Here is a 72,089-nt window from a genome sequence, read left to right on the forward strand (position 1 = left end):
ATCCGAAGATCAGCAACCATGAGCAGCTTTATGCAAATAATATACATCCTGTGCCAAAATAAAAAGGAGAGCCACACTGCAGATAGAACTACTAAGGACCAAGATAAGGAAGGAAGCTGGCTTCACACAAAACCACTGGCTGACACAAACGCTTTTACACACAATCAGTGCTACTATCAGATATATTTAGTCTTTCTAGAGATAAATCTGTGTAGCCAACTAAAGGCAAATTTACTCAAACAAACAAACAAACAAAAAATCAAGCATATAGCACATTCCAAACCAAATATAGTAAATAATGACCTGAAAACACAGCTTTACCTCTTTCTTCTTTTCCTGTATATTTGGGGAGGAAAGATGGAGAAGAGATGGAAATGGATAGGAAGAAATCCTCACCCTTGAAGATTCCTCATAAAGGCACCTTCTCTATGAGGTCACCCTTAGCTATTGCAACCCAAAGTGATTTTTCCTTTCCCTAATTACCTGTAAGATTGTGCATTTTATTATATTCCATATTGACTTGCATTATTCAATATCCCATCGTGTTCTAAGACCTGAACTCCCGAATTGGCATCGAGATCCTAGAGGACAAAGACAGCTTCTATTCCTCCACACTACTTTTCACAGTGACTGAACATAGCAGATGCTTAAAATATTCGCTCTCTATACCAGCAAATAACCCTACATCACAAATTTGATGGGAAATTAAGGAATAAATTTATCTCTGTATTATGTTTCATGCCGTGTATTCTGCAATTCATGAGAATAAGTTAGGTGGGCCGTATATTGAGGAGGAGGGCGACCCCTGGAGAAAGTGGGGTGAGTGCTAAAATCCATCACGCCATTGAAAATAAACTGCTCTCACGGGATTATTGAGAATGTGCCTAAGCAATAAAAGATATTTGCAGACTTCATTTAATAATCAGAGCTGGGGCACGTTTTGAAGGATCTGGATGGGCTGAGACTTTGCGGTGATTGCTGCAAGGCCGTTCTCTGTTCGGTTGCACTTGGGAGTTTATGCCCGCCGTTATTTAGGGAGCACATGCTCTGTGTCCACTCAAGTTCAGACCAGTGTGCGCCAGTGGCGGCCTGGCGGCTCCTCACCACCAGAGGGCGCCGGACGTCGCCGTGTCTCTGCGAGCGCGACAGCTCTCCCGGCATGCCTCGCTCCCGCAGACGTCGACCCGGAAGCTGTCGCCAGCAGCCGGCGACCGGCCGGCAGTTCCCAACCAGAACTTGGGCTGCTGAGCCTGCGGCGGCAGCGGGCGAAAGCCGGCGAGGAGGAACCAATGAGTCCACTCCAGGTCGGGGCTCAGTCCGGGCGCGCGACCCCTGGCGGCGTGTGACCCTGCCTGGCAGGCCGCCGCCCTCGCGTTTGTAAGTGTAGGGGGCCTGGGGGCCTGCACCGCCTTCCTTAGGCTGCCCGGGCATTATGAAGGCCGCAGGGTTTTCCTCGAAAGCAGCATCTCTTCCGTAAGCGGCCAGCTTGAGGACTCGGCTGGTGGTAATCAGGGGGAGAAGCAGAGCTGCCGCCGTCGTTTTACAGCGTCGGTAGGACTTCGAGAGCCCAGAACCCCGGTTTCCCTACCTCTTCGTGCCTAGGTCACAGCCATGCCACCTTCTCTAACTCTGAAGTAAAATCTAGGGAACTGTCATCTGGGGAAGCCACCTTGTCAGTTCAACCATGAAGGCAGAGGCAGTGCCTCCGTTGCCGGAGACTTCAGTGGAGTCCAACTGGAACCTCAGTAATCTGATGAGTAGCCGGAAGCTGATGGCCGTGGGGGTCTTGCTCGGCTGGCTCCTGGTCATACACCTTCTGGTCAATGTATGGCTTCTGTGCCTTCTCTCTGCATTGCTGGTGGTGTTGGGAGGGTGGCTGGGCTCCAGCGCCATTGCGGGGGCTTCAGGTCGGCTGCACCTGGAACGCTTCATCCAGGTGGCCACCTGCCCTCCATGCCCCGAGGCAGAAAGGCAACTGGAACAGGAGATCAGCCGCACTATCCAGATGATTATTCGGGATTTTGTGTTATCTTGGTATCGTTCAGTGAGTCAGGAGCCAGCCTTTGAGAAAGAGATAGAGGCAGCCATGAAAGGGTCGGTTCAGGAGCTTCGGAGGAGGATAAGTATGATGGATAGTCATGCTCTTGTCCAGAGTGTCCTGACTCTCTGCGGTTGTCACCTGCAGAGCTACATTCAGGCAAAAGAAGCTACAGCAGGGAAGCAGAATGGTCCAGTTGAGCCCTCCCAGATCTGGGAGGCTTACTGCCGGACTGCTGTCCCACATCCTGCAGTGCACAGCCCCAGTACTGAAGTGACCTATACCCGTGGCATTGTGGGTTTGTTACTTCAAGAACTCGTGCCCAAGTCCCACTTGGAGACTCGGACCGGACGTCACATAGTGGTTGAACTCATTACTTGCAATGTAGTCTTACCCCTGATCAGCAGGATGTCGGATCCTGACTGGATCCACCTTGTCCTCGTGGGTATCTTTTCCAAGGCCAAAGATCCAGCACAAGTGGCTAAACCAGTCTGCACAACCAGTGCCCTTGAACAGCCCTCAGTGCCCACATCTCTGCCACTGATTGCTGAGGTAGAGCAAATGCCAGAAGGGAGAGCCCCTTCTCCAGTAGCAGCCCCAGTGTTCCTAAGCATCAGTGAGCCAGAGGGGCCTTCAGGTCCCTCCCCAGAGATTGAAGAAGGCCATGAAGCTGTAGAGGAAGATTTGGGTGGGATGTCTGAAGAAAGAAAAATAGGAAACAACTCATCTCATTTCCTGCAGCCAGATATTCGAGGCCCCCTATTTTTCTGTGAAGACTCGGAACTGGAGTCACCACTCTCTGAACTGGGCAAAGAAACCATCATGCTCATGACTCCAGGCAACTTTCTCTCTGACAGGATCCAGGATGCCCTGTGTGTCCTAGAGGGTTCCCAGGCTCAGGAGCCTAAGGATAGTGAGGGATCTGAAGGCATTGAAGGATCAGAGACTGAGGAGGTTCTGGGAACAGAAACAGAGACAGGCCTACTGGTCTCCTCACTGAACTCCTGTCCAGAGATCCAGATTAACACAGCAGACAAGGAGGTAGAGCAAGAAGACATCACTTCTACAGCTTTGCTGGAAGGGCCGGAAAAGCCCTGCCTCCCACGACCCTTGTGCTTAGAGAAGGATCTCACCAATGGTATGAGTTCCCTTGATCCTAGTCTGCCACCAGTTCTGCTTTCCTCCTCTCCACCTGGTCCTCTCAGCTCTGCCACCTTCAGCTTTGAGCCCCTGAACAGTCCAGATGGCCCAGTTGTTATCCAGAACCTTCGTATCACTGGTACCATCACCGCCCGAGAACACAGTGGCACCGGATTCCACCCATACACACTCTACACTGTGAAGGTAACAGGATTAAAGCTGCAGGCATCCATTCTGGGTTTAGGAATGGGTATGGAAAGCAATCAGTGAAGCGAATGACCTCAGGGGAGAGAAGACTCCTGGTTTGCAATGTTTAATTCAACAAGCATCTATATGTGCTTGATCTGAAGCAGAGTAGGCTCATTTCCAGTACTCACACAAACAATCCTAGAGTCTCAGGGTTGTTAGAATATGGAAGCTTATATTTTTCAGTGGTTCCCAAACTTGACTGCACCTCAAAATCACTTGGGTTGATTTTTTTAAATGCACAGATTCTTACAGACTCTGACAAATTCTGAAAGAGCATTTCAGGATTCTGTATTTTTTTAAAAATAGAACGTTCCAGGTAACATGGAGGCAGCCTGTCCTAAGGCCTTTTTGGGGTAACTACTGCTTTAATCTAACTAGCCCTCTTTATATCTCTATCAAGTGGTCCCCAGGTCTGTGTTTTGACATCTTAAGAAACTTGCTACCTTCTGAGATAAATATAGCTAAATAACCTACCTTCCTAAAACAAAGTACAAAAGATACTAGTATTCTTAAAAAGAAAGAAAAATAAATTAGCAAGGAAGAAGTTTGGAAAGACTTCCTGGGCAAGATCCTATCCATTGGGTTTTACTTGCTTTCTTGAGTTTTTCTCATTCCAAGTCTAAAAGCTACCACCAGACTGGAGCCTGGGTGCTGCATCCCCTCTGTGAAATCCCAATCCAAGTAGAGGAGAGTATCTTCCCTGAGTCACCCAACACGGCTGCAGCATAAACCCAGCATGTTAGGAAGTAAAGTTATGACATTTCAAGTCAGACAGAATGGAAACAATTAGAAACACACACCCTATACAGTAGGCACATTTGAGAAGTACAGGTGCCTGGTCAGATCGTTCAGGCTAGCTACAAAGGATTAGTTAACATTTTGCTTGCCTTTTGTTTTCCTAATTCTGGGTGTCCCCATAACATGCCCCTTTCTCACATGTTTTGGTTATTTGGCTTCTGGTTATTTCATCTGCTATTTATGACACATTCCAACATTGATACTAAACAAGTTTTTTCTCCTCATTAGTAGAAAAATTAAGTTGATGGATAGAATTTTTAAGTTTATAGTCTGTTCCATTACTTATTCTTTTTTCTTTTTGTTGCTAAATTTTGACATCTGTTACTACTTAATCTAAGTAGGCATCAGAAAATGGTAAAGTGAAAATCTAGCCAATTGTATGGTTTGAGATTGGATTTAATTTTTTATATGGACATATTCTAAGTATGATTTTAAATTTAAAGTCAATATTATCGAACTTTCTGATAGTAAAACAATTTTTAGTTAATGTGATGGAAGTAAACATATCGGTATTGAATATTGTCCCTCCAGGAGCAAAATATTCCACAGGAAGTGTCATAACTCCCAGGTACTCCAGGTTTGAGAGCCCCACCCTGACCACCTGTCTCTTACCTGATCTTTCCTTCTCAGTATTGTTCTGAGGGAATACTTTACTCACATCAGCTCATAATGAATAACTCACCCTGTCTGTCTCTAGAAAAGTTTAAAACACTAACCTCAAGTCCTGCAGGCAAGAAGAAAGATTGTCCATCACTTGCCCACAGTATGATACTTCAACCAAAAAAATAACAGTAACCTACTCCTATTAAGAATGAGCACATCTATAATTCTCCCACTGCATTTCATTTTGTCTTTGCTACTGTGTCAGAAAGTCTCCCTTGAATGCCAGGTTCTGTGTTGTTTATGGTGTTCACTCTTTGGGGATCATGCAGTGCAAGCCATCTTTTCCCACAAAACAGTCCTCTGGGCATGTGAAGTCAGCTGACATTGATCCCTTATAACAGCTCCAGTCTTCATGTGATTTCTAATGATACAGATGAGATGTACTTAGGAAAAAAATTCAATTTAGCTCTAAGAATAATAATTAGGAAAGTTAATCTGCCCAAAGCAAAACAAAAACACATGCCCCTTTTATTTATTCCAGGCAAGCAAGTGATTTTTGTTCATTTGCTGCTTGGATTATTTGTTCTTCTCCCAACTAACGTAGATAATCACTGATTGAGTGTAGTGACAAGATGGTTTTCCCTGTATGCTATCTAGCCCTGTAATTTAGGGGTGATAAAGGCAGTTTCATTTTTATAGGTGTTTTGCCTTCTCTTTTATATTCAGTCTTGGGATCTTGATAAATAGTTACGTAGCTATTTTTTATAAGTTAAAAAAGTATCTGGGAAAAGGAGCTTTCAAATGGAAGTAGTAGTGAGGAGCAGTGAAACTCATTTGGGCCATGTATTAATATGAGGAAGTGAACCTCATTCCTTAATCAACCCCTCTTGGGGTTTGAGTTACTTGTTACAGCTTAGGGCAGCAATCAGATGTAGGACGTTCTGGAGCAGCCTAGGAGCATCTCCCTCCCTTTGTTCCTACTCTTAATGTGTGGCCATTGAACAAGTAGTCATTAAGCAGAACACAAGGTTGCCTAAACTCGGCTGATTGATTTGTTCGTTGAACAGTATGAGACAGCCCTTGACGGTGAGAACAGCAGCGGCCTGCAGCAACTGGCCTACCATACTGTGAACCGCCGCTACCGGGAATTCTTGAATCTGCAGACTCGTCTGGAGGAGAAACCAGATCTACGAAAGTTCATCAAAAGTCAGGAGTTTACCCAGCCCCAGACTGCATGCTTGCTTCTCACATCCAGCCACCCAAATCTGAGAGCTTGGTGGCCTGTTGGTTTGTGGGGAGGGGTGGAGGAGAAAAATGTAGCATTCAGGTTCTCTGCTCTCCAAGTTTTCTGGGGAGTTTTGGGCTTTAGTGCTGGGCAGCACTAATTGCATTCTTTCTGTGGTATTCTTTTGCCACTGAATGCTTTGCCCTGGAGCCCCATTTATTTTAAGCTTAAAAAAGAAGAGTTCATATTTCCACCTGTGCCCATGAGTGAGTGTGAGGGGTTAAACTTTTCTGGATTCATAGATTGATGACTGGTAAATATTAAAATATTTTCCAGAAGTTCTTGCCACCTTTTTTCCTTTAACAACCAGATCTTTTGTAGGTGTTTTTATACCTCTCAGGCACGGAAGGAAATAGTAATAAAATTTAACTCTAAAAACAAGCTAGTAACCATCAACTTTGTTTTAAAAAAATTGCTGATGATCACCCAAATAAGCATTTTAATAAGTTTGGGCATAAATTACGCATTTTCTTTCTTAATAACCTTAGCAAATATTGAGCCAAGCTTATAAATATGTGCCAGGTTCTCTTCTAAGCACTTTATGGATGTTAACTCGTTTAATGCTCATAACAGCCCGTGAGATATATACTATCATTATCCCCATTTTACAGAAAATAAATAAATAAATAAAATCACAGAAAGATGACACAACTTGTCTAAGGTCATTATTATAGTAGGAATTGGAGCCAAAAGTTAAACTTGGTCCATTGAACTTCAGAGCCCTTACTTATAACCACTGTAGTATTGTATGTATCATATTCCTAGGGCATATTTGGAATTCCTGAAATTAAAAAGAAAAATCCAGGGGAAGTATATGCCATAGCTGTGTTTCCTTTGTATGTTTGATGTGTTTTATATTAAATAGCTCTATGAATGTTAAATGAGCAAGTTTTGTTTTTTTTTTAAGATGTGAAGGGTCCTAAAAAGCTGTTTCCAGATCTTCCATTTGGAAACATGGACAGTGACAGAGTAGAAGCCCGTAAGAGCCTCCTGGAATCATTCCTAAAGGTCAGCATCCTTCTCTTTTGGCTTCGCTCTCGTTCTAACCCCTAGACACCCAAGTTAGGGTGGAGAGATCTGGAGACTGGAATTTCTCTTGAAAATTTCTTTTGTGTTTTACTTTTGCAGCAACTCTGTGCCATTCCTGAGATCGCTAACAGTGAGGAGGTGCAGGAGTTCCTTGCTCTGAACACAGATGCTCGTATTGCCTTTGTCAAGAAACCATTTATGGTCTCTAGAATAGACAAGGTATTGGCCGGGCCACTGTGCTCAGCTTTAGTTTCTATTTATAAATACAAAGTATTCATCAGAATGGAGGCAATGCTTGAAAAATTAGAGAGGTAACACATGGGGAGGGGCAGCACAAGGAGTCACTAGAACATGGACTAGAATTTTCAAGACCTGTTGCCAACTATTGGTTGAATCATCACCTTGCTGAATCACAGTGACTATCAGTTTGGAAACAGTACCCCAACTCTGTAAGTGTACACATATCTCTTGGAGGGTATTGTGATATTGTTCTAATAAGGCATGTAAGGATAGATCTGTGTCTTCAGACATAGATTTCTGGAGATGGCACATTTCTTTTTAGAGGTAAAACTCATTTCCAGTGTTGGTTACTCAGGAAAGAGAAACCTAGGAACACTAAGCCGGATTCAGATTAATATAGTGGCTCTGCTGGAAAATAGTGCAGAGAGTTGTACTTTCTTCAAGATGTTGACTCATCACCTATGGAGATGGTAAGAGAAGGACATTTGTGTTATATGTTGGAGCTTGTAAGTAGTGATGCTAGTCTCAGAGCAGAAGTCTGAGGTTTATGTTGATCAAAAGTGGCATGTGTTTATAAGTTTGAGAAACACTGGTTTATTGGCAGAAGAGGAACCTTCCTCTTCCAATCTAGGCTTGGAGGAACAAGATAAAATGGAATTTCATGTGTTGTGTGTTAGGAGAGATCCACTGTTATGTGGAGAATCCTGCAAATAAGCAAGGTATCAAATAGATTAAAACCACAGAGATCCACGCATATGTGTGCATTCGTTAGTCCTTTCTATATCAATTCACTGGATACCTCTTGGACCAGGCACTGTACTAGCTAATGGTGATATAGCAGGAACAAAACAGATGAGGACCACCCCTCACACACACCCACGGACTATGAGTCTGTGAGCCTTGAGAGCAAGTTGTGTTTTCTAAGCTACATTATCTACATTTGTTCCCTGGCTTGTTCTCCCCTGGTCTTTTACTGTAGTATTGATGACATCAGCCTTGTCTTATCTGTACTGGCTATGCTGCTTGTGCCAAAGTACTGCAAGAATGAGTTAAAGAAGGCATAATGTTGCTTTGAGCCAGCAGTGTTCATTAACCAGTCACCAATGGAAAAGTAAATGTTTCATTCTGTTCCTTTGATATTTTAGGGTTTTGTTTGTACATTTTCCTTTTTAGCAAATATCTATGTTATTTTTTTCATTTTGAGAAGTAGAGATAATTCTTATTCTTCAGTGATTTGATTTGGTCTTTATGAGTAGAGAAGTTCATATCAACTCCAATTACCTTAATTTTATCCTGAGTGATTTTTGTATTCTTTCTGTGTAACTAAAGAAAAAAACTTATTTGAATTGACTGGAAAACACAATTCTTTGTTTTGTGTGAATTTCTCTCTCTATATATATGTGTGTGTATGTGTGTGTGTATATATATATATATATATATATGTATACACGCACACACACGCACACACACACATATAATCATCTTCTTCACTCTTTCTTTTCTCTTTAAATGGCTACCTATACTACTCCCACTTATGCACTTCTTAGAAATGGTATTATCAACTTGGAAACTAGAAGTTACTTTTTTATTTAAAAAGAAAAATACTAAGGATCTCTCCTAACACCCAACACATGAAATTTACCAGTTTGCAGAACTCCTAGGTTTTTATTTATATCACTGTTTGTTTTGGCTTCTTTTCCCATGGCATTGTTTATTTTACTCTGCAAGGAAGAAGATTTTTATGGCCATAGATAAAAAGGTGGATAGCTATCAAAAAGTCATTACCTGGTATTTGACTTTCCTGTTGTATAAAGCTCTGACTGTTAGCCTAGCTCTCTACTCATCCTGCTGCATAAAGCACTATGAGCTAACTGCTCATTTACTGGTTTACATCTGGGGATGTGAATGACCTTACTGACCTTGAACCTCTGACCCCTGCAGATGGTGGTGAGTGCTATTGTGGACACTTTGAAGACAGCATTTCCTCGCTCTGAACCCCAGAGCCCCACAGAGGAGCTCAGTGAGGCTGAGTCTGAAAGCAAGTCCCAGACAGAAGGCAAAAAGGCAAGCAAGTAAGAAGCTCTCAGTCACCTAGGCACCCTTCCCCAATTCTCAGGTTGATTCCCAATCCTCAGCCAAAACTCACCCCATTCTCAAGCACTAGAAGAGAGAAGGTAGGTCATACATACTCTGGACTACTAGAGATTTTGGACTAGAGGAAAACTCTAGAATATGGATATTCTTTTTTCTGTTTTCCAAGGAAATTGAGATGTTTCTTTCCTACTAATAATTAAGGCTTATAACTAGTTTCTGTTTGCCATCATTTTTGGAAATCTTGGCTCAGACATTGCATGTACTAGCAATAAGCAGGAAAGGGCTAGAATGGAAACCTGCAGGGCCTATTTTAGTAACTGGTTGGCTGCTTCTACCATCTCCTGCACTAAGGTCCCAGCTGTTTCCTGGCAGCACTCAAAGCCAACATGTAGAAGGCAAGGACACATACTTACCATTATTGGAAATTCCATCTCCCTCTGAGTCATTCTGAAGAAAGAGCGTGTGTGTGTGTGTGTGTGTGTCTGTCTGTCTGACTGGTCTTTGACTCTGGGCTCATGTTTCATAACCAGCAATTACAGACTCACAGTACTTAGCCTTTTTTTTTTTTACTGTGCCCAAATTTTGAAGGATGACCATGATTGATACCTTTGTCCCTGAGTCCCCTATTCCTCGAAACATTGAAGTTACTACTTCCAATTCCTTATCTGTTTTTATTTGGAACATAAGGAAAAAATGGATATCTAAAAAGGAAACACTATAAGCCGGGCATGGTGGCTTAAGCCTGTAATCCTAGCACTTTGGGAGGCCAAGGCAAGAGGATTTCCTGAGTCCAGGGTTTCAAGACCAGCCTGGACAATTTGGTGAGACTTTGTCCTACAGTAAACCAAAAAATTAGCCAGACATGGTGGCGCGTGCCTGTAGTTCCAGCTACTTGGAAGCCTGAGGCAGAAGGATCAACTGAGCCAAGCAGGTCGAGGCTATGGTGGCCATGAGCAGCGTGCCACTGCACTCCAGCCTGGGTGAAAGAGTGAGACTCCAACTCAAAACAAACAAACAAAAAAGGAAACACTATGAACAACAATAACAAAAACCTTTGGTCTATGCTACTTTTCTGTGTAACCTTCAACAAATTTTTAATGAGTGCTTAGTATGTGCTAGCCATTCTTTTGGCCTGTGGAAATTAACCATAATACAGACTGGTCCCTATTTTATTTAGCAAAAGCCCTTTCACAAATGTACTGTAGACATAGCTTAGCGTATGAGTTGCACTATCTGTTAATAATAGCCAATATATATTTGGGGGATATTAGGACCAAATTTTTCCTGGCAACTCTGGTCACAATAAGCTCCTAAGAAATATACGGGTGTTCTTGTTTTGATGTATTGTCAATACTTGCCAGCCCTTTGTATGGGGATCAAGACCAGGAATTACGTTCTGTTCTGCTTTTTGTTTCTGTACCAGGTCCAGACTGAGGTTCTCATCCAAAATTGCTCCAGTGCTAAGTGTAACTGATGTACAAGACAAGATCCTCTATTGTCTCCAGGAAGGCAACATGGTAAAAACTAAACCTCAGAGAACTTAGGGCATTAAGATCTGAGATGTTGATCCTGAGTTATAGGCAGTTGAATTATTCTCTAAAGTCAGAAAGGTCCTGCTAAATGTCTTATTAAAATATCTAGTTGTCTAATTTTTATGTTAAAAGTGTTTGTCTAAGTGGTTTGGAATTCATACCCATTTAGGTAGACGGGTAGGCTTCTCAACATTTGTGGGTTGGGAATAATGGACACAAGATGAGAAAGAAAGCTAGTTCCTAGAAGAGAACAGATAACCCAAAAATTGTGTGCAGAATTGGTAATCCTAGAGTAGGCTTGCAACTTGTGTAAAAAATTAAAACATTCCTAAAGTAGTCAGAGTCAGCTGGGTTCTATACTCAGGGTACTTTTGCAGAGGAGAGACAGGGAGACTGAGAGAGCCACATTTCCTCTCCTACTGTCTATGTTCTTTACCTGATATGCCACTGGCTATTTCTTCAGGAATCAGAGATCCCATCCATGTCTGGGATGGAATCCTTTATTGAAAAACAAACGAAGTTACTGGAAATGCAGCCACCAAAAGCCCCAGAAAGAGATCCTGAACAAATCCCTGAAGAATATGTAGACAGTTGCTTGTCAGATGTAGCCATGCCAACCCGAGACCTCAGCGATAGTGATCCGGGTGAGTAGCAAGGCTTCTGCTCCCAAAGAGAGGAGAGCCAGGGTGAAGATCACTGGGGACTTGGGCTAGTTGGACTTTGTAGCTATAATGTCTCTTCCGTTCAGCTAAGTGAGCTGTGTGTTGGGGTACAATGATGAGTAGGGCACAGTATTCAGAGTCAAGCAATGGAGAAGAGCACAAACATAGGCAGTTCTAATCCAGCCGGATCAGATCATACTTATAATGTTGATATCTCATTCAAGTTATTTTTGGCATGCTTTGGCTATCAGACTCCACCTTTCTCTAGGAATTTCCTTCCTTTGGTGTCGAGGACACTACTTTCCGTGTTCTCTCACTTCCTTTTTTGTACATCTTCTCAGTCTACTGTGTTGGCTGCCTTATCCCCCTTCCAGAGCTTGATTTTTGACTGACTCTTCTTTTTTTTTTTCTTTTTAAATTGGAAAATACAGTTTATTTAGAAAGTAAATTAGAGATGAAGAGAGTAAGGGGAGGTCCACCTCCCCAAGGTAGGGGAGGGGACCAAACCAAGAAACATGGCGGCCATAGCTCAAAGAGCCACATAGACACACCAGAATTTAACAAAACAATGGTCCAGTCTCTCCTTATTTTGCATACTCTTCCTGGGCGATTCCAGCTGTGTAACTGGCTTTAACTCTAACACATGTGCGATGATGCCCAAATATTGAATATTATATGTCTTCACTGGGATATACTATGGGGTAACTGAAATATAACTTGTTCAAAATGGAATTTGTCTTTTTCCCCAGTTCCACTTCTTCTGCTTTATTTACTATTATGGCAAATACCACCTAGTCTAGTCATCCAAGGTAGACCAGGAGGGGAGAAAAGTTGAAGGTTCCGTTCTTTTTTTATAAGCATTTTGAGGCAGGGCAGATTTGCTTCTCAGGAGAAGAACAGATGTACTCTACAGAGGAAAAGTTCAGAGTCCCGGATATTAATAAGTATGTTTGATGATACAGGACTTAAAAGAAGTTTATTGATGCCATCAAGACAAAGCCCTCTTCTGAAAATAAAAGTTCACAAAATCTTGGGTTCAGAAAGAGAGACAAAAAACCAGTTTCAGTATTCTCCCTCAGGTGCCCATGAACAAATCACCTGACCTCTTCTCTATGGATCTCAGTTTAAGTATTTGAAAAGTGATTATGTCATCCTTATCCCTTCACAGGTCTCACTGGTGAAGTGAAGTGGTGTGACAGTCACAACATCAGAGAACTCCTAAGAGATTGTAAATAAGATAGGATGGGTAAAACTATATCATTCTACCAAAAATCAAGCCTGCAGATGTTGATATCTGATCTCTAAAGGGATGGTTTATGCCTGAGCCCTTCTAGCTCTGAGATACTCAAAATGCTAAGATAGAAAACTTACCGGTTTCTTTAAGAGGATTTTCTAGTACCTTTTTACATTATTTTTCATGGCTATGACCGATTGTTACCACATGGTGGCAGCTTTAGGCAATTGCTAAACCTGAAAAAAGGCTTTGAGGAGGACGACTAAGGCTTAGAATGGTGTTTCCCAAGGAACAGAATATCCCATCTTTGAGCAAATGACTAGAAAGCAGGAAACAGATTAGCTCCCATACCCCCTTGTAGTACAGTACAGGAAAGAAAATATGTATTGGATGGGGCTCAGAGGTAACTATGACTGAGTTCTAGTAGATCCATCCAAATCGGAAGTTACTCATTCTAAAGAACCCTTATCGAGGAGAGACTACCCACTGGTCCAGAAAATACCCACTGGCCCGAAACTAACAAAGTTATTATTGATGTTTGCTTATAATATTAATCACAGCAGAGCACCAGGTATCTCAGATTCATTCTGGAGCCTTATGTACTAAGAGACAAATCAGAAGTGACATGGAAGCCCTGGACCAGGTAAAATGCCTTTGTTTAAGAAACTTCAACTTAGCATGCATATAAGCTCATTTGTGGCCCAGGAAAGAAATCAGTAACTGCTGTGGCATTTTACCAGAGGTGTGGTGTTCTTTCTAGAACTGCATATTATCTCAGAATACTGAAGCCTCCTGAATCCCAACCTGACAGCTCTGTGTAATGGAGGTTTTGGAGGAGAATTAAGCCTAAATATTTCCCCAAGTCTACCTACAATGTTTCACTGATGCTTTGTGGAACAAGTGGAATGCAAGGGTGAAAGAGAGGAGATTTTACCAGTTCCAGTTAGTTACTAGTTGTGGAACAGAATGTATTCAGCATCCTGGGGAAATATAAAAGAGGCAGAACCAAGTAGGCAAAATAATTATATGCAAAATCTTTTTAAAACATAGAAACATTTACAAGGTAACAATATCAAGAACATAAATAAAAGAATTATAAAGATGTACTGAGCCTATTACTAAACTCTGTAGATATGAAATGTAAATTTCTTGATTTGAGTGCAGAAGGATTACAAAAGTAAAAGAAGGTGGAGATATGAAGGTAGAGACGACTTAAGTGCCACCCAGTACGTAGAAGGGTATCCCTTAAGTATGGGTCTCTTCTGAGTTATTTTTGATGCCTTTTCATCCCTCAGGAACAGAGACAGAGTTAGCTGACACAGCCCTGGATCTGCTTCTCTTGCTGCTAATGGAACAGTGGAAATGGCTATGTACTGAAAACATGCAGAAATTTTTTCGTCTCATCTTTGGAACTCTAGTTCAAAGGTAAGAGTACTGAGTTCTTCTTCACATTAGAATCTCAAATTGCACTGAAGTTGGATGTGATGCTGAATTCTGCCATAGAGATGGTAAGTATAGAATCCAGGGAACCTGTGGCCGTGAGAGAAGACAAATTCTCTCTTATAAGGAGTACAGGGATGAAGACTGCCTTGAAAGTATTAGAAAGCTTTTACTGCCTTGTTGTCTAAAGTTTGAAAGAGTCTGGTTCTGTAAGACTTCTCGCATAATGCTCTAATTTTCATACGCTGCCTGTGGTCCTAAAGAACTTTAGCTAAACTCTTCCCACTGTCAGTTCTCCATACAGTTATATTCCCAAGCCCCACACCTTTCACCTTCTTATGGTGGACATTTCTCTTAGCTAATATTATGTTGTCACTGTGATGACAAACAATGGAAGAGAAAAGGAAAAAACAGATAAGTGCTCTTTAAGAGTGTTTTCTCTGAGGTCATAAATATTCACAACTGAAGACGTATTTACTGACACAGAATGGCAAAGAATAGAGAGAAATTTAGATTTGTAAGTTGACTTTTATAATCTAGGCCTTGTAATCCTAACACCACTTGGTCTCTTGAAAGATTTGTACACAAGTGAAATTTTTAGATGCTGACTTTCTAACCATGGAACTGATGTAAGCTCTGCTAACCTGAGGAAGTCCAGAAACACTGTCTCTGTGCCAGACAGACACATGTAGTACTTGGGCGTTGGCCACTCTTGTTTTGAACTCTCCTGAGATGTCCTCACAGATCTCAAAGTAAGAAGAAGCCAAATAATAACCTCTTCTGTTAGAATGTGGCTCATGCTAACAGGTCACTCAAAAAATACCTCCTTAAAAAAAAAGAGTTTCGTATCTATTCTCCAACAAATAGAAAATCCATTAACCGCAAGCAATTAAATATTCTTTTTTAATACTCAAAGTTACATAGGATCAAAGAGGTTTAATAAACCTGATTTATAAAGGGACTAAGTGAAAGAAGAGGATACATATCTGTATTTACTGAATGCTTGCTTATCTATGCCAACCCCTGACCTCTGTTTACATGTATTTTCTTATAGTGGCCAAGTGAGGTAGGTAGCCCCATTTTATAGAAAAAGGAAATAGAGTTTAACAAGATGAATTAACATGCCTGAGGTCATAGTCAGTGACATACCTGGAATTTTAAGCCAGATTTGTACAACTTAAAGCCAATGTGCTCTTTCCTATGTATCATATCCTCAAGACTATTCTCCAAGTGAAGCCCACGTATGAAATACTGAATGGTCTCCATGCCTTTAGGAGACCCTTGTCCCTACTCCATACTGAGCTCTGCCACTAGAATGCTTTCTCTGAAAAGCAACTCTGAACTTATATTCTGCACCTAAAATCCTTCAGTGCACCCCTATTGCCTACAAAAGTGGTTTTTCCAATATGTGTCTAGAGTTCTAGGGTTCCACAGAAGTGCTTCAGAAGCCAACTTAGAAGCTAAGGGGAAAACTAAGTGGACCATGGTCCAACCAAAGCAGTTCCACTTAATTTGTTTAATATACGGGGGATCTAGGTAAGGCTTTGTTTTAAAAAGCGCTCTTCTGTGTTTTGTTTTGTTTTTGGTTTTTGTTTTTTTTGGTTTTTTTTGAGTTGGAGTCTCACTCTGTCGCCCAGACTGGAGTGCAGTGGCCGCTCCCGGCCACCGCAGCCTCGACCTGCTGGGCTCCGGCGATCCTTCCACCTCAGCCTTCCAAGTAGCCGGAATTACAGGCATGCACTACCACGCCCGGCTGATTTTTTGATTTATTGTAGAGATGAGATCTCGCTGCCCAGGTGGGTCTCGAACCCGCGGGCTCAGGCAATCCACTCACCTCAGCCTCCCAAAGGTGCGGGATTACAGGCTGAGCCACCAAGCCAGGCTTGTTTTTGATTTTTGAGTTGGATTCTCATTCCGTCGCCCAGGCTGGAGAGCAGTGGCACACTGCTGGGCTCAGGCGATCCTTCCACCTCAGGCTTCCAAGTAGCCAGAACTACAGGCACGTGCTACCATGCTTGGCTAATTTTTTCACTTATTGTGGAGGCAAGGTCTCACCAAGTTGCCCAGACAGGTTGTGAACCCCTGGGCTCAGGCAGTCTTCTTGCCTTGACCTCCCAAAGTGCTGGAATTACAGCCTTGAGCCACCGCACCCAGCCAAAATATATATTTATTTCCTTATGTTAAAATTCCACCTCCTTTCTTGGTATGTGTTCCCAGACTTATTTTTCATCTCCCCCATAGAAATGATCCATCATTGCCTAAATATTCTGTGGTCTGTTTCTTCCAGGTTTTTGTTCATCTTCCTGTATCTACCTGAATGACCTTTCTCTACTCATTTTCTCCTACTCACTCTCTATATCCCTAACTTTCCCTCTTCTTCTTGCCTATTTGGTCCACAGCAAAACATTTTTCAAATATTGAGCATAAATATCATTTATTCTATGAGATCTAGAACATCCTCTCCTGCTTACCCCCCAAAATTAAGGAGCCTTCTCTACTCTCAAAATTGTGATAATAATACCTATCATAGTGTATTATATTAACGATCTGCTTTTCCTAAACTAGTGGTTCTCAGCTAGCAGGCACTTTTGACCCCCAGGGGACATTTGGCAATATCTGGAGATATTTTCAGTTGTTACAACTGGAAGGCAGGGTGGTGGGTGAGGGGATTCCTACTAACTTCTGGTGGGTATAGGCCAGAGATGCTACTAAATATCCTGCACTACACAGGATAACTTTCTCTGCAAACAACAATGAATTGTCCTGCCCAGTGTCAGTAGTGCTGGGATTGAGAAACCCTGTCCTAGACTATCAATTCTTTAAGGAGTAGAACTAACTTTATGTCCTCAGCAACTCAAACAAGGCCTGGGATGTAGTAAATACTCATTGAATTTGTAATAAAGGAATAAACATCCCCCTTCTCAATACTTTTACACTTGAAAGTAAAATCTCCTTAGTTTTATTCAGTCACCTATCTTCTCCCTCTGTTGGGCTTCCCTTTGCTGATATTCTAAATGCTTCACAAAAAAAATAGGAAGATCTCAAAACAAGCTAGGATGTGATGATCAGTGACGACCCCTCCCCCTTGACGAATTGGCTTCAGAACACAAGAAATTATCCCATAGGAGCATTAAAGTATAGATGAGTTAGGAGAAACTCAAAAAAGATTGAGTTCCACATATAAAAGAGTTAGGAAGAAGTTTACCTGAAGTTTGGATAACTTATAATATTAAAGGGCTTGGGCCATTCCAGATAAATTAGAGATATATTCTGATAATTAGAGAACGATCTCAGGAGAAGTGGTATTTCATGTAGCTAGGGTCCTTGGAGATCTAAGGCAGGAAAATTAAACACAAGGGAAGCAAGCTCTGGGTGCATGGTAGACATGGAAAAGAGCTTATTTCACGGTTCAGAACAGAGGCTGTGAGACTTTCAAGCTAGGTTGCATTATCTCAGTGGGTGATGATTATAAAGTCTACAGTAATAAGGAAGAGACAGGAATAAAGTGGAATGTGTGGAGTTTAAAGAAGTAATTATATTGTCTTCTCTAGTCCAAACTATTTCTTGACTGGTAGAAATTTGTCTAGGTTGTTTTGTAGCATTCAGCTCACTTTATCTTAACATACTTATATCTCTCTATTCAACTGGGAATTAAATTTGGCCTTATTTCTTTATTTACTAAAAAAAAATGTTGCTAAGGGCTTTAAGCAGTGATCAAAGCAGATATAATTCCTGCTTTCACATATTTTACAGTTTAGTGGGAGTGAGAACTAAACCTCAGTGCCTTACCCATGAACACAGAGCTAATGAGAAGTAGAGACAGAATTCAGTCCCAGTTGCTGCAAAGTCCTAGTTCTTATCTACTGCAATAGACTACTATTCTTCATCTGGAAAATAAGAGTGATAATGGTATCTACCTCAGGAGGTGTATACATTGTGTCTGGTATATGTTAAGTCTTAATATTTGCTCTTCAGAAAAGGAAAGGAGAATAAAAAGTATTTTCTGTTTCTGGTGCCTTCAACTAGCTCTACTTCTTATGTCTTCAGGCTACCTCACTCCATACCAATATCCTCCTACCAGCTGCCATCATCCCTGTTGTGCCCATCTCTCTGAGCGACATAGAATTGGGCTTCTAAACAGTGAAGGCTTTGTGAAGCCTTTCAAGGCAATTTTGTGCCAATGGGCTCATTTGTTAAAGCAACAATCGGAACACTCCTATGTCTTACATCATGAAGCAGAACACCTGGGCCCCTTTCCAGTACAGACACACACTGGTTAGGTATATAGTTCAGTAGTATTTACCAGGTTTACTGGTGTTCCCGGTGACATGGGTTGGGGGGAATGCTGCTCGAATCAAGTAGGCAATTCTTAATGAGAAGAGCTTTGGAGTCAATGTATTCTCATCTTTCTATCTTCTTCCCTGACACTCTACTAGAGCCACAATTCCAGTTAGCGGTGTAGAGAGGTGTCTAAAGAATGAAGACTAGCAAAAGCCAAATGCAGCTTTTGCCATAAAGGAAATCAAGGAGAAGGCTTACAACTGAGTTTCCTTTGAATTTCTTTTTTTTTTTTTCCTTCCAGTTTCTGGGTTTTTGTTGTTGTTATTTAATTTTTGCTTTTATGGAGTGGCATTTCTATTTGAAAAAGTGGGAAAACTCTGAATATATTTAGTGAGTTTGAATGAAGCAAGTGTGAATATTGTGCAAGAACAGAATTTTGTGGCTAATTAATTTTGAAAAACTTATTGCCAGTCAGGCATGGTGACTCACGCCTATAATCCTAGCACTTTAGGAGGCGAAGGCATGAGGATTGCTTGAGCCCAGGAGTTCAAGACCAGCCTGGGCCATATAATGAGACCTTGTCTCTACAGGCACATGACTATAGTCTTAGCTGCTCAGGAGGCTAAGGTGGGAAGATCACTTGAACCCAGAATTTTGAGACTGTTGTGAGTTGTGATTATGCCACTATACTCCAGTCTGGGTGACAGAGTGAGACCCTGACTTGGAAGGAAAGTAGGAAGGAAGGGGGGTGGGTGGGGGAGGGAGGGGAGAGAAAAGAAAAACTCATTGTAACTGTGGACTGCTGTTTCTCATTATGGATGTTTCCAGGTGATGATATTTTGTACTTGTTCGGTTATCTCATAACCTTTCCTGTCAAAAAGTTAACTTATATCTAATCAGACTTTATCCTTAGCCCATTTTGTGTTTTGTATTAGCTGCAGTAAAAATTGAACCACAGCTGGTTAGCACTCTCATCACCCTAGGCTTCCACGCTTTCATAGACTCGAATTAAATGAACAATGTTATCCTTCTCTGTTTGAGGCCTTTCATCTTTCCCTTCAAATAATTATCTCTATCTTTGTAATTACATTTTTGACCCTCTTCTTAAATATCTTATGCCAGTTTCATGGTATTCTTGACACCTTCTTAAGATAGGAAGCCAAGAAGTCAGAGTCATGGTATCTGAAAAAAGAACCAATTTCTCTTCAAGAGTCTCCAAGGATCTGACACCTGTGGCCCATGGTCTCATACTAGCAAGTCCTCATGTGCATTGTAGATATGGAAAAGATAGAACTCATTTCAGTGAACACAGTAGAGACATTAGCATCATGATATTACTGTCCTGCAAATGTTTGAGCATTTACTTTGTGCAGTTACTGTACTAAACACTACAAGTATGTTATATCATTTAATCCCCTCAAAAGCCCTGTGAAAAAGGTATTATGACTTTCATTTCAAAGATGAGGAAAATAAGGCTTATAAAGGATTTGGGTTATTGAATCGAAATCACAGGGCTATTAAATATAACAGGAAGAATTTGAACACAGGTTGTTTTTCTGATTTTCAGTTGTAATGATTCTCTGAATTTCAAGATCAGACCCTTGCCCTGTGATTTGGAGAGGTAAAAGCCAATCCAAATATCTCTGGCTTTGAAAAGTGAACTTTCCCAAAAGGAGAGTATAAGGCATTTTTTGTAAACTCCAGACTTTATCTATCTCCATATCTACACACTCACATCTAACATAAGGGCACTATTGCAGCCTGAATTTAGCCCACGTTACTGTCCCCTGTATAGTTTGCAGTTTTTAATTTTCAAAAGTAGTTTATGAGTGCTGCACTCTTCAGTTTTATTTGCTTTGGTAAACCAATATTCTGGGAACTTGATATCTCCCCAGAGCTGTAGCACCCTCCCCACTGTACCCCCAGTGTCCCCCTTTTCTCCATGGCTCTTGCCTAGGAGCACGTTTACTCTCTGAAACCCCAGGTAACTGAGCCATATGCTTTTGCAAGGTACTTGGGTTCTCTTCCTTTGTGCTCTGTGCTTTAAAGAGCACCTTTGTGTTCTGCGCTTTAAAGAGCAGGATAGTTGGTGTTGATGCCACAGGTGGTAGTGTCACTTCTCTAGTTATCTGGAACACACTGGCGTTTGGGTATCAGGGATGCTACAGCCACCTAGATTTAAGTACATCTCCTCCTCAAAATATCCTTATTTTCCAACCCCCAGTATTATTATCTCCAACAGGCAAGCTTATTTCTTCTGCTTCCTGCTTTGTTTACCTTCTTTGCTCCCTTAAAAGACCGAATACATAAGTGCCTTAGACTCTAGAGATTTCTGCCAAATTATAAGCACACTCTAGCCTGCAAGGAAAAAAAAAAGAAACAACAGAGTAAATTCAACCTCATAGCCCCTCCTTCTAAGCTAGAGTTGGAAGAGTTCTGATCTGAGCCAGGCTTATAAATCTCCCTTGATTGTTGATGTGTGGAGGGAGTGGGGGAGGGGAGCTGAAGAAAAGTTAGATGCCCAAAAAAGGCATTGTTAAGTCAAAGGGAAATTTTGCACGCTTAACCTCGTGTGTCAGCTTCTGTGCTGGGCACATCCAGTTATGTAACAAGGAGCACTCTTTATTTGGAGTCAGAGACAAAGGGAGGGGAAGGGGAGTGGGGATAGCAGTCTTAGCCAAGGAACAAATCTAGATTGTGCAGACTACTCATGTCTGAAAACGGAAGAAACTTGATAATATCCCTGCGGGTATCAGAATCAGATTTAGGTAACTGGAGAAGTACCCAGAGCTATACTGGGTTGGAGGGAAAGAGGAGAGATATACTCTGTTCTATTGATTGTGGAAGGTTTAGGGCAGGAAGATCCAGCCAAGGTAAGGGGTGAGATTATTACAGAGTCCTGATGAAGAGTAAAGGAATGAGAAGAAGCTGGACCAGCTCCCTGCCTGAACAGCCAGAGTAAGCCTCAATAAAAATAGGAACCAGGCCAGCAAGAGAGTGCGCGAATGCCACGTCCGTGGCTCTGCCCTTACCATGGCCTCAAAGATGGCATTAGACCCTTTGTCAAAAGGGCAACAGACACATTCCTGGCATCTGCGTCAGTATTAGTTAAGTAGGGAGTTTGTGTGTCTATGTACGTGTGTGTGTGTGTGTGTGTGTGTGTGTGTGTGTGTGTGTGTGTGTGTGTGTGTTAGGGGCATGTGGGAGTGGAATTGCTTAGCAGAAAGAATGGGAAAAGAGGGAGAAGTTTCTGTGATCTGCAGACAGAGGAGAGTAAAAAGTATGTAAAATCAAGAAATATACAGGGGGAAAAGAAAAGAAAGAATGTACAGGCTTAAGGAGTCCACTAAGCAGTGGATCCAGAAGAAAATTAAATGGCAAGCTCAGAAACTTAACGCCAGACCTTGGAATCACTTTTCTTAGAATAGATGCTTCTCTACAAACCATCTCCTATGCAAGATCAGGAGAAAGTTAGTGACAGAGTCTGGAAGCATTGGAGAGCTCTGTGCTATGAGGTAGGATGTCTCCCCAAAGGACAGTTGGGAATGGCTGACCATGAACCTCGTTGCTTCCACTATTCTCTTAGGTCACTCCAAACTCAAAGGTGTGCTCTGAGTGTAGTGGCACTTCAAGAGTCTCTTTCTTGATGGGCATGTCTAAGAAGCAGGTAGATAAGGGGTCTTTGTGACATAGGTTATTTCTTAAGGGAAACTCCACCAAAAGGTCACAATTAATGACTGCAACAAAGGAACTAACATTTATTAAAATACAGGTTTTATCAAGTAGGCAGCTGTTAGCTATGTACTTTATGTACTAAAATGCAGTTCTATGAGATAGACCTATATTTCCATATTTTATAAGTGAAGAAAATTATATTCAGATTAAATAACTATCCCCAAATAATAGAACTAGTAACTACCCCACCTAACATTCCACTTAAGTCATCTTGACCTTGAAACTCATGCACCTTCTACCATTCTTCACTACCTCCCCATTGAGCAAGCTTTCTCACAAAGCAATGACCACTAGAATTGGCCTCACTTGAAAGTTCTGTATCTTGTTCCCATCTAACCTCTCTTGCTTTCCACCTGACTGGTTTCAGGGACACATGTACTTAATAGTATCATATAAACTCATTTCTATCTGCATATTCTGATTTTATTCTTAAAGCACTTCTGGGCCAGTGATTGTATAGTCTGTCTTAAGTATCTCTATTGTACAGCCTATTCACAATCAGGAAAAGATGATCAGAGTTAAGATTCAGAGTTTCCCAGGAAATACAGATTATAGTTTTTTCCTTTGCTCCATAACTTATTTTTCTTTGAGTTCAGCTCTGGTGCCTTGCTGTATCTTATACCTACCTGATCTCTTTTTATGCACAACTTCTCTAGAGAAATATATACTTTTGCAAAATTTCCAGATAGAAAATTAACTCAGACTAATCTTCAGAAATTTTTCCATTTCTCTGCTATTTTTATGGCCCTCTAATCATTGACTAGGGCTGTTTTCATAGGTACTGAAATTAGTGTTTCTCAGTGTTGGTTTTGCTAAGATTGTATTGTGTCTTCTTGAGGAGGAGTACTGCTTATCTCATGCCTCTTCTCTTAGACTCTGCTAGAAGGAAGCTCTTGGCTTCTATAGAGTGGGCCAAAATGGGCCCTAAGCAGTCTCTCCTATCATATGAGTAGCTTTCCCTTCATATTTCTTAGATCTCACTTATTCTACACCTATCCGAGAATAAAGACAGCATGCCTTTTCTGTTGTGTACTGATAGTTTCCACCAGAATATATCTTTGCGGTTGTGACAGGTATGTGTGTGTGTGTTGCTGTTGTTTAAAATAGGCTATGGAAAGCATATCAAATTACTGCTACATGGGGAGTTAGTGCAGCAACTCTCTTTGTAGGCACCAGATGGCGCTGAAAGTTAAACTATACTTTTTTTGAGGGAGACCTGTTTATTTTTCAAATACAGGTCCCCTACCCTGGTAGTGATACAGTAGTATTGAAGCCATTTTCTGGTTTGCTCCGTGATTCAGAAGCTACTTTCTGCCCATTCCTTAGTGCCAATGACTTAGTCAAGCCCAGTTTCTTGTATCTTTCACCCTTCTTCCCTCTATTCTTGTGCATCTTCAGCAAATGCTTGCTTCTCTGAGCAGTGTGTGTTGCCAGAAGTCTCCCCTTTGAGTGGATTCCACTCATTAAGAATTCAGTGCTGGAGCTGATTCACTCTGAATAGAGTGAACCAGAGCGTCTGTGGTGACGATGAGATCAGCTGGACATCAGAGTTGAAAGAATTTTGCCAATGCTTTTTACAGACTAGTTGGTTCTGTACTCAGGGTTTTTTGGGGACCAAAGTCCTAGATATTATACATCTCACTAAGGTAGAGATTGTCAGTGCTGGATAGCCCCCGATGTTAGGAATCTAATCAGTCTATTATGTAATCAAGGGCATATCTGATTGCTTTGGGCCATAGATAGAGATTGTTTGACTCTCTTTCATTACCTTGGTTTTGGAGAAACAACCACATGTTAATGCTCAGTTTTGATCTTCACCTCTGTCCTTAGAGGCTTCTCTGAGTGCCCTGTGGAGGAATAGACCTCTTTAGTACTTGAGCAGGGAGGTAGGAAGGAATTGGTAGGAAATATACTTTAGCTCTAATATAGTGCTGGTACCAAAGGATTTATTGGGGGAAATTTAGCCCTCCTGGGAGGGAGACTGACTGTATAAATGCAACATCAAGCAAGGTCCCTCGACATCCTACTCCTCTCTCCACCATGTTTTCTTTCTTTCTTTCTTTCTCTTTCTTCCTTTCTTTTTTCCCCAGTTTTATGTATTACTCCTCTATTTTCTAACCACAATTGGTGCCCTCAAAATTCTTACTATGTGAAGATTCTGGAGTTACCATGCTCTGTCCTTATGCCCTTAGTGTCAGGATAGATAGCCTTCTGTTTGGAAAGGTTTAAAATTCAGCCTGTAGACAGGAAGACGGAAATAATGCCTTTGGGTAACTCTTCTAATTTATTGTCACTTTCCATTTCCTCTACACCCTTCCGAGTGTTTTTCTTCTTTCTTTAATTTGAGCATCTGCCGCTCATATTTATTCTTTATTCTCCTCAAGGCTAGTCTTTGCACAGCATAGTTTGAAGTCCTACCATGTCAGCCTATTTAAATACAGTCCCAAATAATTCTCTTCCAAATCACAACTGAGCATACTCTAAATCTGTTGTCTATAATACGTGTAGAAGTTTGGAGGCTGGCCCCTTTATGTAGAGAGCACATAATTACTCATCACTTTTCCCTCCTACAACTCTTTCCTTCCCATCCTCTCCTGTGGTGGTGGTTCTAATGCCTAGAGTGAAGCAGGGAGATATCCCTGTGAGGTAGTCACCATGAACAATAGGGGCTCTGGTTGTCAAGACAACCACTAAATTACTGCCTTCTCTCCTCCTTTGTGTCTTGCCTTTCTTCCTGGTGCTTCAGCTCTATGAGTTTTGCTCCCTCTCCCTGCCCTTTCGCCTCCACCAGACTCAATTTTCTTCTGAATGGGTGGCCATTTTAATTACCTTCCCCTTCTCCACCCCACCTCTCTGCCCTCGCCCTTGGTGCTGAGAAAGACAGGGTCAGAATAACTACCTGGGCACTGAGAATGAGCCTGGTTTGCTGTTCACACGAGGCCAGGGAAAGGAGACAGAGACACTTTGGATCCTGTAATCTCTGCAGTGAAAGTTGCATTGTTTAGAATATACAGGTCTAGCTAGGAAGGATTCTGAAATATAGTTTTTATATTACCCATAACCCCATGGGGCTCCTCCTCAGTCTTCTTAACCACTCAGTATCAATTGGGTCAGTGTTCCAGTATTTATTTCCTGAACCTGCCAGGAGAGTAAGTTTTACTGTGGGAAAACAGACATGGAATGCAAGGCTCACTGAGGATTCTGCCATTATTTTGTTCCCTGGACCTGACAGAATTGCTTAAGAGAGTCTGAAGGAGTCTTTTTCTCTGTCACACATACAAACACATAAGCACTTCCAAAAATGTTTTTATTTTTCTTATTCCATCTTGATCTTCAATCTTCCTTTCTTTTCTTCTTACTAATTTCAAATAATGGGTGGAATCAATAATATATTTGGCAAGAGACCTATCTACACAGTGAAGAGGAAGAAGTTGAAAAAAAATACAGATAAAGTTAAAACTGAGCCAGGCTCAGTGGCTCAGCCTGTGATCCCGCGCCTTTGGGAGGCTGAGGTGAGTGGATTGCCTGAGCCCGCGGGTTCGAGACCCACCTGGGCAACTTGGTGAGACCTCATCTCTACAATAAATCAAAAATTAGCCACGTGTGGTAGCGCGCACCTGTAATTCTGGCTACTTGGAAGACTGAGGCGGAAGGATCGCCGGAGCCCAGCAGGTGAGGCTGCGGTGGCCGGGAGCGGCCACTGCACTCCAGTCTGGGCAACAGAGCGAGACTCCAACTCAAAAAAAAAATAAAAAACAAAGTTAAAACTGGATAATGTGGAAAAGGAAAGCAAGGTAGATTAGAGGTACTAGAATTCACAGAAACATAACAGGGACTTAGTAATCAGCTTTGTGAAGAAGACAAGGCAAGAATTAGCTCATTTTTATAAAGAAGGAAGCCAGAACTCAGAGAGTTTGTTCAGCTTTTAAGTGATTAAGCCAGGTTCAAACCTGTCTGTGGCTTTTCAGTGTTATTTTTAATGTCTGTCAGCCCTGATTTTCTCAGAGCTAGATTGTATTGCACTGACAGCAATATAGTGTAGGGCTGAAAAAATTTATCTGAAAGTCTCCAGAGGCATACTAGATTTGTGCAACTTTCAGATTGAAATCCTAAGGGGGTCACAATACTCAAATCTAGAACAAATTTCTAGAGATCTCTCTTTGCAGTCTCTTATTTATCCCAAGAGGATAGCCTCCCTAAGTGCCTCCCTCTTATTCTGCATTTGTTAAAAAGGTAGCCTAACCTTTTTGATCTTTTGCTACCTTTCTTTCTTTTCTTCTTACTAGTTTCAAATAATGGGTTGGAATCAATTTGATGCCACTCCATCCATCAGAGACACATCCCAAAATACAAGTGTGACTCAGTTCTCAAACTCCCTTTGCTTTTGTTTGACTTTTGGTCTCTTCTATCCTCTGGGTTTATTTGCTAGGAAATCTGACCAGACATACACTGTGGGCAGCTCTCTCTCTCCTCCAGGATTTATAATGTAAGATAGGAAGCCTGGCTGACCCACTCCCTTGCCCTCCACTTCTCTTCCCTTCCAGTGGAATGCATAACCAGATATGAATGCCCATTGCATGGATTATTCATGAAGAATTTTTAATTTTGACATGTGAAATGCCAAATACAAAGGATTTCTATATTGTCAGTGATTTTTTTCATCTGTCATTGTCTTCCTAAGCATGAATAATTAAGAGCTCACTGGTTTTTTTTCCTGCCTTAAGTATTTGGAGGTGTGCCTTCTACAAAGCTTATTTTGTGCCATGATTTAAGTCCATTGTTTGTCCCATGTACAGCATTAATTCACTTATTAACCAATATTTATTAATTGCCTACTCCATACTAGTCTCTGTGTTAAGTGTTCAAAATACCAAAGGAAAAAAAGACCCCAAATCCCTACCATAGAAAGTATAACATCCATTTGGAGAAACAAAATTATAAATAGGAGTTCTAGTATAAAAATGGGGCTTTAAAAATAACTCTATATGTGATTAGAGAAAGGACTTAGTAATCAAATATGAGGGGTCTAGTGAAGGCTTATAGGAGGTGAAATTTAAAGACTGAGGAGAGTTGACAGCAGACAGTTTGGAGAGAGAGCATTCAAGACAGAGGAGTAAAACGATATAGCATATTTGTGGGACTCAGAGAAACTGGAAATGATTAGGAATATGATGTGCAAGAATGACTGAAGAGAACTCTGAAGAGTGGGAGCCTACTTGTGCAGAGTCCTGTGAATCATTCAAAGCACATAGTGCTTATCCCCCACTGGTAGGAAGCAATTTACAAAACATTAACAGGTGACGACATGATCAAATTTGCAGTTGAGAAAATCACTTAAATAGTGCTATGGAGGATTAATTGAAGGAGGCAGAGTTGGAACCTGGAGACAAATTAGGAAGGAGTTACACTGATAGAGATGAAGGATGGTGTAGAGCTCAGCTAAGCTTATTGCTGTGGTAATGGTCAACAGGTGATAGAGTCATGAGATATTGATGAGGTAGGACCAACTAATTTAATGACTATTTAAATGATTATGTGGTATTGGATTAGAGTCAGCAAAAAGGAGAATTCAAGAATGACTCACACATAGTTTCCTACCTTGTGGATTGAGAAGCATAACTAATAGGAAAGGGTGGTATCTTTCAGAACAGCATATCTGAGTTGTGATTAAAAGTCTGTTGCTTACTAAATCAGTAGATTATTATCTACTCTGAGTTATATAAATATAAATGATGACACCTGAAGAAACATGGGCTATATCTCTAATAATTTTGACATTTTTAAAAATAGAAAATTTAAAGCCTAGAGTATAGTTTGATCTTTTCTTCTATCTATAAGTTCCATCTTTAGAAGAACAAGGAAAACATGAATAAATAACTAATTGTGTAGCTGGTATCAAGGGAAGGCTTGATAACTCATATGATAGACTTCTGACTATAGACAGACTATAACTCAAGTAGTAGAAATAATATATTTGTCAAGAAACTCATCCACCCAGTGAAAAGGAAGAAGTGGGGGGAAAAAAATACAGATAAAGTTAAAACTGGATAATGTGGGAAATAGCTGACACAAAAAAGGAAAGCAAAGGTAGATGAGAGGTTCTAGAATTCACAGAAACATAACAGAGGATGAGATTAAAAACTAATACTGTTTTATATGCTATAATAACAAATAGTCTTAAAATTTTGACACTAGAAGATATCACTGAAAGTTTTGCAACAGGATTAATTCATTCAGTAAATATTTGGTAGTTTATTGTGTGAATGGTATTATTATGTCAAATGCTAAAGGATATATCAAAACTAATTACAGAAGATTTTTGCCCTCAAAACCTTATTATTATTATTATTATTCTCATTTACAAGAAGCTCAACCAATATTTTCAGCAAATGAATAATTAAACACATGATTCCAATGAGGAAGAAAAAGAATCAGCACCAAATGAAATCAGGGTACTTAACTGAGGTCAGATTCTAGATGAACATATTTTAAAAACATTAAAAAGGGACACATACTGAGTAACGCAAAAATAGTAGTAATAGAGCTAATAAGAACAGGGCTGAGTAACATTAAACTCAGAAGGGCCTAAAATTGTGGATAAATGATAGGGGGAAAGACTTAAATGAAGCACACACACATTAAAAACAAAAAGAACAACAACAACAAAATACAGGTAAATTGTTTGGGACAGATGCTGTAGTATTAACTGCTTACATGGAAAAAGCACTTATTCATTCACTCAGCAAGAATGAATGGGTCTATTATTTGCTAGGCTATTTTCTGTTTTCTTTGTCAAGGAAAATGGTCTAGCAAGAAAAATTGAACAGACATGATTAAAATAGAATTGAAGACTAAAATAGGAATGAAAATAATAAGAGGGCATTTAACCTGTTAAACAGTTCATGTACTTGGCCTAAATGAATGATATCCAATAAAACTGAATGAATTTATATTTAACATTAAAGACCTGTGATCACTAAGAAACATTGCTGTATTTTTATATGGGTTGGAAATGCACAGATATCTTACCTTTTAAAAAATGATTAAAGGTTGTTGAGTCTGACATTTACCTCTGGAAATTTCTAAAGCAGATTATGAAATAGATGTTTGTGAATTCTCAGGAAGGGAAATGGTGAACCCTAGAAACTGGTGTGGGTTTAATGGGAGTGTACCCTGCCTGATTACCATGCAGTAGTAGTTACATTGTAAATGAATTTCAACAAGATTTTGCCAGAATATCCATACAGACAAATGAACATATGTGGCCTGGACTATAGTACTTTTAAGTGATTCATGGCTAGTTGAATGTTTTTAGTCCAAGAGTATTAATTACTATAATAAACTGATGTCAACCTAGAGAGAAATTTCTAGTGATAGAACTTTGCTCTTGATCTTATCCTGTTCAATATTCTTAGTAAATTTGCAGGTAACTCTACTCTTAGAGGAATAATTAATACTCTGGATGACACAAATTAAGGTTCAAAAGATTTAGAAAGGTTAGAATGATAATCTAAAACCAACAGGATGAAATTTGGTAGAAATAAATATTATAAGCCAGAATTCAGAATTTTTTTTAATTGCCCAAATACAGAATAGCAAGACTAGACTTAACAGAAGAGTACGTGGTTTGTTTTTGAGTTTTTTGGGTTTTTTTTTTTTTAATGTACATGGGTGGATTTAGGGTTATAGTTGACTACAAACTCAGTATATGTCAGTACTTTGATGTGTGTGCCACAAAGCTAATACATCTGAAGCTATATAAGAAATAGTGTCTAAATCCAAGAAGGCATTAATGCCCTATATTCTTTGCTGATCAGTTTATCTCTCGGGGCTATTTGGTCTGGGCACTTCAGTTAAAAAGAGAATAACAAAGCAACACACGCTCAGAGGATGGAACTAGGATAAAGAATGGTTCATTTATCACCTTCTTTAATCAGACATTTATTGAATGTTTACTAGATGCCCAACTTTGAGGTTAGCAAGAGTTAAAGATGTACAGCTTGTAGAAGAGACTTAGGAGAAATAATAGCTGAATTTAAAAAAGGAAAGTGTTGCCTTTTGGAAGAGATTTGACCTTGTGTATCTGTCTACTCCAGAAGGTAGACCTAGGACCAATGACTAGAATTTACAAGGGGACAGATTTTAGTTGCCAATATTTAAGACACATCTAATGAATTAAGATTATCCTTTTCAGAAATTAAACAACTTCCCTGAGGTCACATGGCTAAAGGGTGGAAGAACTAAGATAAAAGCCCAAGTTTTTGGAGTCACAGGCCAGACCCTTGTCTGTGCCATGATACTACAGAGGGTATTTCCACTTTGGGAGGTTAAATAAGATAACCTCTAAGTTTCCTTCCAGCTCTCAAGTTGTCTCTTATAAACCACTTGCTATGAAACGTTTCCTTTTGGTCCTTAGTGTTTTCAAGTGTAGAATAGGTGAGATTAGAAAAAGATAACCACTAAGGTTCAACAGATGACTTATTGAAGTTCCTTCTTTGATTAAGAATCCTTCAATTCTTAAAACATATTAATTTTATATCTGTGACTTATACATTACTAATCAAAAACGGTTTGTAGCTAGATATAAAAGTATGGAACTGAGATTTTTATACTGTGTGTTTACACAGTGTTGTCTTCCCTTGAAGTACGCATTTTGATGATGTGGATCCATGATTTAAAACATGAAAGCAAATCAAAGAAGAAATTGTGCTGACTCTTGAGCCATTTTAGATTTCACAATAGTCACTGGGAGAAAGAAACTGGAGTTTCTTGCCCTCAGAGTTCATTTCCTCCTCATTCTTCTCCAACATAGGGCAGGAAAAGATGGTGACCTAGATACACAGTCAAAGGGCAGCAATGTTGAACTTTCTCAGACACAGCTGAGTAACTTGGGTCTGGCTAGTTATGGGACTAAGAAGCCTAAAGCAGAGAGCTGAGGAAGGGAACTGTCTATAAACACAAGAAGGGGCCGGGGCAGGAAGACAGAGGCCTGGGAAAATAATCCAAGGGAAAAGAAGTGTTACTTTTATCAGGTGTGAAATTGGCAAAAACAACTTGTTGAATGGAGAATGCCCTGAATCTACAAGACCTCTTTTTCTTCCCACCCTATAGATTGCAGCTACTGATTGGATGAGCCAATACTCATAGCAATGTGCTAGGACTGGTGGTACAGAACACAGTATTCATGGTTTACACCATTGCAAATGTTTTACAGGATGCTTGTTTGAGTGGAGGTGGGAAGTGTTTCCAGGAAGCAAAAACTGTGTCTTGGGCTTTTTTCCCTTTCTTTTCGGAAACAAGAAAAACTTAACACTCTTTTTTAACTCCTAATTCTTTTTTTTTTTTTTTTTTTGAGTTGAAGTCTCACTCTGTCACCCAGACTGGAGTGCAGTGGCCGCTTCCGGCCACCGCAGCCTCGACCTGCTGGGCTCCGGCGATCCTTCCGCCTCAGCCTTCCAAGTAGCCGGAATTACAGGCATGCGCTACCACGCCCGGCTAATTTTTTGATTTATTGTAGAGATGAGGTCTTGCTGCCTAGGTGGGTCTCGTACCCGTGGGCTCAGGCAATCCACTCACCTCAGCCTCCCAAAGGCACGGGATTACAGGCTGAGCCACTGAGCCCGGCAACTCCTAATTCTTTACACCATATCAGTGTTTTTCAAACTTTTTAAAGACTTCATCCTACAGTAAGAAATACATTTTACATTGCAGCCCACCATGTGCACATGCACAGGCACACACCCACATATGCATACATGTACACACGTCCACACACATGAATATATCTGATGTACACATACATATGTACATACATATGAAACAAGAGTGTTCCAAAACCTGAGATGCACTTTTATATTTTCTTTTCTAATCTGTTTCTATTTCGACTTATTTAAATGGTGTCACAATCAACAAAACAGATTGGATGACCTCTAATGATGTTCAGCCCACAATTTGTAAAATATTGTGCTATAACCACCACATAAAATGACTGTGAAAATAATCTGATACATTGTATCCAGAAAACCCTAGGTCTAAGGCAGTGATTCTCAACTGGAACTACTTTGTCCTCAGGAGACATGTGGCAATGAATGCAGGCATTTTTGATTGGCACAACTAGCATCTAGTTTGAGGGGAACGGGCAGGGGTGCTGCTGAAATTTTTATAATGCACAGGACAGTTCCCTGTGACAAAGATTTAGCAGTCCAAAACATCAGTAGTAGCAAGGTTAAAAACCATGATCTAAAGGTAATGAATCAATACTTCCGATTTATTAGAGGATAGAAGCTTAACTTGATATTTCTTTTCTTTCTCTTTTCCTTTAAATTTGGTACCTTAAGATGAGGTTGGAGCCTAAGCACCTTGGATTGTATACAGAGGTACAGCTAGTAGATACTTAGGAATATACCTCTTATTTTCTTTCATTTAGACTGAATCAGGCATTTTTGTTTAGAATATTGTTACGGCTCTTGTGAAAATATTTTCTATTTTATAATTTTGGTATCCTCCTTCCTCTCCTCATTAAACCGTGCTGATCCAGGACCCATTCTCACTCAGCAACTCTCTCAGAAAAGAAGTGAAGGGGATTTGGCTAATTGGATTAGACATGGTCTCTAAAGCCTTCTCCCCTTACTCGTGAGATTTGATTCTGCTGTTTTGATGGGAAATGACCTTCTGCTAACCTTGAAGTGCCATCTTAAGCCCCAGTATTAAATTGTCTCCTTTTTAGCCATTACTGCATTTCTCTATCTGTAGCTATTTCAGACCTGATTCCCTTGAACTTGGAGTAGATGTGCAGTCCTAGTAGTGACAATTCCTAATTTCCATGTTCTCCCCCTTCCCTCCCTGGCATAAGAGAAGCTCTTGAATTTCTTAGGGTCACAACATTATTATTGGGTTTTGAGGATTTGTTTTGTTTTTGCCATTTTATTGGCTATTTCTAGGCCCCTGAGTAAGATTCTAAATCATTCAGAGATGGCTTGACAGAACAGATCTGTTTGTTTTTTAAAAATATTTTTTTCTTTTGGATAAAGGCAAGGTGGTTGAAAGGTATCTCTAAATCAAATAACAACTAGAATAGTGATGGAAAATAAAACCAGTGCTATTTGAGGCTTTTCTCTTCCATATTTATTTTAGCATATTACCTCATGCATCTTGTATTACATAAACAATAGCATTTGTATTTAGTAAATGATTTATTATAAGTAATTTATAATGAATAGTTGGGGGAACATGTGTGTTTGTAACGAACTATAGAAATGATCCCTGAAAGTATAGTGTTGAAATATGTGTGTTTGTATTTGCCTGGAAACTTTGGATTTCTGTTAGCCTTAGTAAATGGTACCAGCAGATGCTAGAAACTGATGCTGGAAAGCTATGATGCATTGAACTTCAGACACATAAGTTCCATTCCTCTTGCTTAAAGAGAGCTAGGGATACAGATCTCTTTTTAACCTTCCCATTCCTATGTTAAGAATAGAAAGATGCCATGTGGAATAGAGACATGAAAGGAGTTAATATGGAGGGGCTGAAGGGTCCATTTCTTTTTTAGCATATCTATACCTGAGTGTTTTGTCTTCCTTGCTCTAGCTCAGTTTCTGAATAAAACAAGCAGGACTAAGGGAGTTAATAAGGTTAGATAAAGAAATGGTGGTGTATATGGAGCCTCACTTTAGAGGAGGGTGATAGGATAAATGGAAGAAAAGGTGGGGGTGGAGGAAGAGAAGGGATCATCAGATGAAGAAATCCCCACCCTCTTCATTGTTATCAAGAGCTTGACATTTGTTTCTGTGCTGGTGTCAGGTGAGGCGAATTATACCAAACCCCTGAAAATGGGCATTATACCAAACCCCTGAAAATGGGCATTTACAGCTTAAGGAAGATGTTGTGATAGTTAAATATGTCTCAGAAATTGAATTACATCTTACAAATTTTAGAGATTGTGTTGTGTGGGGGGCGGTGACAGTGGTGGTAGTGATTTTCTTGGTTTGGATTTTGCCAGTTTTTCCTTCCAGATTGGAATGTTCATCATTCATGATGAGAAGCCATACCTAAGAAGTTCTATGAACAAGAAAAATTCGTTGTACACAGGCTGTCTAGGGCTAAGAGGAGATAATGCTGAGTCCAGAAGTCTAGGGAAAAACTTGTTTGCTGAGAGGGGGAGGGGCAGGAAGAAGCTGGGCAAGGGGAGCATCCTGAAAAGAGCGGAATGTTTAAACCGTATGTGGTAAAGTCATGTGACTTATGTCTTTCACCTTCAGGTATGAAGAAGAATAAGGAACTGCCACTCTGCAGCACCTAGAGAAAAGAAACCACTTTCTAAACTCTGTCCCTTTTTTAGATCTGGATGGAGTTTATTTATAGCTAGGTCATGCAAGTCCTGTTTTTTATGTTCCTAGGACTGACTTCTTCCAGAGCGTTCTGTTGACCAGTTTTGTGTCTCGGGTTTACAGTGCCTGACAGTGTCTTTGTTTCACCAGCAGTTGATACTCTACTTGGAGGTTTCAGTCCTTTTTATCAGTTCTGCTCATTAGCTCCCACAATTTTGACTCACACACTCCTTCTCATCAGGTACTTATTGACTTTTTCAGACTGATTTTTCTTCTCAACATTCCCATTTAGGGTTTGATAAGTTGCTTATATATTTGTGTAAGTTTATAAATTCTATTTTGCTGCATGTGAAAATTCATTTTGCACCCAAAACATGTGCATGAATCACCATGGAGAGAGCAAGAAGGATGTCCTTGCTGTAGTGCTGTATGAAGTTCTGTCTCCACCAGATGAATTAATGTTAATTCAAAACAATCAAACTCCTGCTTTATAAGTCATACCCAGAAAGATGGCCAAGGTACCCAGATTTGCTGGTGTGTAAATATGCTTAGACTAGAAAGGATTGTATGGATGCTAAGATAGCTTTGAAGAGTTTGAGTCAGGCAGTGTTGGATCCAGAGGACAGAAATAAGGGAAAACTGGCTTATTATATACATATGAGAATGAGCATCTGAGCTGGAACTAATTCTAGCAGATTGTATCTTGTAGAATTATCTTGATTATTTGGAGGACTTAAAGATTTCAGTTTGTAGGACTTTGCCCTGTCCCTCGAATCACTTAGATGAGACCCTAGTACACATCATTCACCTCAGCAAAAGTCACAGAAGTATTTATGGCTTTAGGTAAAGGAGAGCTTGGGTCATCTGATCCCCCGCAGAAAAGCTGATCAGGTTATTGCAGCCACCTCTCTCTGGTGACCCTCTTACATAAACAGGACCAGAAATTCTTGCTGCTGGATCCCTTTCATCAGGCGTCTTAGGCTCGCTGAATGAAAAGCCCTATAAAAGGGAGATGCAGCCCTAATAATAACAACTACGATCGTGAGAGCTATTTTGGGCAAGAGCAGCTTTGTGCCGCTCTTGATCTCCATCCATGTTTGCCATTCTTGCCCTGCTATTACCTTACAAACTTCCTATTCTTAGACTCATTTGTGAGCCCTGGGCTTGGGGGATTGCAGCCCCCATGGCTGGAATGCCCAGCGTGAGTGGAATGCAGACTGTCTGGCAGAGTGGAGGTTAAATAAAGTTTGCCTTGGCAGCCCCTTTTGCTCTTGGATGGGTGACAAGTGACTCGGTATAGGAGCGATGGCATGAGCTGCCATGTGGTGCAGGACCAAATACAGTCTTCTGTGCATGAATAGAAGTGGTTAGTTGTCCACCCATGACCAAATACAGCCATGTCAGTTTTAAGTGAGGTACTACTAAGGAAGCCTCAACAGGTCTTGAACCTCCACTACTGACAGTATCACTTTGAAAAACTGCAGAGACAAATAAAGGATAATGTTTAAACACCTTCTAGGTTTACAGCTGGACTTTAGATTTGGTATATCTTCTCCCCAGAGTATTTGATTCATTTTTTAATGTAAGACAAAGGGGGAAATTTTCTTTGTAGTAAGATTAGTTGTCAGTCAATCAGCCATTTCTTGAGCCCTGTAGCACTATGAGACATTTTTTTAAAAGAACAAGACACAAAACTCTTACAGCTTATAATTGAGTTGAGGAAGTAAAACTATGAACACATGAGCTAATTCTTCCAAAGTAAAATATTGTCCCCAATCATGTGCTACAGAACTTCCTGACAAAGGAAGTCTAAGGAGAAGGAGAGTATCTAGCTGGGATAGTCAAGAAGGATTTCGTGGAGGAGGTGGAATTTAAACAGGTCTTGCCAGAGGGGCAGTCTTTAGGCAAGGAGAGAAGGCCTTGTCAGTGAGAGGAATATTATGAGCAAAGGGCCCGATGTAGAAAATCCTCAAGCCAGCTCATGAGGACTTGAAGACCAGTTAGATATAGACAGGGTAGTGAGCAAAAAGGATTTGTGTAAAAATCACCACTCTGAAGTCTGTATGTACTTGTGACTGAGAAGGTTAATCATTCTTCCCGCTGGAAGACAGCTGGAAGGTATAGGTACAAACTTGCCCAGAGACCAAGATGCTTTTAATGTTCTGTTCTGTAAAGCCCCTAGTTTAATACATGGCTCACAGTGACACTCAGTAACACTATTATTGTTACCCATCTTCAAATGTTGTGATCCCAAGTTGTTGAATTGGCTTTGTTTCAACTGTGAGAGCTGATGCTGACGTTGCCTTGTCCTCTTCTGATTGCTCAAATGATTCGGTCCATGGATCATGTGAGCCTGCTATAACAAAATACTATACTGGGCAACTTATAAATGATAGAAATTTATTTCTCTAAAGGCTGGGAAGTCCAACATCAAGGTGCCAGTAGATTTGGTGTCTGGTAAGGGCCCATTTCCTGGTTCATAAACAGCTGTCTTCTCCCTGTGTGGCAAAAGTGATAAGGGGTCTCTGGTGTTTCTTTTATAAGGGCATCAATTGCATCCATAAGGGTTCCATCCTCATGACCTAATCAGCCACCAAATGCCCCACCTCTTAATACTAGCACCTTGGGGGTTAGGATTTCAACATATGAACCGACAGGGGGATATAAACATTCAGTTCATTGCCTTTTGCACTCTTTCCTGCAGGTTTATCTGAGCTTTCCTCTTTCATCTACCACAGGTGGCTAGAAGTGCAGGTAGCTAACCTAACAAGTCCACAGCGCTGGGTGCAGTACCTCCGGCTTCTTCAGGAGTCCATCTGGCCTGGTGGAATTTTGCCTAAGTTTCCACGGCCTGTGAGGACCCAGGAACAGAAAGTGGCTGCTGAGAAACAAGCATTGCAGAGCCTGATGGGAGTCTTGCCAGGTAACTAGACCAAAAAGATCACTTATACCAGTAACTGTTCCCTTTCCATTCTGCTTTGCCACCTTTACCCCTCACCAGTTCTGGTTTTTAAAAGGACCTTGAATGTGGCTAGATTCACAGACCTTTTGGCCTATCATTTCTTAGGCTAATGGAAAATGATCAAGGCTGCAATTCTTTTATTCCTCACTCAGGTGATGCCAGGAAATTGAAAGGGTCGCTATAGCTCCACCCTAAATACTAGGTGAGAATCCTTCAGATATTTGGGTTAATAACTTTTGGATAGGTCTGGGGAAGCCATACCTGTAGGAGCAGATCTCAGAGTCATTCCCCTCTAATGAAGACTTCGAATTCTCTGCTAGCTTATGGCCTTTCGGGAACAGGGAAGAAAATGAAGTGTCCTGTAGAAGCACAGGCTTGATGAATTGTGACCATTGAGTAAGGAATATGGCCCTTGGCAGTAAGTAAAAACAAAAACTGAGAAGATCATTTTCACTTGCTTTGTGTTGTTTTTGGAGGTCAGGGAAAGCAGTTGGTTGCCTATGACTGTAACTGGGGAACAGTAGTGACTCAGCTCTGGACAATCAGTTTTATTTATATTTATTAACCCTCTGTTTGACAGCCTAAACTGCCATCATAAGTAGTGCCTGCACTTTAGTGACAGGTTACAAAATTATTATTATTATTTAATTTTTTTTTTAAGATGTGGGGTACAATTCAGGGTTAGGTATACAAACATTGATTATGCAGGTACTGTTGTTGATGAGGTGTGCCCCTCCCTCACCTAGCGGTTTCCCTCAACTGCCAATCCCACCCCCACTCCCCTGCCAATCCTTTTCTTATAGTATTATGATAATTGTTCAAGGTCCACTTATGACTGAGAACGTATGGTACTCTGTTCTTTGTTTCTGTGATAGGTCACTGAGTATGATCAGCTCTAAATCCATCCAAGTTGCTGCGAAGTCCATACGTTTGTCCTTCTTTATGGCTGCATAATATTCCATTGTGTATGTACCACATTTTTTAAATCCAGTCCAGCTTCAATGGGCACATGGTTGGTTCCATGTTTTTGCTATTATGGATAGAGCTGCAACAAACATGCGTGTGCAGTATCTTTTTTGTAGAATGACTTGAGTTCCTCCGGCTATATTCCCAATAGGGGAATTGCTGGGTCATATGGAAGGTCAATTTCTAGTTCTTTCAGAAATTGCCACACCATCTCCCAAAGAGGTTGCACGAGTTTGCATTCCCACCAACAGTGTAGACCGTTCCTTTTTCTCCACATCCTCGCAACATCTGTTGTTGTTTGTTTTATTAATGATGGCCATTCTTCCTAGGGTTAGGTAGTATCTCAGTGTGGTTTTGATTTGCATTTCTCTGATGATGAGTGAGGCTGAGCACTTTTTCATGTGTCTGTTGGCTGCCCATATATCTTCTTTTGAGAAGTGTCTATTCATGTCTTTTGCCTACTTTTTAATGGGGCTGTTTATTTTTTTCCTTTTGGCATGTTTGAGTTCCGTGTAGATCCTAGATGTTAGGCCTTTGCCAGATATGCAGTTGGCAAATATTTTTTCCCATTCTGTGGGCTGTCTCCCTGCTCTCTTGACAGTTTCTTTTGCTTTGCAGAAGCTCATCAATTTGATGAGGTCCCACTTGTCTATCTTATTTCTTATGGTATGGGCACTTAGGGTTCTGATCAGGAAGGTTGCCAGTTCCAATTTCCATAAGGGTGTCCCCTGCATTTTCTAAGATTTTTATAGTTTGAGGTTTTACATCTAGGTCTTTGATCCATTTAGCATTAATTTTTGTGTATGGTGATAGGTAGGGGTCCTGTTTCAGTCTTCTGCATGTGATCAGCCAGTTTTCCCAGCACCATTTACTGAATAGGTTTTCCTCTCCCCAGTGGTTGTTGTTGGCTGCTTTGTCAAAGATGAGTTGGTTGAGAAATTGAGACTCTGCTCCCAGAATCTCTGTCCTGTTCCATTGGTCTATATGCATGTCCTTATACCAATACCAGGCTGTTTTGATTACTGTAGCCTTATAGTACAGTTTGAAGTCTGGAAGTGTGATACCTCTTGCTTTGTTTCATTTCCTAAGAATTGTTACAAAATTATTTTTTGAGATCCATTCTTACTTAGATACCTAACTTAAGAACCATTTTTTTTTTAGCTTGTCCCTGCTTTATGAGGATTTTAGTTTGGTTATATGGTTTACAGAAATGCCAGAAATACCCAATCTGTGTAAACATGGCAGAGATCTGGGAGAGAATCGTCTTAGACTCTAAGGCTTCAATGGTAACACGAAAATTCCATCTGTTTTTCCTCATCAGATTTTGTAATAGAAATCCTTGGAGTGAACAAATGCCGTCTAAGCTGGGGTCTAGTCTTAGAGTCACTACAACAACCCCTCATCAACAGGTAGGCTGAAAAATGTTTATCCAACGTCAGCAAACTAATACCTCTGGTCTCAGAGGTTTTCCAGGTGGCTAAGTAAAAAACCTACATTCAAAATAATGAGATTGTAGTGTTTTCTTGTTCTGGAATTTGATGTCCAAGTCTGCACATACTAAGTAAAATTTAAACTGTTAGGCTCTGAGCAATTTGTCATGTGGCAGGGAGCTACTCGTGGACCAGCCACCATTTGTATTTGAAAAAACTCTGCAGGCCCCAACACAAGCACTGAAAATGCCCTGTTGGCCTCCAGCCTCATTCAGTCCCAATATCTGCCAGTCCCTGTGAATGCTGTGAGAATATACCCAGGACTGTGTATGTCTGGCCATGTAATGACTTTCAACATAGGTTCATGGCCTCATAGCAAACCTATTGATTAGTGTTAGGCTCAGCAGTTGTTTTTGCTTAATATAAGATAAACAAGATAGTGAGCTTAGAATCTGATAAAGGGATCAGAAATGCTAGAAAAAGACTCCTAGAGTAATCCAAAAGAAGTACATTCCGTTCCTTGGACTGGAATGCTTCTGGAAAATATTTAGTAATCTTGCACTCCTCTCTTAAACCCTATCCCAAAGTAGACTGCATCTGTTAACTTCCACTCCTCAAGGGTCCTGGTTTTGCCTCATTGCCTGCAAGGTAGCCCATACATTTATAGCAATTAGTTATAAGAAACAACAGTAGTCATAATCTCTGAAAATTTCTAGTAACCTGATATTTTAGGGATTTTCCCTCACAGTTCTTCAGAGCAGTGATGTGTTAATGTAACTATGTAAAGAGAAATATAATTTTGTAAAACTTAGTCTCAAGTAGCATTCTTCCCTTTATTGGGGTCATAACTTATTAGTTCAACAAATACTAATTTCATGACAGAGGCTTCATCAGGCTATCGAAGTTTAGGGTATTGGTGAGGAAAAAGGAGAAAATAAATGTAATAAACAGGATCTTGTGTTTCCTGATTGAGCCAGACAGTCCTCTGAGTTGTTTCATCCATTTATTTCAGGCACTTGGTTTACTGCCTTGGGGACATCATCCTGGAATTTTTGGATCTCAGTGCCTCTGTTGAGGAGTCTGCAACAACCACCTCTGCCTCAGATGCCCCAGGCAACCCTAAGAGGATAGGTGTCTCCCCTTAGCTGTAGGTTATTCATGCGTCCTTCCAAGGCAAGGCTAGGACAGTTCCTCTGCCACTCAGAGAACTGTCAGAAAGCCTGTGTCCTTCCGGCTCAGAAGACCTAGGGTGTCAGTGGCTCAATTATTCCCTCTAGTTCTGCTCTATCTATAGTAGATGACAGAGGGATATATGTCCCAATTGTATGCACATCCATGTTTATGTCTTCTTTGTGGTGTTTGGATTGCTGCTGGTGAGTAGATCATCTTTTCTGTGGAAAAGGAAGCTGTGAGGTAGAGGAATTAGCCCCTTTTGCTTCTCCTTTTGCCTTCCTCCCTAACATTGTTTGCCAAAGCCCTGGTCATGTGCACGTATGTCCACCAGCATATAAACTCTGGATAGAACAGGAAAAAAACTAAAACCAGATTTGCTTGGTGGAGACAACAATCTTCTGAGCTCTCTGTTCCTACCTGGAAACTGAAAATATATTCAGGGCCACTCTTGAAAGCCCAATCCCTAGGTCCAGCCTAGTCTCCCAATAATTCCAGGAGAAGATAAAGGGAACCAACTTCTCAAGGGACTTCTTGGTCATTGGCTATTTTCCAATACATGAGCCTTATGGAGGGTATCATGAAGGCTGCTTCCCTGGGTGGCTACACTTTTCCTGTCCAGAAGATTTCAAAGCAGACTGCCAAACCTGGTAAATCCACCCCACCCTTTCCTGAAAGGGAGTTGTACCACAGATTTTTTTTATTAGCTTTCCTCCCAACCCCCTGCCCGAGAGCAATTGAGCTTTTGAATTTGTGACCTCTCTATCTTCAGCAACATTACGTGACAAGTTGCATAGTCAGCCTCAGTGTTTCCAAAGAGAAGGTAAAACACTTGCCCCATGTCCAAGAATGCCCACAGAATAGAAAGCCCAGGGGATGAAGGAATCTCTCATCACAAGTCTTTAGCAGGGAATTTTTACTCTGAACAGATAATATTAGCAAACGTGCCAAGAATAGCTTTTTACTTCCTGTTTCTTAACGTTGTAATAAGACTTTAAGAACACCAGCAATAAAAGCAAAGATGCTCTGTCAGGTTGCAGCATCTGTTAGCAAGGCAGCACAATTTTTAGGAATTTCTGGGAGAAAGGGAGACAGAGGAAAGTCACAGGGAAGTGCTTATATTACATGCATGTGAGTAGCTAGCAGAGAGGTGGCAGGGGTGTCCCTGAATGCCCTTTAGCTTCACACTTGCCTGTTAGCATCCTGCTTTCATCAAATCACAAGATCCTTCCACTTGGAAGAGGCCTCATCTTGGAGCTAGGCTGATGAGAATGGAGTGGGGCATCAAGAACAAGTATCAAGGTTCTCTTAGACTCTGAAGTAGGTAATGAGCACACAATTAAAGTAGTTGGTGAAGAAAGTTGTGAAGTCTTTACTTTTTTGTCACTCTGAAGACTTTTAATCATAAATTGTGTTCTGATGTATTTGGGAGGCTTAGGTGTGCTATTCTTGCTGAAAGGCAAGAAGATGAATGAGATAATGTCTCATGGCTCCTTCTAACCTTAAAAGTTGGTCATTACAAGTGACTTTATGGGTCCAAAGTTCTCAAAGCATCTCCCACCTTAGACTTTCACAGGCAGAATGAGCTCAGCATCTCGACCTTCAGTAAGTACCTGCAGAGGTCCAGCCAGATGTAGCATAGCTGACCCTTCAGATCCTTCGGCAAGGACCAAGATGCTGTTCTGGATAGGTGTGGGTGAGCAGCCCTGTTTTCTGCCACGTTTCTCTTTCATACTTTTTCTTCACATGTGCTTAGCCACCTATGTTGCTTTGAATCTGCTTCCAGTTCTCAGGTGTGAAACAAAATCAGTAAGTCGATAGCCTGATACCTTGAAATCCATATGACTATAAATTCTAAGGAAGCTTTTGACACTTCCAGCCCAGAGAACTTACTTGTATTTCTCATTATATGAGTCTCCGCCCTTACTCCACCTGCCCCAAAAAGATAAGCTGTTCCCAGATCCTCCTTCTACCCAGGAGAGAAATGATGAATATTGCCAAGGAAATAATCAAAACTGATCTGGCTTATAAAACGACCTGCCAGGTTTGGTAGCAGATTCAGCCAACAAGAGTATAGTACTAGGGGAGAGCCTTAGGTACCTGGAAAAGATACTTCTCAGCAGTGAGGAATGTGGCCTGCACTGATCTAGAACTTTTTCTTTTTCTTTTTTTTTGCATTTAATTATGCCTAAATTTTATGCAGTTAAGTCAGAATGTTACTATTTGAAATAAAACTAAAGCACTTTCCTTCTTCTTAGTATCACCTCTGTAAAGAAAAAAAAAGGAGTGGGGAGGTGCTGTGTTCTTTCTGTCAAATTCTAAATGTGATCCATGCCATTGCTTATTTGAATTCAAGAAAGCTGTACTTATTTATCACAAATAACTCATATTTTCCATTTTCACATTTGTGGATTAGGCTCAATAAAACCTAAAAAGATAATATATTCCTAAGTATGGACATAGGAACATGCATACATTTTAAAATTAATGCAAGCTGTCTTAATTTCCAATTGGAAAGATCTAATTTACAAGGTGATTTTTTTTTTTTATTGTTGTAAAGAAGCACATAGAGATCTACCCTCTTAAATCAAGTGCATTACTGTCAACTCTAAGCAGCACAGTGTTTTACAGCCCACTGCTACAGGCTTTTCATCTTGTATAACTAAAACTCTATACTCATTGAGCAGCAACTCCCCATTGCCCCTCCCTCAGCCTCTGGCAATAATTATTCTTCATTCTATTTCTGTGAGTTTGACTACTTTAAATACCTCATATAAGTGAAATCATGTCCTTCTACAACTGGCTTATTTCACTTAGCTAATGTCTTCCAGGTTCATTCATGTTGTAGCATGTGACAGAATTTCCTTCTTTTTAAGGCTGAAAATAATCCATGATATGTATATGTCATGCTTTCTTCACTTATTCATTGATGGACATTTAGGCTGCTTCCACATCTTGGTTATTGTAAACAATGCTCAGTGAGCATGGGAGTGCACATATCTCTCTGAGAGTGTGATTTTAATTATTTTATAATTAAATAATTTATGTAAATACTCAGAAGTAAGATTGCTGTATCATATGATCGTTCTATTTTTAATTTTTTTTAGGAATTGTCATACTGTTTTCCATAGTAACTGTACTGTTTTACATTCCCACCAACAATGCACAAGGGTCCCAATTTTCACACATCCTTGCCAACACTTGTTATTTTATATATATATATATATAATATCCATTCTAACAGGTGTGAGATGATGTCTTGTGGTTTTGATTTGCATAGCCCTAAACATTCATGAGTCTTTTTTTGCCTCACCCAGGCCATTCATTTCCAACTTCCACTCTTTCTTTGCTCATAGCACCCAACAACAGTTGTTAGGTCCTGAATGAAGTAAAAATATGTGTAAACATGGTTCCTGACTATATGAGTTAAGATGCTTTGGAAGGGAATTAAACTTACAGGAAAATTTATTTTATTTTATAATATTGGTAGGTGAGTAGGTAAGACCCAGGAGTTGATGATTTAGCAACTCTGGGACCTCTTAAGAGGTCTAGATTCTCTTCATGTTTCCACTTTGCCATTCTAACCATGTCAGCTCTACTTTCAGACTGCTTTAATGGCCATAATTTCATGTGTCATATCCAAACATAACGTCCGTGAAAGAACAGGGACATCTTTCTATGTTTTTTCCTAAAGAATGAGGGAATCACTTCCTCAAAGTCCTTCAAGAATCATCTTCTGTTGTAAAGAGCTGCCCACCCCATCCCAATCCACTGACATTGAAAATGGTATTACTATAGTTGGCTTACAATAGAATTTACCGCTAGAGATAAGGTTACCCTCCATGAAGGTCAGATATCTAAAAAATAATTATATGTTATCAAGGAAAAAGCAGAGAATGGATGTTGATAGACATTGTCTGCTATAGGGGTCATTCTGCCAACATTCAGTGATCCCTCATGGTACTCTAAAAATACCTGGTGCCAGCTGATAGTTGACATTTGCTGAGAGCACCTCTTAAAGCACTTTACATATCTTAGCTTAGTTAACTCACACATCAACCCTATTAGGTAGGTTCTATTCTGTATCCCCATTTTATACATGGAGACCATGAGGCTCAGAGCCGTTGTAGCTTAGCCACAGTCACTTGCAAGGAAATGGCAGAGCCTAGATATCAATCTTGACAGTCTGCCACTGAGCCTACATGCATAACCTTTATACTAAATTGCCTTTATATCTTACAAAGCAAAATAAGACCAGATTCTCACGTTTAAAGAGTTTGTAGTCTAGCGTAGTAGCCAGCAAACTTTTTATGTAAAGACTAGAGAATAAATATTCCAGATTTTGAAGCTGCATGGTCTCTGTTGTAACTACTCAGCTTTTTTGTTGTAGTGTGAAAATAGCCATAGACAATTCATAAATAAGTGTGACTGTGTGCCAATAAAACTTGACTTACAAAAATAGGCAGCCGGCCAGATTTGTCCCATGAATCGTAGTTTATGGACCCCAGTCTAGTGAATTAGAATAGTGCTTATCAAACTGATGTGCATGTGATTCACCTGTAACCTGGTTAAAATGCACATTTTGATTCAGTAGATCTGGGGTGAGGCCTACTGGAAGTATAAGTGCTATACCGTGAAAATGTCAGCAGCATGATCATCACACTCCTCTGTATTTGAGGGAGAATTTAGAGGTGCCGTATTTCAGGAACCCATTCAGCCAAGCTCTCCTGGCAAGCCTCAGCTCCCACAGCCCGCTCAGCACCTGCTATTTATCCAGTCTTCCTTTGTGCTGGCACAAGATGTGTTTTCCCAGGATAAGGAAAGAAAGGTTGGCTAACCGTACTGGAGACAAAGGGGATGGGAACCAGGGAAGGAATGGTAATTGAGGAAAAAGGGAAACCATGATGCTTTTGTGGTTGAAGGCCTAACTGGGCAAATTCTGCCATAACTTGCCACCTCTGTTTCCTTTCCATTGGGAGTGCCAGAAATCACAGGGCAGTAGCCGCTCATACTGCCTTTGTGGACAAGAGAATGCAGCTACTCAAGAGTGAATTTCAGTTAGTAAATCTGCATCACTGCTTTGTGGTATAAAGGATGAGAGATGCTGTTATATACAAAACACAATTTCCCAGGAGACAGAAAGTGAGGGAGACATGGCCCCAAACATTACTTCTACATCCTAAGACTTACCTGATGTTTCTTATTACACAAAGATAATACTAGCTGGCTTTTTAAAAATGCAGAAAAATATATCAAGCAAAAAAGAAGTGAAGATTGTCAGAACATTTTTCCTTCTGTGACTTGGTTGCCAAAGGGTGCGAAGCAGAGGCCACTCTGAAGTAGTGGAGGAAATTTACTATGCTATTCTCATACTTGGTGAGCCTTCTTTCTGCAGCCCTATCATTCTCATCTGTCTCTGCTCTGAAGGTCCATTTAACTCTGCTTTCTTGGAAACAGACACAAGCATGTGACAGGATACAGAGAACTACTCTTGGTTTGAAGTGTCTTCACCACTATAACAAAATCTAGTTTCTCCACATATCTTCACACTCCACAAACACTTCTGTAGAAGTCACCAGAACACTGTCTCTAGGATGTGGAAGGTTGGGAGGGAAGGAAGGATGAACGAAAAACAAAACCTCAGTAGAAGTATCAAGATTCAAACTTAGAAGACATGAAGTGAATTTTTTTTATTCTTTTTAACCCAGAATAGATCCCTTTGTCACCAGTCAGTGTTTGTTTAGGAAGTGTAAGCTAATTTTAGTGTTAACGTGTTACGATGATTAAGAACATAAGTCTGTAGTTTATGTATAAATCATCCACATTTTGGCTTTTTTTTTTTTCTTCTCTTTAGGGTCTATGTCATTGCTACACCTTGTAAGGAAGGGATATTGGCTATGATCACTTTTAGAAATATGGATTAACCCATGAGGGTAAAGACCAAGTTAATAAATGCAGAAGTCTCTGATTGCAGATAGAGACTAAAATGTCTCCAGAAACTATAACTTGTCTATACTAGATTGAACTGGATTTGATGACCTGTAAAGCCCAAGTCATCAGCCCTTTTGCTTGTGCCCCTACTGAAGAGTCCTTCTGCTCCTATAACTCTCAAAAATATTAACCATGAATGTTCCTATGAAATGTCTTCCTTTCATACCTTGACACTAAGGAGAGTAGACCTTTACTAAGGAAGGAAAAACACTTTTGTAGTTTACATCCTTTACAAATACTGCTTGCATGGAATTCAAATTTTAAAAAGTGGTGGCAGGCAAATTCCTTTCCAGCTTCATGTGGTTGTGTTTAAAGTTAGCCTTCTATTATCTATAAGCACAAAAGATTTGGTCAAGAACAGTGAGGAAACCTTTCATCAAGGCCTCAGGAGTCTCTAGGAGAATAATATGGGCTTGGTTGGTAGTAGGCCATTTTCCTGGGGACAGAATGTACTACAGAGATGGCTTAAGCAGCACATCAGATGAGAAAGATTCACAGGAATCTAGGGATTTGGATTCTGCCCAAACCACTATGCTCCTTCTTGTTTTGTTGTTTGACCCATGCTCCTCTTTCCACCAGCTAGGTTACCTTCCTTCTTTAAGCTGGGCAGGTGGGCTCCCTCCACCTGCCAGGGCCAATTTAATGACTATCTTCATGAAGCACTGTCTGATGATACCAGCCAAAACTCTCCCTCCTTCCTCTGGGTTATTTACATTGTCTGGAGAGACAATGTGTGTGTGTGTATGAGGTCTTCTGTAAGAGATTATAATTCCTGCCGGGCTCGGTGGCTCAGCCTGTAATCCCGCGCCTTTGGGAGGCTGAGGTGAGTGGATTGCCTGAGCCCGCGGGTTCGAGACCCGCCTGGGCAGCGAGACCTCATCTCTACAATAAATCAAAAAATCAGCCGGGCGTGGTAGCGCATGCCTGTAATTCCAGCTACTTGGAAGGCTGAGGCGGAAGGATCGCCGGAGCCCAGCAGGCGAGATTGTGGTGGCCGGGAGCGGCCACTGCACTCCAGTCTGGGCGACAGAGTGAGACTCCAACTCAAAAAAAAAAAAAAGAGATTATAATTCCCGAAGGGCAACAAATATATATCTCTTTTAGTCCTATGATATCCCTATGCCTCCCCAGCCTTTCTATATGTAGATGCCAGTGCATAGTATGCACAATATAAATACTGTTTACTTAATTAAAGAAAGGATTAGGCTTATTAACTTTAAGAGGTAAAATGTGAATAAATCCAATGAAAGAATTTGCCAGGGACAGAAGATGGAAGCAGGAATGAGGAGGTGGCAGATTTTCATCTTTAGGACCTTATTATATCTTTATTCAACAGCAAATATCAAATTAAAGAAGTTTGTTCTTTTTTTCCTATGTCAAAACCCACACAGTTTTATAACAGCACTGTATGAAGTCTAAGTATGTGAGCCATAATGTTCTAAAATTGTAAGCTTTTTAAAGAAAATGGTTCCTGACTTGAAAATGGATTTTTAAATCATCCAGTCATAAAAATACCCTACATACCTTGCTGACTCTACAGTCCCCAACTTCACCTACTTTTCTTCTCACTGACATTAGAAGAAACAAAAATCTGCAAAGAAAATATTCTCACTCCTTCCTGCTCCAGACACAAATTTGTAAGGAAAAAAAATGAAGACATGGATAAATAAAGACAACTTTCTCTTCCACTTGGTATCTGTTGTTTTAAATGTTGTTCTTGAATTCGTTGTGTCCCAGGTTTATTTTTTAATTTCACACCTTCTCAAACAGATTCTCTAAAAGCCATGTCTAAGATACCACAAGGAAAACTCTTCAAAGACAAAGTAATAAGCTCTGAAGAGAAGAAAGGACAGCATATGTTTCTCGCTCATAAGGGTATTTGCTATCTTTCCCACTATGTTTGTTGCTGCAACTGTTTGTTCAAACCTACAGACTGCCACAAGAATGAAATTAAGGAATCTAAGATGTCTTTTCAATGCATTGGCCCTATGGGGATCAAAATCACCTATTGTTTCTGTATCTAAAAAAACATACCTCCAGGCCATGATGGGGAAATGGGCAAGAGTGGGTAGAAGAGCAAAGGAGGAGGAAGTTCAGTTTCAGAATCAAAATAATGCATTTTATAACAAGAAGAAAACTCTACACAACTTAGTGCTTGGGACACATAGTTTAGAGTAGTTTGGGTTAGAGTAGGCCAACAGCAGAAGAAGGATCCCATCTGCTGTGGAATGAAGTCCATTCCTCATTCCAGTGCACATTTGTACGACACAAGATGTGGAATAGTCTCTGGAGCCAAGACTGGTTCTGTGTCTACCCCAAGGCAGGTTGGTCAGTCTCCAGTGTAAACCTCCTGGAGATTAACTACTTACTTAATTCCAGTGGAGAGCACTGACTAATTAATACCAGATATGTTCCAGAGAGCTTTGTACATCTTGTATGTGGGTGAGGACCCAGAAAGGTTCCTTTTCGGTGAATCTGTTTGGGTGAAGTAGAGATATCTGTTGCTAAAATATTTGAATCAGAATCTATCTCCAAGTACAGGTGTGCACCTTCATGTGGGCTTATTCATGGTATATGGCATTTAGAGTACCAGAGCGTGTCTCCACAGATCAAAGGGGAGTATGCATACAGCAATAATAGCTATTGTCTTTTTGCTTGCAAGAGCAGGATTATTATGTACTTCCTTTTAGCAATTTGGAGAGGACTGAGATGACAGCTTGTGTTTCAGCAAACTCCATTTACAATTTTGGACATGGAAGAATGACTATTGTTGAGGTGGAATGACCTGAGTTTTTTATAGCATTAGGGTTTCTGTGGATTTTTCCCAAATGATAGAAATTTTCCTGCTCTAGCAGGCAGCCTCACCTAATTGCTTCTCTATGTTCATTTCTGAAACCCGCTTTAAAAAGCAAAACTAATAGCAACAGAGAAAAAACTTTATTCAAAAAACTCTTCATGCCTGACATTTCTCCTTCTCGTGTGCAACTCCGTGTAACTGTCCTGTAGCAGCTTATCTGTCTTCATGGGTGTCCTGGCCACTCCACTAGTCTAATTGTCTTTTTTTTTTTTTTTTTTTGAGTTGGAGTCTTACTCTGTTGCCCAGGCTGGAGTGCAGTGGCACACTCATAGCCACCCCAGCGTCGACCTGCTGGGTTCCGGCAGTCCTTCTGCCTCAACTTTCCAAGTAGCCAATTTTTGATTTATTATAGAGACAAGATCTCATCAAGTTGACCAGACTGGTCTTGAACCCGTGGGCTTAGGCATTCCACTCGCTTCAGCCTCTCAAAGTGCTGGGATTACAGGCTGACCCACCCCTGGCCTAATTGTCTTTTTGATAGTTAAATTTATGCAGACATCAACTTAAGGCTATATGTAAATCTTAAATGCACACTATTTCTTGTACTTGACTCCACAATTGATATCCTCTGAGAAAGCTTGGCCCAATATTCCCATTTGTATACTCAGAATAACCACCAACCCTAATATTAAACGTTTTGACAAATTCTTTATATGTTCCTTACTATTCACACAACTAGAAAACTTAGCTATTCAGATCTCTTTCCCCAATTTTAAATTCCAGATTCTAAGACATACAGAGTTTACAGACTTGTTGAACTCTCTGAGAAAAATCTGTTGTAAAAACAGTTCAGACAGCGGAAAATATAAAATAGCCTTTAGGGACACTGATAAAGCTCCCTCTCCCCAAATCACCACTTCAAGTTCAACCTCCTAGAAAAACTTTCTGAAAACTGATGAGAAAATACTGAATAATTAATGCTTGAACAGGAAAGATGACGTGTGAAAGCAAAAAACTTGTTAATTGCATCTGTTTATAGTCCTACATTCCTTTTTGCCTACCCACACTGACAGAAAATTTATTTAAGAAGTTCCTTTTTAAAATACAAAATTAAACAAAGTTTATCTTAAATTGGCTGGATTTAGTACAAAATACTTGAAACATACAGGCTGTCTTCACTGAGAAGCACCTGGACTAGTCAAGCTTCTTTCTAATATGCCCTGAGGGAATGCCTATTTGTCTTCTCTACTGCCTACTGGGCTGATTAACCTCTCAAAGGCAGATTGTCTTGTTTACTATAGTTTTTCCAACATTTAGGTCTATACTATGGCATGCAATTTTCTCTTTACGTATTTTGTTATCTTGCAAAGTGTGGCTAGTTCTTCTGTTCTCTGTGTATATCCTAGTGACAGGCTTGCGATGACTGCCTACACACAGTTGTTTGATGCTTTTCTTTCCTTCCGGTAGGCTTAGAATCCTCTTCGCCATCTGGCAATTTTCTTTCTACCTTCCTACACTCACAATAGAGCCCATACTACCCCTAGCAGCACCCTTCGCTAAACCAGATGACAGCAAGATTGCCGAGTTCCCAGCCAGCAAAGATGAATGAAGCCTTAGGTCTTTTCTCCCCCAGACCTCCACTCTGCTGTGAAAATATACCAAGGTTGAGGTGTTTCACCTCACACTGAGAAGATAGGTGTCCTGAGTGAGTTTCATAGCTGTAGCAGCCTCCATCTGAAATTTGTGACACTGATGGGCCTGTTGCCACAGTAATCAGCTAGCTCCTGACCCTAATGCCTGTCTAATCTGAGATGGAAAAGTCCTCCAGAAGCAGACCTCAGGCTGGCAGCTCTTAGCCATGACCCATCTCGTAAACACATATTGAGCTGTGCTTTGTTGCTGGGGTGAAAACCCATCTTTTTTAACCACAGTAGGAATCTGATGAATTCTGGGCTCAAAAAGGGTGTTGCTTTTTTGATAATTTCCACTAACAGACAGACTCTCCAACCCCTGGCCCAGCCCATGATGAAAGGGCTTTTTTTTTTTTTTTAATTTTATGTTGTTTATAATGCTGAGCTAAGGTGGGAAGGAGCAGTAACACCAAAGGAAGTTAATTCTCTTCCTGACCATAGGAGTCTCTGCCACTATTATGTGAAAAGGGAAGGCAGGGAGGAGAGTAGAAAGTCTGCTTCCTGGGGATTTGTTGCTGTTTAATGGCTGTCCTTGATGGTTTCAGCTTACAGGAACATACACTGCAGTATATGGGTACTGATTGTACTCTTCAAGGGAAGCACCTCCTTGCCACAGGAAAACAGGTGATTAATAGTTTCCTTGAGACCCACAGAGATTGTGCCTATTCTTTAGGTAAGCAAGGGCAGAGATGGAGCCATTTCAAAGATTAATTTTTCTAATCATTTCATTTTTTGGCATTTGTCACAAGGGTACGATGGGGATCTTGAGCACGTTTTTACTCACCCCAAACCCACCCGAAACGAAGCAGTGAAATGAGGAAGAGCATTCATTTGCCGAGCATCAGAAGTGCTGGCTTCTAATCATGGATCCTAGTGATCTTGGCAAATCTCTTCACTTCCCTGGACTTTTTTCTTCCATACAAAGAAGTGGGACTGGACCATAGATAAGCCCCTGTCCAGCTTTATAGAGAGCAGAAACTGTCTCTCAGGCCATGGTCAGTTCCTGGAACAGTGATGGTGCCCTCTAAGTGTTTATTCTGAAAATGAGTGAATAATCGTATTTTATCTGGACTTTCATTTCAGTAGAGGTTTTCTTCCACCTCATTTGGGTCTCAGTTTAAGGCAGGGAGAAAGGGAGCATAACGAAAGAGGAAGGAAGGAAAGAAGCCGTGGGAATCACTTCTTGATAGGAAAATACTTGTCTTTCTTTGAGCTTCTAAGATAAAAACTTCCTGTCCTACATTTACCCTCTTTAAACCTGCCAACATCAAGTTAGATAAAGATACCATACAGATTTGAAGAATAAGCCACACCCTTAAATTTTCATGGAGTTCAAGGACCTATCCACTGCCAATTAGCCTTTCCCAGGATGTTGGTGGTTTTGACAATCAGAGTACACACTTCTATTTTTCTTTTTTTTTTGAGTTGGAGTCTCATTCTGTCGCCCAGGCTGGAGTGCAGCGGCCACTCCTGGCCACTGCAGCCTCGACCTGCTGAGCTCCGGCAATCCTTCCGCTTCAGCCTTCCAAGTAGCTGGAACTACAGACGTGCGCTACCATGCCAACTAAGTTTTGATTTACTGTAGAGATGAGGTCTCACCAAGTTGCCCAGGCGGGTCTCGAACCCGCGGGCTCAGGCAATCCACTCACCTCGGCCTCCCAAAACGCTGGGATTACAGGCTGAGCCACCAAGCCCGGCAGCTATCTCATTTTCAAGATTCCTCTGAGGAATATACTTTACACATGGATAGAAGTTTTCTAAATCACTGTTATATATCCAATATCTTACTTAGATCTGACAATAACTGTTTCAGGTAATTTGGGAAGTCATTCATGTTCTCATTTTACTAAAGAGGAAATGGACATTCAGAGATTTCTTGCTTAAGATAACTCACCCAGTTTCTTGGGAGGCAGCAGTACAGGGATTCAGAACATGGGCTCTGCCGACAGCTTACCAAACAGAATCCTGGCTCAGTCAGTAGTTAGGTCCGTGGCCTTGGGGAAGTGAGTTCAAACCTCTATGTCTTTGTTTCCTCATCCATTAAATGGGCATAAGAGTGGTGCTATCTTCAAAGAGACTGGGTGGGGTGAGGGGCTAAAGGATCTAATATAACTTTCTTTTTTTTTTTTTTTTTTTTTGAGTTGGAGTCTCACTCTGTCGCCCAGGCTAGAATGCAGTGGCACACTCACGGCCACCGCAGCCTCGACCTGCTGGGCTTAGGTGATTCTTCCGCCTCAGCCTTCCAAGTAGCTGAAACTACAGGCATGCACTACCACGCCCAGCTAATTTTTTGATTTATCGTAGAGATGAGGTCTCACCAACTTACCCAGGCTGGTCTCCAACCCCTGGGCTCAGGCAATCTTCTCACCTCGGCCTCCCAAAGTGCTGGGATTACAGGCTTGAGCCACCGTGCCCAGCCTTGATCTAATATATCTTAAAAACAACTTCTAGCACACAATATATTTTAAAAGTCATTATTATTGGCAAAGCCAGGACTAGAACCTGGGTCTTGCAGCTTCTAGCTCAGTGACATTCCCCACATCAGTATTGCCCTTAGTATACAGATGTGAAACTCATGCCTTCAGCATTTCAATGAAAAGCATCCAAGTTCTTTCTGTTTAGTAGGTCTAGAACTAAGGGCTCCCAGCTCTCCATTCAGGCCTTTTGTTGTTAAGCAGTGCTGCCCTCCATTGCTCTGGGCAGGATGTCAACCCTCTTCAGTATTTAAAATTTATAAACCAAGCTCTCTCATCCAATGTTACCAACAGCACAAAGGCGAACTCTCCCACTCTTCCAGGGGAAGAGTCTTCTAACCTTCAATCTTAGGAGATAAAAGATCTAGTTAGAGTAACTCATTGCAGTGGATGCAAGTTTATTACCACCTGCAGGCTTTTTCTCATGCTATTTGTCCACTGGAATTCTCCTCATGCCAGACCATTGGAGTATTTGATCATCTGTTTCTAGTTCTCTGAGTATAAATCTTGGTTTTTGCATCTTTATTATGTACTCTTTGAGAATACAGATTACATTTTATGTTGGTTGTACTCTCCACTGCACATAACTAAATGTTTAATAAATAGTAGATACACAAATGTTTCTTGATTCATGGATTGATGAACTGTTTGGTGACTTCTCAGAGTGGTTAACAATTGTCCCTACCTCTTTTTTTTTTTTTTTTTTAAGTGAAAGTCTCACTCTGTCACCCAGACTGGAGTGCAGTGGCCGCTTCCGGCCACCGCAGCCTCGACCTGCTGGGCTCTGGCGATCCTTCCGCCTCAGCCTTCCAAGTAGCCGGAATTACAGGCATGCGCTACCACGCCCGGCTGATTTTTTGATTTATTGTAGAGCTGCAAGTTCCGGGTGGTCAAAGAATCAGCCTAGATGGCATTCAATACTATGATGCCTCAATTAGGGTAGAAGTTTCGAGAGTGGTGTGTGCAAGAGAGGAGGAAGTTCTCGCTGCCCTCACTCCAGGCCATTTGCTACAAAGCCTCCGAATCTGGCCTCTGCCCTGCTAGCCTGCACAGTGAGTGCCCAGAACCAAAGGACTGAGCCAGGGCTTACCCTGTCGCTCACAGTCTACTCCTCATAGTGTGCCTGAACCAGCATGACCTTGTTCGGTAGTTAAAAACAAGTGAAAGTCATCTGTCAGGGTCACTTGGTACTAAAGTCCTACGACAGAAGGGGCTCTGCTTAAAGGGCAGCTCAAATCCAGGCATTAAAATAACCCGAATGGTGTCGTTTTCTGATCAAATTCCTTTCCCTGACGGGTTTGTGATTTTTGAGCCTGAGAATGTCCCTCGCAGCTCAGGTTTCTCTGCTGTCACACTGGTCTCAGGCCTGGAATGTGAGCACTGGCCGTTCAGGTCTGATGTAACTATGTCACAGTCCCAAAATGGAGAGACATTATCTCATAGATGGTGCAGCAGGCGGCACCAGCTTGTAGCTGGCAGGCACGGCTCCGAGCACTGTCCTGGGAGCACTCACATCCAAGTTTTCAGTGGACAGACGGCCTGATGCCAGGCTTCCATCTGTGCTCTACTAAGTTGGGGTCTTGCACATCTTCCTACTCAAGAGTAGGGACAGGAAGACAGGCTGGAATGGAGATAGGCTCGCTTCTGGACAAGTCGCATTGGTTTTCAGAAAAGTGATCCCTGGTCACAAGGCCCTTGAGCACCTGGAGGTCTTGGGCAGGATGCAAGGCAGCCACTCACATGATGCGGCCCCACTGCAGCGCTAAGCCTCTATCCTCCCTTAGCTGGGTCCCTGGGGTCAGCATTGCCTTACCCAAGGGCAGGAGGGGCCTGGTGGCCTATGAGGTAAACATCTCTTTCAGCACTTGGAGACGATGAGGCCTCCGGGGAAACCATTAGCCCACTCCTGGAGTAATAGCATCCCAGCGCTAACCCTTTTATTTATTTATTTATTTGTTTGTTTGTTTTTTGAGTTGGAGCCTCACTCTGTTGCCCAGACTGGAATGACCAAGAAATACCATTTGGATTCAGAAGAGTGCCTTCTCATCCAGCAGCATGAGGGGTCAGGCTGTCTCCTTCCTCCTTGTCAGCCTCTTCACACCCCTTCCCTCCTATTGCTGTGAGGCTCTGTTGCTCCCACCAAGCTGCTCCAGTCTTCTCGCCTGAACAGTCTGCCTCTCACAGCTTGCCGGCCCCTTTCCTCAAGGTCCAGATGAAACTCACCTCTCCAACAGGTATCTCTGAGTGCCCCATGGGCTCCAGAGTGCCCTCAGAACTGGGGTCCACACTGTGCATTTGAACACCATCTCGTGTGTGGCTGTGTCTATCCCTTGGGAGTGTCCCACAGCACTGACTGCATTTCATCTCTGGACACTCCCAGGGCCTATCACGAGCCTTGCTCACAGCACTGATTCTTGGTAATGCTCTTGCAGTGTTCTAACTCCAAACACTTCTTAGGATAAAAACCTAAAATCACATCCTGGGATACAGCCTTGCTTCCCGCCCTCTGGTGTCCCTACACACCTGGCCCATGCCCGAATATCAGGCCTTCGCTTCTGTGCTTCCTCTGCCCTCAGGCTCTTCCCTGGATGTCCACATGTCTCACTCCCCTACTCCACTGTCTCTGCCCAAATGCCACCTTCTCAGAGACAGCATTCTTGACCACTCTGTCTAAAAAATAGAATTCCTGATCCCATAATTCCTCTCTTGTTTTTCTTCATAACATTTACTACTGATTTACACTATATTCTTATATTATATTACACTACATTTTAAAAATATTTTTAATTACAAGCAAAAATTGTAGACATTTATGAGGTACAACATGACATCTTGATATACTTGTATGCTGTGGAATAGGTAAACCAACCTGTTCAACATAGGCATTACCTCTTGTACTTAGCATTATTTTGTGGTGCAAACACTTAAAAATCTACACTCTGGCCAAGCGCGGTGGCTCAAGCCTGTAATCCCAGCACTTTGGGAGGCCGAGGTGAGGGGATTGCCTGAGCCCACAGATTTGAGACCAGCCTGGGTAACTTGGCGAGACCTCATCTCTACAATAAATCAAAAAATTAGCCAGGTGTGGTAGCACACGCTTGTAGTTCTGGCTACTTGGAAGACTGAGGTGGAAGGGTCACCAGAGCCCAGCAGGTCGACACTGCGGTGACTGGGAGCATGCCACTGCACTCCAGTCTGGGCGACAGAGTGGGACTCCAACTCAAAAAAAAAAAAAAAATGCTCTGAGCAACTTTCAAAGGTACAGTATATTATTAACTGTAGTCACCACATATACGATAGATCTGTTCACTTATGACTCCTGTCTAACTGAAATTTCATGTCCTCTGAACAATATCTCCCCAGTCTCCAACTCCTCAACCACTGTTAACCATGATTTCTCTGTTTCTACAAGTTTACTTTTTCAGATTTCACATGTAAGTAGTTCGTGCAGATTTGTCTTTCTGTGCCTGGCTTATTTCACTTATATTGAGTGTGTCCTCCAAGTTCCACCACTTGTGTTTACATTTTTTATTGTGTGTGACCTCCCGAGAATGCAAGCCCATGAGGGCCAAGCGCTTGCTCTGTTCAGAGCATGTCCTACAGCTCTCCGCACAGCCGTGTCAGGAATATTGTAGGCATTCACTGTTTGTTGAATGAATAGATGGGTGAATGAATGAGCAAATGAACACTTGTCTGCAAAGTGAGGACCACTCTGTGTGATAATGTGACATGCAGCCAACCATGAGATAATATAAAGCTTCCTGTCAAAGAACCAACGAACATCTATAATGGTTTTTGAAAGTAGGTCAACTCCCCAATTGTACAGGGTAGGAAGCCGAGCTCCAGAGAGGGAAAATGGATGGGAACAAACACTTGGAAAGTTAGTATCTTTGCCTTCTAATAGTTAGTTCTTCCTGGAGCATGGTCTGATGTGACACTTTGGTCAGATTCTGAGCTACCAATTTTTTATGGGCTTTGCATTAGAATAATGTTTTATTATAGTGAAAAGCAAAATAAACAAGAGAACAAGGCCAGTGGCATACAGTTTCTCTCCTTCATGCTTCCAGGTGTTTTGAGAGAGAGACATTCCTGAAAAGGAGCATCTCTCCTGATTGGTCCACCATCCCTTCAGTAGCTTAGATCTGCACAAATACTGTGGGAACGTTGTTTCTTCATTCTTCCCACCCTTTGTGTATTGGGCAGGACCCTGCAGGACTGTCTGCGTTTGGAGTGGAGAGGAAATCCAAGCATATGGCAGAGCTAAGCTGCACTTGCGGCTCCAGGTCTTTACTTGGCCTTCCCCTGGCACCGGGAAATGCTGGTGGGGTCCCTGCAGGTGGACTGGATCCCACTCAGCCCCCACTGGGAGTGGCTCAGCCGCACTGTGGGCGTAGGCATTAATCAGACAAACAGCCGTTCTAGATGTTCGTCTTTTTCTTATTCTCCAGAGTTTCCAGGAAAGTCCTAGGCCTTCTGTCCCAGCTGGTCCTCAGCGGTGACTGCCCCGCTCTCTCCTTATAAGATTGTGTTTGACAGCAGTGAAAACCAGCAGTTTAACAGCAGTAATTCTTGGCAGGACAGATTGGTATGAGACTTGTCCCAAAACAAAGTAAGCCTTGCAGGGAAATGCATTTCAAGTTGAGCTCACGTTCCCAAGACACTGAGATTCTTATGTGGCTGACACAGGAGCTGAGGCTGAGCCCCAGCCAGGGACATCGAATGATCGCCAATAACTCGACGGAGTGGAGTGAAGACACAGGGGCCAAGTATGTTCCTGAATGGTTCCCACAGGAGAACCTGGAAATGCCACGGGACTCCTTCTGAGAAGAGACTGTTGTATGGTCCAACCTGCTCTTCCTAAGTGGTCTTGTTAGTGATTTTAGCCCTGGAGGTGGGGTGTGGGGGTCAGAGTAACATCACTTTTCCTTTCCCTCCACCACTTTCCTCTCCCATATTTACCACAATTTACCACAATTCTTTCCTCATCACCCTCAACCACGGTCACTGCTGTAATTGCTGCCTAGAGGAGCTTTCTGGACATTTTATCTACAGGGAGCATGACATGTCACCTGTGCTTGGCAACTGATGCCCTCATACGCTTCTGATCCTCTGCACCTAAGTTGTTATAAATCCTTGCTTTCTAGGCTTGGTTTCCCCGCTCAGACTCACAGCTCACAGAATCACAAATCAGAAGTGGAAGTGCCTGGGGCCTCACTGTCAGCTGTGAACTGGGGCGAACCAAATCGCTTCTGTAGCTCATCTTCAGAAATTCCGCAAGAGGGCGCCCCAGATCTCCCAGGTCAGGCCACACCCAGTGGTCTTGAGGCCAGGAGGTGGTGCTGTTGCTTTAGCCATCAAGAGGGGCACGCTGTGAACACCCAGTTGGAGACAGATGGCATCTGATGAGGCCTGGAAGAGATGCTGTGACTGACCCAACCGAACACTGCCACCCACCCAGGGATGCAAATCCAAGCCATGGTATGGGAGAGAGTAGAGCCACCCTGACTAGATACAAAGGTCCTAGGTGAGGAACCAGAGCTCTGGGGCTCTAGGTCTAGGGTTCTGCTACTTTGCTAGGAGATGTGGAAGGAAATCATTCTGTCTCCCCAGCTTCCTCGACCTTACATGTGCTCAGCATAAATTAACAGCAAATTCTATACAGGCAAGTGGGCTTCAGATTCAAGGATTAAAAAGACAAAACCTCTGCCCTGGATGAATTCACTACCCTGGGAAGGGGGAGATGGGTACGGGATCAGGAAGTTGCAGGTAAGGAGGGGAGTAGAGGGACAGAGATGCATACAGAAGCCCCGGAGAAAGACTTCACTGACCTAGGAGAGCCGGAGAGGGCTTGGGTGGCCAGTGAAGGTTTTCTGGTGCTTCTGGACAGAGTCTCAGACGCTGTTAGGAGTCACCTTGAAAAAGATTTGGAAAGGGTAGTCTAGGCTGAGGAACAGCCCGAGCAAAGCCATTGATGCACAACTGACATGCTGGGTATAAGGAATAGAATGGGTAGGGACGCAGGGAGCAGATGGGGTGGCCTTGGCAGGCTGGGCCCTGACGCCCCTCTATAGGTGTGTGGCCAACATGCTTTGTGGAATTACAAGGAGCAACAGTGGCTCTAACATGTGTTCATTTATAGGTACTTAAATCTATGCTCATGTAGAGAGAGATGAGTAATCAGAGGGGTGAAGTGGAAGAGACATTAGAGCCATGTCCACCCTTGGCCAGGATTTACCTTGACTTTACGTCAGCACTAGGCGCCTTTTTTCTCTTTCTTCCCTGATGTAAAAACAACAAATTCATGATATTGACTTTTTAAGACCCAAAAGTGAAGAGCAACCATATATTGATTTGGTAAAATAAAAATGCACATTCTTTATGAAAGATAAGTAATCACTAATTTATAAAGGCACATATTGTCTTAAGTTCATCAAAACAAAGGTGCATGCCTACATTTATAGATGAGAAATGTGAGTCTCAGAGAACTTGAGTGCCTTGCCCAAGCTCACCCAATTACTGGCTGTGCTGGCACTCCTGTCTGGGCTGTCTCACCTGGCCACACACTCTCTCCTTCCCACAGGCTGCACCACTCTCTGAGTCCTGACAGAGTTTACCCCCCACCTGAGGAAGGGAAACTGAGCATGCTCACTCATTCTGTGAAAGATGCTGTACCATGTGACCTACAGGGTCTAAAGATAGGAGTCGGTAACACACACAGAATACTGTTGTTTACAGAAGGGGAGGATAGACGCTGGGTGACTGCCTCCGTGTTCATTCTAGAACCCTCAGCATTCCAGCTTGAGCACCAAATGGTCATCATCATTGAAGGAGCACAGGGTGTACCCTGAGTTCTAAAGGGGTCAGGCTATCTCCTTTCACTTGAGCTGCTGTATCAGAATACCAGAGACAGGGGGGCTGATAAACAATAAATCTATTTCTCACAGTCTAGAGGTTAGAAGCCCAAGACCAAGGTGCCAGCAGATTCAGTGTCTGGTAAGGACCTGTTTCCTCATAGACAGCTGTCCTCTCACTGTAACTGCACATGAAAGAATGGAACAGACAAGCTCCTTCAGATCTCTTTTATCAGGGCCTTCAGCCCATTCATGGGGCTCCACCCACATGACCTAATCACAACTCCAAGGCCCCATCTCCTAATACTATCACCCTGGGGTTTAGGTTTCAACATATGATTAAGGGGTTACATACATGTTCAGACCATGGGATAGCAGGGATTCTCAGATGTACTACTTTACAAGGTTAGTGGCCAGGACACCATGGTGAGAGCAGTAAGAGGTGTTACTGACATCTGTGACAATGTTGCAGGGAGGGCCATCTGAGAGTGTCTATGACCTCGTGTACCTTTAGTTAAAATGGCATCTTTCCCATATACTTATCTCCAAACAGAAAGCAGCCTTCAGTTTCATGTTTTAAAGTTTCTGCTAGATACCTGTTGAAGATTGTGGAGAGAATGTTTTTAATCAAGAAAGTGTACTGAAGTGGTCTGCAAAATTCCAGAAAGGAATAAAGCCCACCAGTGAAGCAGAGAGGAACAGAAGTCTAACAAAAACAAATGAAGGACCCCACTCTTGACTTCACTGGAAAGAAGCTAAGTCCAGCAAGAGGACTGTGATGGGGGCAGACCTCAAAAAATAGCAGTTCCTGAGAACAGAACAAAAGGCCTGCAAATGGCCCATGGAAGGACATGTAAATTAGCCTCAGATTTCTCGGAGACAGACTAAAGAGACCATCTCTCCAAAACTCAGAATCATGGATGATGGTGCTTAAGTCCCAGAGAGGGGAAGCAACTTGTTCTGATAGAAATAGCTAACATCAAAGAGGGCTCACAATGTGGTCAGACGCTGGTTTCAGTGCTCTGTGGATTAACTCATTTAATCCTCCCAAAGACTGAGTGAAGTACAAGGTCTCTCCCCCCACCCCACTGACGGATATAGAGGAAAGCAACTCGCTTGGCCCACCCAGTTAGTAGAGGACAGAGCTGGGATTCAAACTGAGGCAGCCTGGCTCCCAGGCAATCCTCTAACCACTCTGCCATATCACTAGCTCCAAGTCCTGCAGCAAATCAGCTACAGAGCCAGGACTAAAGCCCTGACACCCCAGCTCATAGTCCTGTTCTCTGCACCATCTCACTCTTTCCTCAGATAAGCCCTGAAGGCTCTCCCCTCAAAGCTGGGCCCTCGCAGCTCCCTCTGTCTGGAATGCTAGTCTCTTAGATTTGCACAGAGTCTGCCCCTTCAGTTGCTCTTCTGACCGCCCCAAATAAAGTAGCAACACCTTTCCACCCTCTGCAACCCTGGCATGTCTACCCCTTACTCTGCTTTATTCACTGTTAACAGTTATCACCACCTACTACACTATTACTATGTATTTACTAATTCTTTAAATTTAGTATCTTCTACTAAAATGCAAGCTCCATGAAGGCAAATGTCTTTACTTTCTTTAATGATAATATCCCCAGTGCCTGGCACGTATAAGCACTTGGTAAACATTTTATGAATAAGTAAGTGTATAAATAAACAAATGGGGAAATAATAAATTCATATGCTCAGAGCAAAGAACTGAGGTGCTTTATGCCACATGTTGAAAGTCCTCCCTGACAGCTTGTTAATGAGATGCTAAACATCCAAATCCAGCACAGAACCTACCTCCTTCAGGAAACCTTGCAAATCTTTCTACTCTCTGAGTTACTGTATGAGATTCATTCCTTGAGTTTTAAGGTCATGTCTCCAATAATTTTCTATTAAACTGTAGGCACTTCTGAAAGGGAGGACATAAAACATCAATTAACTATCAGTAATAAACATTTTTGAATATACTAAAACAATCCATGGACAACCTTTTCTAGGTAACTAGATCTGAACTAAAATACAGGTAGTGTGGAATGAGCACAAAGAGTATGTCAGTCACAATACACGGTTCTTTATACACTCTACTGATTGCCAAATAGTTGCAGCTCCACCTTCCTGGCACCTGTGAGAATTGGACTTCCCAGGTCCTTCCTGGTTGTGTGACACCATGTGACCAGTGCTAACCAATCAGATATAAGCACACCTGCTACCCACTTAAAGTGCTCTTCTTAAGTCACCCTCCAGAGAGCTCTTCTCCTTTTGGCTCAGCCAGCTGGCAACCGAGGGAGTAGCTGCTTGGTCAGCCTGAGCCTGTGAGTGGCTATCATGAGCAGGGGCTCCCATGACCCCAGTCTTCCCCCAGTCGAACTGCACGGTAATCTTCTAAAATAATCTGTGTTACCGTTGTTTTACAGATAAAGGAAAAGTTTCTGAGTTATAAAAAGATTTGCCCAAGTCACACAGCTAGTAAGTGACAGAACCAGGAGTGGAAGACAAGTGTGTCTTTTACCTACTTGTACTCTCCCAAATCTTACAGGATAAAAATGAGGAATAGGAAAATGAGAATACTGTTTTTCTGGAAAACAGAAGCTTTGCAGAAGCACCATAGCTTTGAACTTTTGGGGCTCAAGGGGAGTCCAGAGGACACTGGTATTGTGGGAAAAAATTTATAAAAGCTGGTAGTATAAGGGAGAGCGTGCCATTGACCTCATTCTCCCAGTGCATGTGTTTGCTTGTTGGAGAGTTAGAATCATTAGTGTTTGGTTTGATTCTTTCTCATTGCACACTCATCAGTCAGGAAGTCAACACATATATAGTGAGCTCTTTCTGTGCGCCAGACAGTGCACTGAGGGCATCTTGGTGAACCCAGCTCCCAAACTTCCTGCTTTCAAGGACCTGAAGACTGTCCAGCCGAACCCCCCTTCCCTTGCTTCTACAGAGATGCTCATTATTGCTAAGGATAACAGGGCAAACCATTTGCTCTAAAGGTTATTGGTCCAGTGGCTTCAAATCCCAGCTCCACTACCCACAGTTGATATCATTTGACACACAACTTCTACACTTCTATGTGTTTCCATTCCTCATCTGCCCAAAACTTTACTTTTTCACATGGTTGCTTGATATGTGTAGAGTTGGACGAATGCATCTGAAAACACAATATATAGATATGCTTCTGTAACTGTGAAAATGGAGAGATTTTTAGGACACCTTCTCTTTCTAGTCTCATATTTCATTTTTAAAGGAGGGAAGATATAAATGTATTTCCACACACATGGAGATTAAGAGAAAGGGGTGGAAAATCCGACTCTGAAATGAAGCCACTATAAATACTGTAACCAAACAGAATTCTTGTGTCCTGATGGCTTTTGCAAATAAACCGTTGGGCTGGATGTAATTGCACCTCCTCACTACACAAGATTAGCTAATGTGGGTGAAACTCTTGGAGTGCTCCTGAAGAAATCAAAACATTGTCATTATTATTATACTGTTAGATATTTTTCTCTTGAGATTCTAAATGGATTTGTTTAATGCCTGGTTGGCCAGTTCCTGCATCTCTGCTTCCAGAACCCAGGAACAAGTTCTCTGGACCATATTATCGCCCCTACTGCTTCCTCAGAAAAAGAGCTAGAAGGTACTTGGTGTTGAAGAAAGAGACATACTGCAAAGGAGGAAGGGGAAAGTCAGAAGAAGGAAGAAAGAGCCATGAGAAAGAGAAAATGGGAGATAGAAAAAAAATGTTATAACGGGTCTCAGTCCTTTATTTCTGCTTGAGAACTCATTGAAGCCTTGCACTTGTTTAGAAGAGCAAATGAGGTGTAATTTGTTACAGAAAGTGGATCTTGAAGCTATTACTACACATAGCCCATAATAAGCAAAACTTCTTGCTAGGTCAGAAAAAAAGGTACCTGAAGAGAAAAGGGACATTGGCAATATAGAACAGGTCATTATTGTAGAAATTGTGAGGACCAAACCATTCTATGTATGGCATGTATTTCTCTCTCTTCAGGATGCTCGAACATCTGAGTTTGGGATTGTTTTGATTTTAGCAGTGAATGTCTTGGATACCCTGAAACCCCATAGTCTCAGTCAAACTAGAATGGTTGGTCATCCTACCTCTGCCCGAAATACCCTCCTCCCATGCCTCAACTCTCTCCATACCTCCTTGGTGAAGGGTCAGACTGCAACTTCAAACATAACCTCTTCCACAAAGCATTCCATGATCCCTCAGGTAAAATGTAATCTTGTCTCTGTGTTGCCATGGTGCCTGTTACATAACTCAACAATAAACATAATGATTATACTCTGTTTATTTGTTTTCCACTGAAATATGTTTCTGTTTGACAGAGTATTGATAGAGTATAAACTCTTTAAAGGTGATAATCTTATATTTGAATCTCTAACACTGAAGCAAACAAATGTTTGCTGATTATGTGGGTGGATAAACAAAAGAGCAAAGGAAGTTTGAGAAAACCATATTTTACTCACCACTAGATATCAAAAATTACTTAAGATAGCTCCACCTGTACCAGACTTCATGGACACGACAGAAAATTCTGAAGGTCTGTATTACACATAGACAAAATAGGAATATTTGGAGGGCAGAGACATCTCACACAAAATTATTCACCTACTGCTAATAGGGTACCCAAAATTTCCACCATTAAATATCTATTCCTTTAGGTTTAACCAAGTTTCCCCTCTTGGCTAGGACCTACCCAGACTGTTGTATACAATCTTATTTGATTGTATAAAATCTTACCTGGGTGACTGGCCTAAGAATTCATAACAATCACCCCAGCATTTAAATCTTGCTCAAATAACTCCAAGGACCAGGCAACATAGAAATGGCTGTATTTCTTGAGGCCAGGCATGGTGGCTCACACCTATAATCCCAGCACTTTGGGAAGCCAAGATGAGAGGATTGCCTGAGCCCACGGGTTCAAGACTGGCCTGGGCAACTTGGCAAGATCTCATCTCTACAATAAATCGAAAAATTAGCCGGACATGGTGGCACAAACCTGTAGTCCCAGCTACTTGGAAGGCTGAGGTGGAAGGATTGCCTGAGCCCAGCAGGTTAAGGCTGTGGTGGCCGTGAGCATGCTACTGCACTTCCAGCCTGGGCGACAGAGTGAGACTCTACTTAAAAAAAAAAAAAAAAAAAAAAAAGGCTGTATTTCTAGATGGTAAATACCTCAATTAGGAAGATTAAAATGTTCTCCAGGTCATTCTCTTTTAAAGTGGTTTGATTACAAAAGAACTCAAGCAGAGTCTTTGTTACTATTTTTTGTTTGCAGTTGGGCTTGGAGGACAGGGTCCCATATTCTCACGAAGACTAAGTTGGCAAGAATTTGTTGCTGTGCTTGATAGAACCCAAATTACCCGCAACCGTATATACCATGGACTCTGGGAGCTAAATAGTTTTCCAAAGTTTGACTCAGTTGTTGTAAGAGAAGTATGTTTCTTTCTGAGAGTCAATGGAATGTAGAGTTAGGAGCCATGTTGGGCACCTCTATGAAGACAGACAGGTACAGACCTGTGTCAGCAGGGAAAAGGCCTAAAATATGTTGCTGCCTGGGAGGGAAGAATAAATGATCAGAAGGAAAGAGGTTTCTTTGTGGATGGAGGGAAGTAAGACAAGAACTCAAAGAGAGAGGTCTTACCCAGAGCCTCACTTTAAAAACCAAGATGATGTTAACCCCAAGCAGAGAGGAGAGACAATATTAACATGAGATTTTATTTGCAGACTCAGCAATGAAACGGTATAACTTGAGGCCCTAATTTGTTTTGAGTGTTCCTGTCTTTTTGGTCTCTTTGGTTTATAATCTAAGATCACCTTGTGAAATACTTTGAACCTGGATCTAAGTTGAACATGAAACAGCTGAGTGTGAAAGAAGGAACTGTGCCATGAATCTGGATGAGAAATAGCTTAAAATCATTCAGTAAGTTCCTAACTGAAAAAATATGTGAACGGGGCAGAGTAAATTCTCACAGCTCAACTCACCTGGAAGCCAGGGTGCCAAGGGGCCAGGGGAGCTCAGTGAAGGAAAGGAAGGGCAAAGGGCAGAGCCCAGCCTTGCTGCCATGAGAGCTCACCCCGGGGACTGTGCCCAGCTTCGGGCCAGCGGAGCGGTCTCCAAGGAATTGCAGCTTTCCACTCTGTGTGTTGACAGTTTAGCTGCCCTAAAACAGGAGCCACCAGAGACTAGCTTCTCTAGGTTGTAAACCTTATACATGACAATTGGCCAGCAACATGAGGCTGATGGGTATAATATCAGATTATATGTGAGGTTTTACAGGAAATAGAGGATGAGCTCTAGAGCCATGCAGAACTGGGCTTGAATCTCAGTTCTGTCAATTGACTCCTCTATGGCAGGGAAGAGGGGTTCAGCCACTGGACTTTGTTCCTTTCACACATGGCTTTGAGAAGCACATAAGTGAAGGGTGAGAGTAGGGTCCAGCACAGAACTCATCTCATGGTAGTTACTCAACTGCTTTCCTCTTCTGGGAAGAGAAGTGGAATTCACAAAGATACTGAGTCATTTGATGTCTGCAATCACTCAGGCCACTGCCCTCTCCCTTGAATGACCTTGGTAGTGTCTTCTTGCTGCTCTGACTCTCTAACTAGATCAGAGATGAGCCATTGACTAATGGCTCCAGTCAGTTGTCACCTAGCATCCAGAGTGCTTGTACTACATCATAAGTCTTATTTCAAATCTTTGTTAAAAATCCCTCAGTGACTTCACACTCCCAGCTCCTCGACAGGGCTTCAGGAGGCCTTCCTGGGCTGGCTCCTGCTTCCCTGTAATTCCTGTGTACTCGTGGTTTACTGTCATCAACATGCACCCTCCCTTCAACTATCAAGAAGGGCACTCATGTCTCTTCTTACAGTCCCCCAAAGAGCTCTGCCTGATCGCCTACACATAGCTCTCTTTCATATGCCTTTCGTTTATTTGGATGGCTTCTACCCAATCTTTGGGGTTCAGGTTACACGTTACTTCCAGCTTTCGCTAGCCCTCATGACTGGGCTGAGTGCCCCACTATAAACTCTTCATTGCACTGTGTGCCTGCTTGGCTTTCTACCAACTGAATGGTAAGTCTTTGAGGCAGAGTCTGTGTCTTGTTCACTGCTTTCCTCCCAGCACAGAGAATTGTACCAAAATATCATGTTTAAACATTTCATTTAAAGTAATGATAGGTTCAAAGAAAAATTGCAAAACTCCTTTCACAGCTTTCTCTTACGTTAATATTTTATATAATTCTAGTAAAATTATGAAAGCCAGTACGCCATCATTGATACAATACTCTCAGCTAAGCTACAGACTTATTTGAATTTTACCAATATTCCCACTAATGGACCTTTTCTTGTCCAGGATCCCAATTGCATTGAGTCATCATGTATTCTTAATCCTTTCCAATCTGTGAGCCATGTCCTCAGTCTTTCTTTATCTTTAATGACATTGACACTTGAAGAGAACTAGTCAGTTATTTTTTAAAATGTTCCCCCATTTGGGTGTGTGTCTGGTATTTTGTCAAGGTTAGATTGAGGTTGTGCTTTTTTGGCAATACCACAGAGTAATATCATGTCCTTCCTAGTGCATCATATCAGATGGTACATGATGTGACTATGATTTGTCACTGGTGATTCCACAGTGATCACATGGTTAAGGTGAAGTCTGCCAGATTTCCCATTGTAAAGTTGACTGTCTTTCCCTTTATGGTTAATACACATGGCATGAGGAGATACTTTAAGGTCAATAAATATTTTAAATACATCAGTGAATGTTGGAACAAAGAGCTGAATCTGAAGGAAAGACAATTTAAAAGGTTGTAAGTATGAGTTCTGTACCTGCATTTTAAATGCATACATTAAGAATAAAATAGAGAAAATGAGACAAGAAATGAGAAGCAGGGTGAATTTAGGCCATCAGCATCACTGCAATTTCAGGAAGCATCTACAGAGTGACAGTTTCTGGATCCAGGGGCTGAGAATCCTGTTCCCTCTGTTCAACAGACCACCCTGGGATGACACACTCAGATGGGGGTATCATCCTCATCTGGAGACAGTCATGTGGATACAGTCGTATCACATCAAAAGTGCATTTAACTTACCAAAATTCTGCCACACAACCTCAGCAAAAGAGCAAACAACCATCTAAATCTATGTTGTTTAGTGAGTAGGTCTAGTTATATATTTATGCACCCAGCCCATCTTCATGCTACTTATCTCATTCTTTATATTTATATTTTGTGAGCAACTGAAGAGATTTTCAAGAGTGAGGTGTTTCAACACAATTTTCACTGTTAGAGCACAAGTCCTTGTGGAAGGTGTGACTCCAATATGTAACCAACTAAGAGCCTGCTCAGAGAGGTGAACAAACAGATTTTAAAAAAAATGGAAGATGCCTACATTTAAAAAGACAGCACTCAGGAAAATGCAGAGTAGTTGTCTTAGCTCAGGTTGTCTAACAACGTACCATAGACCGAGTGGTTTTAACAACAGAAATTTATTTTCTCATAATTCTGGAGGTTGGGAAGTCCAGGGACCAGCCAATTGAGTTCTGATGAGGGTCCTCGTCCCGGCTTGCAGATGACCTTCTTGCTGTGTTCTTACATGGTGGAGAAGAAGGGCAAGAGAGACAGAGGGAGAGAGAGAGAGACCATTTATGTCTCTGCTCATAATAAAACTAATCGTATCAGATCAGGACCCTGCCCTTATGACTTTATTTAACCTTAATTACCTGCATAAAAGGCCTTATCTCCAAATATAGTCACACTGGAAGTCAGAAGTTCAGCAAATGAATTTGGGGGAGTTACAAACATTGGGTCCATAGCAGTGGTTACCCTCAAATGTTTCTCAGTCCATTACTTGTCTAACAGGGTGTTCAAGTGGGACTTTTCTTCTTGTCTCAGTGTCTACTGAAGCCCTAACACTAAACTAAGCACTTTAGGTATCAACTACTCCCAAACTTAAAGAAAAGTGCCAGGCCAAAAATTTATTCTGCATGCATTAGCCTATGACCCACCTTCAGGTGATATAACAAAAGTCTAAGAATCTATTAGGAAAAAGTAACAGATGGCCAGGTTTCTCTAAAAACAAAGTCACGTGCTGGAATGTCCTCCTAATCTTCCTCTACTCAGGCCAAACTGAGATGAGTATCTAACCTTCCAACAGGTTTTCCATATGTATCTTGGAATTGGGGAAGATTGTGGAACTGGTATCTGACTCACACTTGGAAGGAAATCTGAAAGAGAGAGTCTCTGGCTTGGGGAAGGGGGGAGAGGTGGCTGAGCTGTCAGAATGAAGGGAGTTGTCCCAAAGGCAGGACAAAAATATATGTTTCCAAGGAAAGAGGAAGAGATCAGCATGACGCAGTTTGAAAACTTCCTGTCCAAGAGAACCACTGGAAGTGGGGAATGCCAAGTGGGTGACCTCAGCAGGAGACTTCAGTGAACTACCAGCCATGGGCTGGGAGAAGATCCTCAACATCCAGCCAAGGGAGGCATGACCCACACCAGAAAACTGCATTTGAAAGTCCCCATCAGGAAGAGCTCAGAACTCAGAGAAGTACCCATGGAACAAAGAGGGAGCACTTGGTTACTCAACTCAGAGAATACTAATACCAGATCACACCGGTACCTGTCATGTAAGGAAGACCTTTTCTATCCACTGACCTTCTTCTACCTCTTGGTTAGCCTGGAAGGAGCCAACAGTCACATGAAGAGTTAGAAGTAGACCAGTCAGGAGGACGAGGACGAGAAGCAGATCTCTGCAGGTTTCCCGCCCTCAGCAGGCCCTGACAAGGGAAGGCAAAGGCAGCAATCAAAAGAGAATTTAAAGACTGCACTGGACTTTTAATATCTGAAAAAGACCAAAGTATTCCATGAGACTTGCAGGAAGGAAGAAGGACTTAAAAATGAGTTTAACATAGAGTGGAGGAAAAAGAAATCTTCTTTCTATTTGTACTTTATCAAGTCCAATCATTCAGAAATAAAACAAAACAAAGAGTTTCCTACAGAACCAGCTTTCTGGGTGTGCTTCCCTATACAGCCACCCAGAACTCTCCACCTAGAAGGGCTCCACACTCGGTTCAGTGCTCTGATGTCACCATCTTGACATTCTTAAGAATTTTTAACATGGACCCCACATTTTCATCTTATACTGGGCCCTGAAGATGATATAGCCAGTCTTGGCTGCATATATCACAGGGATTTAGCCATGTTTTATGTGACCCAAGGGGTGGAATGGGACAATCAGTGAGAGGTAGAAAGAAACAGATTTTAGCTCAATTACAGTAGTCCTTGGGGGATATGTTCCAAGATCCCTCAATGAATGCCTGAAACCAAGGATAGCACAGAACCTTATATTGTCTATGTTTTTTCCTATACGTACACACCTATGAAAAAGTTTGGGGTGCAACAGCAAGACTAGCATGAATTTCTTCTTCACAGTTTCACAGATAGAAGATTCGTTCTTACCATAGATCTCAGCAAACTCAGCATATAATTTTTTCCCCCTTAGGTTGAGATCTTTCACAATTTTACTTAAAGGAAACACTTTTCAGCTTCTCTTTGGCAAGTTTGAATTGCCAGGATCACTAATTTCTTGCTTTGGGGCCTTATGAAGTCAAATAAGGGTGACTTGAACACAAGCACTGTGATACCACAACAGTCGATCTGATACCAAACTGGCTACTAAGTGACTCATAGGCAGGTAGTGTAGACAGTATGGACACACTGGACAAAGGGATGATTCATATCCTGGACAGAACAGAGAGCGGCGGCGCAAGATTTCATCATGCTATTCAGAACAGTGTGCAATTTAAAACTTATGCATTGTTCATCTCTGTAATTTTCCATTTAATATTTTCAGACCACGGTTGACCACAGGTAACTGAAACTGTGAAAAGATAAACCTCAGATAATGGGAACTACCGTGTTAGGAAGACTTTTTAATACCCAAATTGAAATAAATAGTATACAGAAGCAGAGCTTCCATTCACCAGAATCCTTACAAGAAGTGGATCAGCCTCTTGGCAGAATATTAAAAATACAATTC

General features: G+C 41.6%; 1 protein-coding gene across 3 annotated transcripts; it reads left to right on the forward strand.

Annotated features, from left to right (window-relative positions):
- Positions 1-1,253: 1,253 nt before the first annotated feature.
- Positions 1,254-42,574, forward strand: SNX19 (sorting nexin 19). Of its 3 annotated transcripts, XM_021712268.1 has the most exons (12): positions 1,254-1,377; positions 2,896-2,951; positions 5,896-6,034; positions 7,021-7,121; positions 7,242-7,361; positions 9,324-9,454; positions 10,900-10,993; positions 11,472-11,652; positions 14,200-14,329; positions 37,425-37,609; positions 39,936-40,023; positions 41,057-42,574. In XM_021712268.1, exons 4-12 carry the CDS (start codon positions 7,068-7,070, stop codon positions 41,187-41,189), a joined length of 1,116 nt encoding a protein of 371 aa, XP_021567943.1. In that variant the 5' UTR covers positions 1,254-1,377; positions 2,896-2,951; positions 5,896-6,034; positions 7,021-7,067; the 3' UTR covers positions 41,190-42,574. The 3 variants fall into 3 exon arrangements, with proteins under 3 accessions (XP_021567943.1, XP_021567942.1, XP_008056074.1); XM_021712267.1 differs by lacking the exon at positions 2,896-2,951; XM_008057883.2 differs by lacking the exon at positions 1,254-1,377 and having other exon boundaries at positions 1,665-3,382.
- The last annotated feature ends 29,515 nt before the right edge of the window (positions 42,575-72,089 follow it).

This window comes from Carlito syrichta, unplaced genomic scaffold (assembly GCF_000164805.1).
Source record: "Carlito syrichta isolate Samal-C Ts95f unplaced genomic scaffold, Tarsius_syrichta-2.0.1 Scaffold303153, whole genome shotgun sequence".
NCBI lineage: Eukaryota > Metazoa > Chordata > Mammalia > Primates > Tarsiidae > Carlito > Carlito syrichta.

Excerpts from the sequence above, each read along its gene's own strand:
- SNX19 (XM_008057883.2), top strand. The coding sequence starts at position 1,685 with ATGAAGGCAGAGGCAGTGCCTCCGTTGCCGGAGACTTCAGTGGAGTCC. Across the intron at positions 7,122-7,241 it reads TCCTGGAATCATTCCTAAAG|CAACTCTGTGCCATTCCTGA; the intron begins GTCAGCATCCTT and ends TTACTTTTGCAG. Across the intron at positions 7,362-9,323 it reads TGGTCTCTAGAATAGACAAG|ATGGTGGTGAGTGCTATTGT; the intron begins GTATTGGCCGGG and ends TGACCCCTGCAG.